Consider the following 72,089-nt stretch of genomic DNA (forward strand, 5'->3'; position numbering starts at 1 on the left):
CACGTCATACAGGGAGGGACTAGGTCATTTACATATAGCAGCCGTTTTGACAATTGCGTTTCGTACGCGGTTTCCCCACATTAACGAAAGGTGGCCCAGTAGCGGGATTCAAAACCGCTTTGAAGCAATTTGTTGCTGTTACCTAACGTGAGTCTGTGAATAATACGCTGAAGCGTTTCTCTTGTGTTCGCTTTGCCATGAGCATGTAACTAAGCATGCGTCTGTCATTTATGTTATAGACGATGTTAGATTTTTCTAACGACTTCTGCTCCATATTGGATTTGACGGCTACTACTCAACCAACTAAGCCTCGTAGCCAACAAGTCGATTATTGAGGTGAGCCATGACCAGGTCCGCAATTATGCATTTCTGAAGTAGTATCCCTCGCGGTTGATTTCATTCTTCCTACACATTGAATTTAATAGTGATTCTGCTACAATTAGCCCCCGATTAGTGACATGTTTTAACCAGGGTAATTGCGCTGTTAAAAACCGAGTCTATATGCATTACCCGCTTTCTTTGCCACGATGAGAGCTGAAGTTAGTCTAAATGTGTGTTTTCCCTTGAGCATATTGCATGTCACGTTTGCGAATTAATTCTATAAGGGGTCATTCAATTTCGTGACTTGTTTTAACCAGGGTAACTGCGTTGTTAAAAACTGAGTTTATATGCATTACCCGCTTTCTTTATTACCATGAGAGCTGAAGTTAGTTTAAATGTGTGATTTCCCTTGAGCAAATTGCATGTCACGTTTGCGAATTAATTTTATAAGGGGTCATTCGTGCCTTGTAGTTCCCTGAACTGTTGGTGGAACTCTTCCGTATTAATAGTGATGGGTGGATGATTAAACTATATCTAATGCCATCACCCGAGGTTCAATTTATTTGAATTTAAATTTCAGAAACCCAATTGGATGAGTGATTCAGCTCTACAATGTTATATTAGGCCATCCAAGACTAACAGCTAGGTGAGTTATGGCCATTTCCATTACCACATCTTTGTAGTATCAGGACCACATGAATTTCAGTATTAAGGACCATCTTTTGACGCGCACTTTACTTGCTCCTGCAGGTTGCCATTGTCAATTCTAAGTCCTGATGAAGACCCGCATGACGATTTAAGATCGCATATATAGGGTTGAAACGTCGACAATACCTAGGACCAGTTCAAGACCCGGTTTCATATAGAACTTGAGTTATCCGTAGAAACCTTGTCATTGTGCCTTTCTCTAATACTGGCCCGTTTTTATTTTGTATATAAAACTTTTGTATTCACTTTATATATATTATGCACTAACTGTGTCACTTATGTCACTATGTCACTGATTCCCGAATTCACTTTAATGTTTACAACTTTGGTAACCGTGCCTCGCTAAAAAGAATGATATGGGTGTCAATATAAATGATGCAATTTATATATAAAGAATACTCTGCCACCCAACAAATCTGATTTCATCGTGATTTGAACATTGTCATTGCTTATCTTTTCATGTGGTCCCCCTAAATACAATTTTCTTCATGATTAATTTTTCCTTTTTGTAGATTGATGCATTTAACTTCTTTTGATCCAATCGTAAAACAAAGCAATTGCTTGAACATACCCGACAGAACCACTGTACTTTATATCACATCGTATTATGGACACAGACACAGAGGCTAACAGGCCCTTAGGTAGTGCACTGACAAACACAAAAAGGTGTCAGTGTGCCTCCTTAATTCAGCGCTCAGGAGGTGGGAACCCCCAGACATTCCCCTCTAGGCAGGTACATGAGGATCTCTATCCCCTCTTTAAAGTTGGCGTGGCTGCGCCTGGACTGTGAAACACGGGGAGGCTTCCAAGCAGCCGCTTTGTATTTCACTGAATGCGCTGCCCCCAGTGCGGATCATCAACTGAAATAGGGCACACTTCCAGGTGTGCCGTGGTGTAAAACAAGACAGTTCGCCCTGCCTATAATATGGGCCCAGGACTCTTTACATAGTGGTGTATGCTGAAATCTGGTGCTAAAACAATTGCATCCAAATGCTTTGTGTCTAGTTTGTCTCTTTTGGGTTTTGTTCTGCCCCGCCTTGATATTGTGCAGCAGTATGGGGCTTCCATAGGACATTATGAATACTTCCCAACTCCGCCCCAGGGACGTAGCTAGACCCCCTGCGTGTGCCACCCCATAGGACCGCATGTAGGAGGGGGGTTTTGCTGGCAATTCCTGCATTTGCCGCCCCGCGATGGCTGCAGGTAAGAGCGGGGGAGGCTGCCACCCCCAAAACTTGTGTCGCCTGGTGCGGAATGCCCCCCCCTTGCTGCACCACTGCTGCCTACAGAACCTCCCCTGTAGTGATGGATGCCTACCTGTGAATACGACTGAAGAGCCTCCATCCTCCTCCTGCCCCAGCCCTCTGTAGTACAGGCCACCCTGCCTAGTTCGACCCCGTATAGCAGGACATGGTTCTCTCATGGGGGGTGCCCTTGGTTGTAGTTGGCAAGAAACCTGCTCATCTGCATAAATGTAATAAATATATTTAAATTGTAAACAGTCTAAATTTTCTACTGTATCACTATTTTCTGAAATATATTTGGTCACCAAATAATATTGATGTTGCTTGATTTTACATCGTTTGTGACTGATGCTATTTTTACTGGTGTGATGACCAACATGTTATTTACGGAATGTTTTCAATCACTTGTCACTTGGAGTACCACAATTCCAGGGACCTATTCATGTTCTCTGGCTCAGCCTATTGGTTTTTGTTTTGCATTCTTTTGTGGCGCAATCCTGGTCCTAGGCCTCACAGCACTTTACAAAAGAACTAGACACTACACATTTTTATCAGGAACAGGGAGATTGAGTAATTTGCCTAGAGTTGTAGCATGTTGAGCCTAGGTCGGGAATTGAACCTGGTTCCGCAGTTACAAAGTCAACAGCTTTAGCCATTACGCCACATCACACCCGAAGTAGCATACCTCTGCTATGATGTACCTTGCCTGGGTATTCATCGCCTCAGAGCTTAAAATGGCCTTCTAGTCTTATAAAGGTGCAGGGCACCATTTAAGTGTTAATTAATATTTTTTTCAGTAGGCTTATCACACAGATATCATGCAAGGCACAGCGGTTTCTGGTCTCTGCAGTGGCTAACCGTTACCTGTGGTGGAGTGGCTGCTGGCAAACGTCTCGATGCAGATGGCTTTGGCACTGGTTGTGGTGGTGGGTGTGGCAGCCTAGTGATACTAGCTGAACCCCTGCCTCTTGCCATTACAGGTACAGCAGTGGTGTTCTAGTAGCCCTGTTTACAGCACATCTCTTGACTATGTCTCCTACACTACGTACACTGTTAAAGGATATGTTCTTCCCCTGGTCGTTGTTAAAAAGTTAGCCTTGGAGGAGTATGACAAAATTTGAGCACTATTTTTTTTTTATTATTACTCTGTTGCACTTGTTCCTTGACGATTTCTATGTTTAATATGCCTTTGCTGTTGTCTGTTGATTACTTTTTGCTGTTGTTTAGTGTTATGGTGTTTTCTTTTCGGTTGTTGATATTTGCGTTCTTGTAAAATATTGCTTGTTTTCTACAGTTCCATCTTCTTCTATTATGTATTGATTGTTTAGTTTTTAGCAATTTTGTAAAACGTGGAGAAGGCCCAAAGGATAACATAGCCTCCTCACAAAGACTTTGATACAAATAGAATTAGAGGGGTGTACAAATGTACATATGTATATGACTGTGACTCCTGTCCACCGAACAGATTATCATGGCCACATATAAGAAATAATCAAACTATACACCTAAACTACGCTAACTTAGTGGATCTTTGATTTACCCAATGTAATTTGTACCTCAACTTTATGAGTGCCTACGACTAATCTCTGCTACATCTGATTTCAGCATCAATCATTACTTGTTTTGCCGCCTGTGGACACAATGTTGCTGGCCAGTTCTTTTGACAATAGACATACTGGTATGTTCAGCCTTGATATAGTCCGCTGCTTCTCCCACATCTCAGCAAAGACCTGGAACAGCATTCCCACGCGCCTCCGGACGTTCACCTCACTTTCAGAATTCCAAATAGCCCTCCAGACCTGTCTGTTTGAATAAACTTCCAGGCCTGCAAGCACCTGGATACCCTATCAGGTGATTAGCCACTCTTTATAAATCCTGATTGATTGATTAGGATGAGACACCTGCTGGAGGCTCTCTTTTCTTGACTTTTCAGCTTTTGTTCTTATCATAGTACATCAACAATTGTACAATTGTGACATCCTCTGAAGAACAATAAACACAGTTAAATGAATTAATTACAAACCTAACGCACTCTTTACTACTTTTGGAACTACTGTGGTAACTTATCTTGGTGTGTGCTCCACCCTTCTTTGTGTCTCTCACTGTAGTAGGTCCTCAACTCTGGGGGAGCCCGTACCTAATGCCTTAGGCAGCAAGGTATTTTCGATTGTTAGAGCACAGAAAGTTTGCTCATACTACTATGTGCTTCTAATACACCTACTGCTGCTACATATTGTTATGTACTGTATGGTGAAACCATTTATAGTTACTTATCCTCATTTCTGCCTCGTGTTTTACCCTGACATTTCAGCACGCAATATGTTGAGGTGAAATGCATCAGCTCCGTGGTGTCCTCCGAGACCTCATAATTCTGATGCAGCTGGTAACTTCTTTTACCAACTCCATCGGAATGATGGAGGCTCTCATAATGAGGCCCAATGTGTCCTAATTGTCTGTATCTGAGTGAAGATTCCCACGCTGTCGGATAAAATTAAGATCCCACAAAGCAGTTCTCATGAGTGGAGTGATGCTGATAACTGAACAAAAGCTGCTGTCTGGTAAAGGGCTCCTGGTCTGGTGGCCCTTGTGGTGGTTATGAAGGTTGAGATGACTGTAACTGGGTTTCCTGAAAGGGGAATGTTTAGAGAGGAGTCCTGTGCCCAACAAGCCCTCTCTGTCAATTATACCCTCATAGCATGCCCTTCCTCTGGGCTAAATTAAGTCATGATGGAGCAAACCCACAGCAACAGCAGCCATTGTTGCTGGTAGGATGCACTTCCATGCTACCTGAAATGTACGCGTCAGCTCCTCAGCACTTGAGATCAGTGCTTAATTAGAACCGGTGGTTGCAGGTGGGACCCATCAGCACTCATTTTTGGGGGCCGGCACTTATTTATTGCTCATCAGACTTTCACCTAGAGCAAAAGAGAGAGAGTAAACACAAACAGGGGAGGGAAAGAGGAAGTGAAAGAATGCAGGGATGAAAAAGAATCTGCAAGAGTGAGATAAAGCGCAGAAAGAGTCTGTTGGTAAATGAATGAGGCATGAGGTGCAAACAACACTATGCAGCCTTGGTATTCGGCACCCAGATATTCATAGCGCCGGCCACAGGCTTCTGAGCCGGACTTTGGGCCCCTGAAACTTTTGTTTTTATAAATTAGGCACTGCCTGAGACAGTTAAAACATTGGACCCTGAGAAGTCGTCCACGTGTGGTGAGGCCTGTGGTTGCTGGTCTCTTTCCCCTTTTGTGAAAGCATGCACATGCAGAGCCAGAGGTACAATCATCTGTCTTTCTCTCAGACGCTGTTTACATTTCTGAAAAGGCTTGCTCAAACTAGCTGCTTCAGTTGACACAGTAATCACCAGGAGCAATGGAAAACTACTGTCAACAGAGATAAAACACGTTTAATCCGAAGCAAATTCAAGGCTAACTGAAAACAAGAGTTTCAAGCAGTGCGTGTCAACTGATACATTTCAGGTTATTGTGGGCCTGATGAAGGACGCTATTTTGTGGTTGGATTTGCAAAGTCACACCTGGGAAAGAGTGTGTTGCAATGCATTAGAGGTGCTTTGTGGGTATTTCTGACTTGGAAAGTACCACTATGAACTATAAAGAGGAGGGGGCGTGAAAGGGCTGTTGTTCCTCTCTTTGAGATTGTCAGTGAATTGTATCAATGTTTGCAACAAATAGTGTAGTTACAAATTGTTGAAAAGATACTGAAACGTTTGATTTTCAAAGTGGAAGCATACTAGCCCGATGTCATTGCCTTCATAGTCACTTTTATTTTTAATATCAGTCGCTGTCCTTCAAAGGACCAGGGCAGCTGTTCTTCTTAAATAACACAAACAAAAAAACCAGCATGCAGGAAATGTAAATGCAGGAGTGGAGGTCTGCTGCCCCTCGCAGACTTTCGTTTCTGCATTTGCAAAGGGATACACGATTCCTTTTGCCTCACACAATTTAGTGAGGCAGGAGTTTCCTTGTCTTCTGCTAATCAGCATTTTGTAATGTGAATGATTAGTACACAATAAGGAAATGGTTCTGTCGGAAATATTTATAAATCTGTTCACAACAGTTGGAAAGAGATGAGATCTAAAGCAATCACACCTGAACTGAATCAAGAACAAAATGGATCCACTGACACCCAAAAGAAAGTCTAAATATTTCATGAGTTTAAGGTATATTTTCTCGAAATGGTTAATTTAATACATAGGCAATATGCATGAACAAGTTGCTTCTTTTGCAGCATGAAAGTGGCTTGTGCAAATGATAAGTGCTTGTGAATTAATATATACAATGTTAGATAAGTCAATCGTATGTGTTCACGTCTTCCCAAGTGGAGTTAACATTAGTTTAAACTGAGTTGCTTTTAGGTGGAAGCCTACCAGACAGCGCAGATGTCTGGTTTGCTAATGACATCATGGGGACATTCGGAAATCATCCCTGGGAATGCATTCCGCCCATTGCTTACCATTATCTTTGTGGTTTGAAACAACAATTTTCTTGATTTCTATTTGCTGTCTTTATTTGTTTTAGGCTGTTGAAAGCGCGCCGGTGCTTACACCACAATCTCTCTGTAGAGTCATCAAAGGGTGTTCCCTAGTGGTCATATGATCCTTTGTTGGTTGACGTGATGCTGAAATATCTCAGTAGGTTGAGCCATAGTAAAATGAAATATAGAGTTGTGATACCCACAACAATAAAGAAGCAGATTAAAGCACTCAGGTGTTGAATACAGAAACTTCTCTTCTCTCTCCTAAACATCAGTCAAATATAGGATCATCTACAAGGGTCTTCTATTTAGGGAGCATAAAATGTGTCAGCATGATCAGGCTTCAGTAGAAGTCTTGCAAAAAGGAAATAAGTGTTTATCATAAAGCTTCTCACTTGCAAGAATAAGGCAATCAGAGAGGCCTGTACCTCTCAAAGTCTAAAGGGATTCTCTCTCTTCCAACTATGAGGAACACCAATTTAAAAGTAACAGGAGATTCACAAACATCCTTATCCCCTTTCACACCGCCTGGAACCAACCAAATCATTACTTGAGTGCATCTGTTACATCTTTTCAGTTTCCCATTGCAGCAGTACTCTACCTTTAACATCGCTCCGTCATGGTACATGGTGAACAGAAGGCCTCTTTAGAGCATTAATTCTCCATGTTCATTGTCAAGTTCGTCGCTCCAGGCCTCTCTATCAGCAGCCTAAGACAAACAATAGGCCTTTCTCTGGCTAATGAGAATCATGATCATACACCTGCAAAGAAAGAGAGAACATGCTGGCAAGGCAATATGTATTTCAATTGAGGCCTGTAGTCAGGATAAGTTAGGTTAGCAGTAAATATGAACTACGAATACATGATTATACATAGGTACGTGTAATGTCAAGAATAAGTGCAAAATGTGAATAAAAGAGTACATAATTACATGTTTCAACAGAACATTAGTGCACATGTGTATAAATCTCTAGTCTCTACTATATATACATTTCATTAATACATTTAAATCCTTTACACATGGTAATGAAATTAAAGCACACAGTGAATATGATGTCAATTATGAGTATATAATTACATAATTGTGAGGTATAAGGGTGGAGCCTAAATTATGCTGCTCTACTGTCTAGCTTGAGTTCACCCCTTTCCTTGGCCAAAAAATATTTATTGGATTCTTCCAGCAGGACTGAATTTCTGTAAACAGGCTTTTAAATCTTGTTCTGTGCATTAAAAGACAGAGGTCAAATGTCAGGCTCTGGCTTTCAGGGAGCTTGGTGTTTACTTTTCTTTTTCTGACTTCAAAGTCAGAGGATTTATGTGAAAATCATACTGGCTATTCGAGAAATGTAAATGTCTGTGAATGAACTGTGCAGATATTTCAGAATGTTGAAAGCACAAATAAAGAACTTTTTTGGTAGTTCTGAAGTGTGGTGGAAACAGATATTTTAATATGAAAAATACAAATCAATACATTAGGTGATGACATTTTCACACATTATCGTTTGTGCGCTGTATACTTTTATGAGTAAAACTGTATGTCTGTGAAAATGTAATGGTCATTTCAATTGAAGATGTGTTGTTGCAGTGCACTAAAACACGATGCATACTCCACTTTACCCCACTCCACTCTACTCTGTGCCACTGCACACCACTGCATTCTACTCTGCACCATCCACACTACACCACTCCATGCCTCTCCACACTGCGTCACTGCACTCTACTCTGCACCATGCTCCTTCACTCGACGCCTCTCTACTCTACACCACTCTACTCTATGCCAATGCAATCTACCACACAATCCTCTACTCTGCACCATTGCACTCTTCACCACTGCACTCTGCACCAATCCACTCTACTCTGTAAAACTGCACTCTACAACACTGCACTCTACAACACTCCACTCTATGCCACTGCACTCTACGCCACTTCACTCTACTCTGAAACAATCTACTCTGTGCCACTGCACTCTACGCTATTCCGCATTACGGTCACTCCACCCTATGCCACTGCAATCTACCCTGCGCCACTCCACCTCACTATACTCAAAACCAATACACTCTATGCCACTGCACTGTATGCCAATCTACTCTGCACCAGCAGCGTCTCCTCTGCTATGGCGGAGGAGCGACGCCCCCCATGCCAGCAGCCAAAAAATGAAAAATAAAATGATAATAAACCTCTGTTTATTATCGTTTTATTTTTCTCTGTAGCGTCGCCTAGGGGGTGGCGTCAAGGAGATGACATGCAGAGGGGGGGTTGTAGGTGCACTGGTTGTCAGTGCGCATGAGGGTTTGGCCAGCCTGAGATGGCTGGCCAAACCCTCATGCACTCGGAAGCTCTCTCCAACCCAGCTGTGTTGCTGGGTTGGAGAGACCCGCAGGCACAGGCTCCCAGTCTCCCCGGGAGCGCAAATCATCAGCGCTTAGGCCAATCCTGATGCTGCTTTCATGCAGCGTCATTTGCCCAGGGGATTCTGGGAGCCTGTGCCTGCAGTACACGGTGATGGAGCCAGAGAGGAGCATTGGAGCGACAAACATGTACGTTATTTTATTATTATTTTTGTTGTTGTTCGTCCTGGCCCCCCTCTCCCTCCGCTCACCACTTTGCCAAGAAACCAGACGCTTCTGCTCTGCACCACTGCACAGTACGCCTCTATACTATGCACAACTCTATGCCACTGCACTCTACACTAATGCACTCTATGCCACTCTAGTCTATACCACTGCAATCTGTAACACTCTACTCTGTGCCACTGCACTCTACGCTAATGCACTCTACTCCACTACACTCAGTGCCAATCCACTCTACGCCACTCTAATCTACTGTTCACCACTACACTCTATGCCTCTTTACTCTACTCTGCACCACTCTACTCTAAGCCAGTGCACTCTACCCCACTCTTCTTTGCACCACTACACTCTTTCAAACTGCACGGATGTACTCTGCACCACTCTACTCTACGCCAATGCACTCTATGACAATGCACTGTATGCCACTGCAGTCTACAACACTGCACTCTAGGACACTCTACTCTGTAAGACTGATCTCTCTGCCACTAAACCCAACGCCAGTCTACCCTGCATCACTGCACTCTATGCCACTGCATTCTATGCCACTGCACTCTACTCTGCAGCACTAAACTCTGCTCCACTCTACACCAATGTACTCTATGTCACTCTACTCTGCATCACTCCACTTTATGCCACTCTAATCTATTCTGCACCACTGCACTCCACACCACTCTACGCCCCTCTACTCTACACATATGCCCTCTACCTGATACCACTCTACTCTACCCTGCAGCATTCAACTCTGCGCCACCTCACTCTACTCTGAAACAATCAACTATATGTCACTGCACTCTACACCACTGTATGCCACTCTATTCCAATCTGCACCACTCCAACTCTATGTCATTGCACTCTACACCACTGCTATTTTCTCTGCACCACTCTACTCTATGTCACAGCACTGTACGCCAATTGACTCTACACCACTTCACTCAAAACAAATGCACTCTATGCCAGTCAACTCTGCACCACTGTACTCCATGCCACTTCACTCTAGTCCACTCCACTCCAGTCTACAACAATCCACTCCACTATACTCTACTTTGCTCTACTACACTAAACTCTACTCCTCTCAGTGACACACTACTCCACTCTATGCCACTCGCCTTTACCACCCCCCACTCCTCTTTATGTCACTCTACGACACTACTTCCTTCTATGGAACTCCCTCTATGCCACTCCATGCCGCTTTACTCCACTCTATTCTATGGCACACTACTACAATCCCCTGCTCCACTCTATGCCACTGCACTCCACTCTGACACTCTATGCCACTTCACTGTAATCTACTTTACTTGACTCTCCAACACTCTATTCCACTCTATGTTATTCCACTCTCCTACATTTCTTCACTTTATGCCACTTCACTCTACGACAATCTACTCTGCTCTACACCACTCAATAGCACTCTATGTCACAACACTCTACAACACTCCACTCCATTTTGACACCCTACTCCACTCTACGCCACTCAAATCTACTCCTCTCTACACCTTTCCACTCTGACACTCTACTCCCCCACAACGCTCCACTGCACTCTACACCACGTCACTCTTTGCCACTCCATGCTACTCCACTCCATGCCACTCCACTCTACTCTACACCACTCCACGCCTCTCTACACCACTTCACGCCTCTCTATGCCACTCCATAACATTCCACTCTACTCCACTTTACGCAACTCCTCTCCACTCTCCTTCACCCCTCTAAACTTTATCCATACTGAACAGCAGCCACGCTGTGTACAACATGGCTAAAACATATTAGCAAAGCCACTAGCTCTTGCATAGGCGAGAACTATTGGCTTTGCCAATGCTTGTTTTCCCTGGTGTGTTTGAGAACTTTCTTGAATCCTGTCAGGTGGGCATAGCTTTGGCCTTTTTTAATACTGAGTAGGGGAGTTTGGTGTTGAAAGCTGCAGCAGCACCTCTGTCATTTTCAGCTTACAAGATTATCGCTAAAGAGCTCCCTCCGCTTCTGCTAAGCAACAGAAAGTGAATCTCACTATTATTTCTCATCACTTTAAAGAGCTAAAGCTGGAAACGATCATTCATCACTTTTTTTGTTGGGGTGTATAGGGTGGCTTGTTTAAGTCGAGTGAGCACCTGTGGCATCTGCTTCTACAAAACAGGCATGCACGTATGAACACACAGATGTACAGGGACACACATACCACACATGCAGATTCTTGCAGAGTATGCATATGCATGCATGTGCACATACAGAGCACACCCTCATCTGGAAGCAGAAAGCCAGGGGGAACGGGAGCAATGCAGATGGCTTAGAGCACGAAGAAACAAGCAATATCTCAGGAAATAGCAATTTAAACAAGATATTCTCCAAGAGACAATAATCCACAGAGAACATCCTCCGTAGATGCCAGGCTGGACTTTGCCATGCCATGGCAAAGTCCTATTTTCTGGTGTATATTGTGCCCTGAGAAACTACAAGCCCCTGATAGAATAGTATGTTGGAGTAATTCAAGGAGAGAAATACCATCCTCTTTACCATTGTGCCTCTGCCAAGGGGACCCTGGATAGGTTGGAAGGGGTACCCTAATCTTACCAATCATAGGTGGACTTCCTTCTATTTACGTTGTTAGGATGCTTCCTACCTTTAGGTTGCTTTTACTAACCTAAAGCTATTTTGAAAATCTCTTCTCTGACTTATACCCTCGGCCACTCTATATCGAAGTACTCTGTTGTCAGGCCTAGTCACTAGCATGACCTCGATTTGCGGTGGCCACTGCATCTGGGTTTTTCTTTAGATCTAGGTTCCTGGACCTGGAATCCGTTGTGGACTTTGTTCTTCCCATTTGTTGAACAACTGAGGCAAAACGCACAGATTCTCACAGTTCTGTGATGCAGACTGATGAGGCACCAGCCCTCCTGCAAAATTTGGACCCGGATGTATCAAACGTTTTTAAGGTTGCAAAAAGTCAAAATTTCTGTTTGAGACTGAAAAAAACGTTTTTACAATGTACTAAAGCCATTCTATGGGTCTGTACACTTTTAACAACTCCTAAAACGGCTTAGCAGCTCAATACCAAATCATGATTTGCAAGGAGCATTTTGTGGGCATTCCTTCAAACAGAGATTTGGATTGAGATGTATCAATATTTTGAAACCAAAGTTCAGTCTCAAAACATTGAGAAATTACTGACTTTCCATTTGGGGTGGTAATGCATTTGCAAAAGGAAAGGAGTTACTTTGGGACTGCTTCCCCTTTTTAAATGTGAAAAAAGTGTGTTGGGGAGAAGGCAGCATTCCAGGGACCGTTGCCAAATCTCAAACTCAATTTTTAAAAGTATCACTTTTTAATGTAGCACGTTTCCATTAAGGAAAATGGGACGCATTAAAAAAAATACTCTCAGAATGGTTTTTCATTTCTTCCTTTGTGTGCCTTTCTAAATTCTTTTCATTGGTGAAATGTAGCTATTTGTCCTGCTTGTGGGTGAGTATTTTCAGTTTCATGACTCCTGCCCCTGTTACATGTTCCTCTACTCTTTTATTCATTTATGGCTTGTTCTGTTTTTTTTTTTAAGGCACGGGGAGAGTTGATTCCGAGACTCAAACCTGGTTTCCCCGTTCCAAAGTTGGCAGCTCTGGATGTTATTCCACATCTTCTCCCCAAGACACTCAGCATTTTTGGGGGTCTTATCTTTGTTTCCCTCACTGAGTCAGCCTCCCACCATTCACCCTCCCTTAACCCCATCCTCCCTTTTTTTCCCTGAGTGCCCCGGTTAGCAGTTATGGGGCATGATTGTGCTAATACCATTGCAAATATTAGCAGTACTGCAGATTTACAGTAATACCAGCTACTATGGTAATATCGCATTACAAGACTGTACAAACATGGCAGAAATACCACCAGCAAAAAAGAAACCATGGTAATTCCTCACGTATAAATATGTTTAAACCTGCTGTATTGTGATTACTGCAGATTGTTAGTTTGAAAAGCCTAAATCTAGAGGTAATTTGGCACCGCATGACTGCAACATGCTTTTATCTCTTTCGTATAATACCCAGGGTAACACCCAACTCTAAATGAATACGGGAGAGTTTCTGTAGAAACTGTACTAAATTTGCAGCTCCTTATACCACAGCCCAGTCTAACAGCACCACAGGTGTCACAGAATATGCTTTTAGCTGCCGATGAGCTCTCTAAAGCCACTGCTCCAAATGCTGAGATTGCTTGCTGTGAAGCTATTTTGCTAATCTCCCTCTTCCCAACAGAGCTGTCCTATGCTCATAGAGAGCCCTGGAAGAAACAACATTTGGCACCCCACTCGTAATCTTAATTTGTGAATGAGTTGGGAAAAGGGGCAGGGTAGGCGGGTGATGAGCAGGGACAAGAAAAAGGAGTAAAACAGACTTCATAACAATGATTACTGCACTCTTTTTTAGAGCCAGGTCAGATGGGAGACGCCGTGTTTAGCATTAACACATGCTGCCCTTATATGCCACTTTTGCTAGGACAGCGTGTTTCTCTATTGCTGCAGCGGGTGCGGTAGACTGCAAAAATACATGGGAGTCAGAGTGTAATCTGCTGCAGAATAGGGTGGACAACCTCAGGTGTCTATCTAGTGCCACTTCACCAAAGTGAGGGCGCCGCAGATGACCAAACAAATGTCTAAATGGACTGGCCACTTGCTGCACCTCCGCACCGACAAAATGCAAGCATGCTTAAAATGATTCCTGTTTCCTCAGGTAAGCCTGTTCTAATTTACCCCCGTATTCTACAGAGTTTTGTTGAAATGCCTCCCACAGTGATCTCTCATTGCCGTCAGGTAGGTAGAGAGTTTACTTTGTTCCAGTGAATCATTTATGAAAGAATAAGTGTCGGTCCCAAAGTTTTAATCAGAAGTGATGTGTTGCCTCTCTAGCTGTTCTTGTATTTTCCCTGCAGTAGTACAGCAAATTATTCCCGTCCCCACACCAGTAGCAGCTGGCATCTACGGGGAGTGATGGGGCGGGCACATGGGTGAGGGGTAATTGTGCACTATTGCATGCGCCGCAAATTCATTTATAAAAAATGAAATCCACTTTCCTTACATGGATGACACAGCCTCATTCTCTCTTCATGTCCTCCTCCTACCCAGACAACTCCCTTAACCATTCCTGGTGCTGCTCTCATGCTGTTAACCAGCATGAGAGCAGCGCCAGGATTGGAGGGAGCGGCCTCTCTCGGCGCTCCCGGAGGTACTGGAGGTTTGTGCTTGGTCTAACCCAGCTGTCTTTAAGGCAGCTGGGTTAGAGTTTCAAAGTGTGCAAGTCAGGCTGCCTGTTGCAAGACAGCTGGCCAAAGGGACATGCGCACTTTGAAAGGCCCACCAACCTCCCTGCTGCTACCACGCAACAAGGCCCGTCCTGACACTCGGTCTCTGACTGGGAGGATGAAAAATAAAATGGTAATAATTTAACTTTACGGCCATTTTATTTTTCATCTCTGGGACTTTTGGGGGCATTTTACTTGGTGGAGCAATGCTCCTCCGCTCTAACAGAGGAGCCACCCCTAGGCATCCACAGTCAGAAGGAAAGGGCAACCTTGGTCATAGGACATCACATTACAAGGGTTACATTCAGCCTTCTGGAACAGATGTGGAAGACTGCAGGCTCCTTGCTGTCAGTTTTTCCTGCTCTCTGGTACTCAGCCACTGAAGAAGGTTTCTCTGAAGTGAGAAATTTCAGCCATCGTCACTCCTTTATAACACTTTATCCCAAATTCCTCAAGTGCTATGCACTGTTTTCCACCCAGACAAGTCGTGTACACTGGGTAAGCTCGCAGTACAGGCGTGTTTTTTAATTCGGCTCTCCAGGTAATCTAGAGATGCACCAGTTGCACTAAGCCTGCCAGTTGGTCCCAACCATAATGCTTCGAAGGTGCAAGATATTGCACAAAAGCACATATTTGTCAGATTTGCCACTGATATACAATAGAAAACCATTAAATTAGTGAATTTCATACCATGCGCTATTGCAGGTTTCCATTGGAGATAAGGACGTGTATGTGAAATCAAAAGCAGCAACTTAAGGAGCAAGTTTGGAATTTCGAAAGATATTGCACTCAGTAACAAACTCAGATTCCTGAACTTCTGTCTTTTCTCTTGATATGACATGTGTGAGTTCACACACATAGCGAACTAGTTTTAATAAAAGGAGTTCAGGAAAGTATAAGATAAGACACACCTTGTTGGCATTTCTTTGCATGTTCTTTCATTTTTTTCTTTCCTTAAACTAATCCCTACGTATGTGTTGGAGTGTATTACATGTGAAATGTGTGGCACGCTTATATAGTGGTACGTTATGGAATTATTCCAGGTCGGGACAATAGCTGGTGAGGGTGAAAGTTCCCTACACAATTCGCCGCCACCAGTCTGAGCAATTGTTTGTCAGTGGTGAACGACGACGTGTCGGTGGTGAATGACATGCTGTTGAGGAGTTACATTTTCAGCTTCTTTCTGAAGTGAAGGAGTTCAGCAGAAGGCCTAATTTCTGGTGTGATGATATCTAAATTCCTAGCCACGTGGCCTCAGAAGGCTTGTCTTGTGGTTTCTTCTTCTTTGAAAAGTGTACGAAAACCCATAGGATGATGCGGATTCACAGGTTTTAGGATGTAACCTCGCAGCGTTATTGAACTTTCAGGTGTTTTGCTTCAGATCGTTATGGTTTTTATCTGCTTAGACAGGATAATACATCTTATCCTTCATCTTGGCTTTTGGCGTCTTTATTACTCCCACATCAGTAGATATAAGAATTCGCTTGCAGCTATATAATTTCCTCCAGACATTTAGGATCTGCAGTATAAGAAGCTTTACATCACATAGCCTTCACTCCTTGCGCAGGCCAGGGTTGGAGGACCACATATTTGAAATGCATTAATAATGAACAATTGAGGTTTACAATTTCAATACTTGGTTATCTTAGTATTTCAGACCAGCTCTACATGCAGGTTGCTATCACAAAGGCATACACGGATAACTGACCCATTTCTAAAGGCGCGTCTCATAGGCCATTTCCAGAACCATTAACCTTTTTCCAGAACCTTGAAAACTTTTAATGAGTTCGCACCCAAAGGATACACCAAGCCAACATTGCTCACCTGTTGGATGATCATTTTTTTAATACACTCCAGATTGGTCGTGCTTATGTTCCGATAGCTGTTCAAAGCCACCAGCATACTGAAAACCATAAACCCCTGGCTTACTTCACTCTGAATCATGGTATTCTGCTCATTTACAAGGACGTCTACTTAAAATAGTTCCCTTCAATATGGCAATATGTTCTTTTTGAGAGCAAAAAAAAGTTTACTTTTTTCTTTTTTTTAAATGTAGATATTGTCGAGGGCCAGCAGCTCCCAAAATAATTTTTTTTATTATAAAAAAATTACAAAACAGAACAGTCATTGACAAAGCCAAAAGGATTGCACCCCTTTCAGACTGATGTGACCAGTACTTTTCTTTTTTTGTGGTGTCCGATACCTAAGTCCGCCATTGTCACCTACATTTGTAGGTCGAGCATACCAGACGACTGCATCTGGCTGTGGAAAACATATTGTGGGTTTACTAGGAACATACAGGGGTTTTGGGTGTCTCCATTACTTACCATTGTTTCGCTTATTCTTCACTCTCATTGCTTCTTAGTCAGGTCCCATCTTGACAGTCTTGTTTTTATTACTCCCAAAGAGCATTGCCTTTTTACCCTTTCTCTTTTTAAACTGTCTTCTATGCTACCAGAAAATGCTTTTCAAGCACTACTTTTTTCTTTTCAGTCAAGCCCTCCACAAGAGTGCATGTGTTTTCTAGCTGTCTCGTTCGTGAATTTCTCTACTCCTCCACCCTGCTTCTCCCCACAACACGTCCAGGATTTGATTGCTCTCGTTCGCTCCTGCACGCTACAAAACATGCTTTCAAAATTTTTTTTTCTTTATTTACAGATCAGCAAAGAAAGTGGAAAAAAAGCAACCTGGTCATTTTCTAGTTGCTTGCATGTATGGTGCATTCACCTTCAAAATGGTGTGGACGGCTTTGTCATAGTCCTTTTCTTATTTAGCCATGCTGCACAGCATTGGGGATGCTGTGCAGCATGGCTAAAAACCATTGACAAAAGCAATAGGTCTCTAAGGCGGAGCTGTCTTGTGGGGTTCAAATGGGAACTAGAGTGTGCATGTTGATGTGTTTAATTTCATTGCATGTAGGTGCAAGTATGTGGTAATCGAATGTTTGAAGGGGGGTTGCAGTACGGGGGCTGATGGTTATGCGTTAGTTGAGGAAATATGTTTACTGTAAGACACCATGCTACTTGTAATGGTCTAGCAAAAATACCAACTGGGACTTCAGCTCACAAAATTAATCAACACTATTTAAATGTATACTTTGGTTGTTCGCCACTTGCAACTTAATAAGGCTGACAGCAATGTGATCCTGTCTCTTGTCTATATTTTATCACATGTAACACGTGACAGTCATGCACACTAGCTGATGGCCACAAATGTTGCACTGGGTGCACCTAGGTATGTCAGAACTTGAAACTCGCACACAACCCTCTGATGGAAGTTTGTTTTTATACCTCACAGTGCCACCTATTTGCGTAGCACACCGAGCTGTTGCTTCCCTCTGGCTGATTTCAGTGTTTGACATTCCTTTGCCAAATATATGCATACCTAGCGCATTCGTTTGCATCTTTTCAGGACAAAAGGTTGGCATGTTAAACCCTGATGGCCTTCAAAGACTTTCCTGATGAAGTGAACTTAAAGTTTGGGTATTAAAATTCCAGGTTTGCTCAAAATCATGCCACTGTTATTTGTGTTAGGATCTAAATGCATACGTTTTATTAGTCATGTTTAATGCACTGTATGTAGCTTTAAGGTTTTTACTTCGTTTTTTAAAAATCTTGGAGTATTGCCTAAAGGAAACCCTTTTGGTTTCCAACAGCATGGCATGCTCATTATCATTGTTTTCCTCAACCATGACACTATTTTACTAGTTTTGGAAAATAGAGTTTCAGGCAAAGCTTAACCTTATTGCTTTGTTTACATGCCCAGAAGTAGACATGTGCATTGTGGATTGATGACAATAGTGCCAAGGAGGAAACTGGGAATGAGATGGATTGTACTTCATAGAGGTGACATGAAAGAACTCAGGTGGCTGGATTTATATATTTTTTTTATAACATCATTGTATTTGTCTCAGGATAATGTGCTACATAGCTGAACACTTATAAGATCCAAAAGGTGAGCCCCATTGGCTACTCCAATGCTTGTTCTCTATTGCTCTGTTTCCAAGTCTGATAAAGAAAAATAAGTGCTGGTAAAAAAAATGTATGCCTACCCGCTTCCAACCATCAACTCAGATTAAGCACTGATTATATCCAAACCCTGAGCAATTTTTATGTGTCAGGTCCCGTGGGTTTTTCATCTTTTGTCTCTCCTAGCAACACTTGGACAAAAGTATTCTGATGGGAAGTTGTAACTCAAAGAAAGTCCCTGTGTCTAAGTTTCATTTCTTGAAAGTTCTACATTCTGAAGAAGTGAAAATGAAAGATGAATGCCCAGCCAAGCTTGAACTCCTCCATCAAAATTGAAAGTCCCAACTTTGAAAGATTTCTAAAACCTCTCCTAGCTCTCGTCCGTTCCCTCGCACAGGAATACCACAGAGAGAAAAATATGTTATTTTGCCCTCTAAAGACTTGTGCTGTTGTCAGTTTTTACGTCGAAGCCTACCAGACTGCATAGCTGTCTGGTTTGCTAACAACTTCTTGGGGGCATTCTGAAAGTTTCCCTGGGAATGCTTTCTGCCCTTTGTTTACCATTAGCTTTCTGTTATCTAACTAATGTTTGCTTGCTTTCTGTTTCCTGACTTTATTTGTTTTAGGCTGTTCACTTTGAGTTTGCCCCTCCCATGGAGCATAGCCTACATAGTGTATTCTTCAATGAGTGCTCGCTTCGGTAAACAGGCATTTTAATTCTTGTTCTTATCTTATCACATTTGCTGTGCATTCAAAGACAGATGTATAAGGTCAGGCTCTGTTTTTCGATGGAGCTTGGTGTTTACTCTTCTTTCTCTGACTTCAAAGTGAGAGGATATTCATGACAACCTTGTTGTGAAAAGAAATGCTTTATTTCCAGCACGCAACAAAAAACTGAAATGTCTGTAAGTGAAATGTGCAGATATGTCAAAATATATTGGAATTAGGAAAGCACAAATGAATCCCATTTTTATTTAATTCTGAAGTGTGGTGGAAACAAGTATTTAAATACGATCAAAACAAAACAATATACTGGTTGATGACATGTCCACACATTATCATTTGTGCGCTGTATACTTTTATCAGTAAAACTGTATGTCTGTGCAAATGTAATGGTAATTTCAATTGAAAATGTGCTGTCTATAATGGAAGTGCACTACCACACCATGCATACTTCACACTACATCAGTCCACTCCACTCTACATCACTCCACTGTACTCCATTCTGTGCCCCTCCATGCCACTCTACAACACGCTACTCCATTCTACGCCAGTGCACTCCAGTCTACGGCAGACCACTCTGCAACACGCCACGCCACTCCACTCTACGTCACGCCACTTCATTCTACTCTACAACACACCACTCCAGTCCACTCAATGCCACTCCACTATATGGCAACCCACTCTATCCCACTCCAATCTAAGACACTCCACTCTATGATACACCAATCTACTCTCTCACACACCACTCCACTTTATACCCCTCCACTCTACACTGCTCCACTCTACGTCCCTCCACTCATCACACCACTGTACGACACTCCACTCTACACATTTCACACTATGACACTCCACTCTATGACATTCTACTCCACTCTACTTCACTCCACTCTATGCTGTGCCAATCCACTCTACTCCGCTCTGACACTTTATGCCACTCTACACCACTCCACTCTACCACACTTTACTCCACTCTGTACCCCTCCACTCTACCACACTCTACTCCACTCTATGCCACTTCACTCTACAACACTGTACTCCACTCTATGCCACTCTACAACATTACACGTTCACTCTACAACACTTTGTGCAACTCCCTATAGGTCATTCCATGCCACTTTACTCCACTCTAGTTTTTGACACACTACTCCCCTCTACCTCACTACGCCACTCTATGCATCTCCACTCTACACCACTCTACGCCACTACACTCTATGCCATTCCACTCTACAATGCTCTACTCCACTCTATGCCATTCACTCTACTCTACGACACTCCACTATGTTCTAGGTCACTCCACTCTACGACTCTCCACTCTATGACACTCCACTCTATTACACTCTACTCCACTCTGAGCTACTCCACTCTAAAACAATCAACTCAAGTATACGCCTCTCTACAACACTCTACTCCACTCTACTGGCCTCCTCTATGCCACTCCACACCACTTTACTGCACTTTACGCCACTCCACGCCACTCTATGAAATGCTGCTTCACCTTGTGCTCCTTCACTCTACACCCCTCCACTCTTGTACTCTCTACGACACTCTATTCCCTCCATAACACTCCATGCCAATCTAAGCCACTCCATTTTATCACTCTACTCCATTCTCTGCCACCCCACTCTACCACAATGTACGCTGCTACCACTCAAAGCCCTAACACTCTACTGCACTGTATACAATTCCCTCTTCACCACTCCACACCACTTTACTCTATTCAATGACACACCACTGCACTCAATGCCGCTTCACTCTACAACACTCTATATCACTCCACTCGACAACACTCTACTATATTCTGTGCCACTCCACTGTACGATACTCGACCCTACACCATTCCACTCAACTCCACTCCACTCTAATTCCCCCATGATACTCCAGAACACTCCATGACACTCCACTCAACCCCACTCAATACACTTTAACCACTCCACTCTACGGCACTCCACAACATTCTATGACACTCTATGCCACTCCATTCTATGACACTTTATGATAATCTACTTAACTCTACACCACAACACTGCTACACTGTATGCAACAACCTTTAAGCCACTCCACTTACTCTCTCTACTCTACAACACTCTACATCCTTCTGCACCACTCTACTCTACAACACTCTATGCCACCCCACTCTACACCTCTCTATTCCACTCTACGACACTCTACGCCACACTATACCACTCCACTCTATGACACTGTCATCCACTTCATGTGCCTCTACTATGTTCCCCTCCACTCTATGCACTTCTATGATACTCCACTTCACTGTACTCCCTCATGACACTCCATGGCACTCTATACCAGTCCACTCCACGCCACTCTAAGACACTCCACGGAACTTTACTCCATTCTACACCACTCCACAACACTACAGTCTACTCCACTCCACTCTATGCCACCACACGACGCTCTATGCCATTCGATGACACTCAACGACACTTCGGTCTACGACACTCCACTGCATGCCACTCTCCTCTATGCCACTGACTTGCTGGCTATGCTGAACAGCAGCCACGCTGGTGTACAACATGGATAGAAAACATGGATAGAAAACATTGCCAAAGCTAATAGCTCTTGCATACGTGAGACCTATTGGCTTTGCCAAAGCTTGTTTTTTAAGTGAGTGGCTGCAACGAACGTCGACCCCCAGAGTCTGATTACACACATTGTTATCTCAGTTGGCAGTCGTTTCTTGTCTCTCGTGGGTGATTGCTGTTTCTGCAATACCTGCTCCTGAAAGAGCCTTTGCAGAGGTAGCTACACTATTTGTTAATAAAGCATGCCTGTAATATTATTGTGTTCAATAGTTTTTCACAAGCAATGGCGAAAAATATACATATCGAATATAACCATTAAATTAGTTTCATAAGGTTCAGGATCTTCAAGCTGCTGAAGTGGACGTGAAAGAGAACATCAGAGCTAATCTTGAACATGTTTGAAACTCCTCGTCATCAAAAGAGAAAATCACACTATTGACTTGAGGGGATTTCCTAGAACTCTCTAAAAACTCCCCAGCCCTCCCCTCCCACGTTCATAGTTGTCAGTTTTCTGGGGGAGTGGCTGCAACAAACTACCCAAGGCATTGACTCCGGCGGGCTCTGATTACACACAATGTTATCTATGCGCGCAGTCGTCTTCTTTATTTTATCTGCTTTGGGTGGTTGCTGTGTCATCAATGCAGAGCTTTTGCAGCAGTAACTAAACTATCTGCTAGAGAACACACACATTCTACAAGTTTTCTTTTAACAGTTGTCAAACACATAACAGTTAACCATACTTCCCTTTCATTCACTAAGCACAAAATAATACCACGGGTTGGAAAAAGACGTTACGAATGAAAAGTAGAAGCGCAGTGGGGCTGAAGCAGGATCAAAATGGCCAATGGGGCATCAGGCAGTGCCCGTAGGGCTGGTTTGACAGGCCAGTGTTTTTTTGTCTGTTTGTGGGCCTGATTTAGGTCTGGTGTGCTGATTTCCCTGATATTACCACAAACATTGCGTGCAGCAAACACACATGCATGGAGTCTAACATCCCTATTCAACGTGTCCAGCATCGGATTGGTAATGTGGGCACTCGGGCAATGCCCGAGGGGCCGGTATCCCAGTTCCAGCTGTGGGCTGCTTTTTTCTAGCAGCTTGGGTCCGATTCGGGCTGTTTCTGCATTGTTCAATGCCGTCAGCGGCCCAGTGGGTGCCTGAGCGGCCTTTCTGGAGGTAGATGGGCGTCCATTGCTTCCCTTTTATCAACAGCAGAGGTGGCACTCCCTTTCTCTCGCTGGGCGGCCCATTAATATTTATATATATACATATTGAGCAGAGGGAAGGGGGCCTGAGCAAAAGTGGCCTCACTTGCTTTCAGGTGTGTTTCACCAGTGTAAACGAATCCGTGCATTTTTTTTTACACCCCCCCTTTTTAGTAAATTTCGCCGATGTTGTGTTTTGCGGAAAGGCAATATGCAAATGTGGGCCACTTTTTTTAGCGTGCTAGGGTCGATTTTTAATCCCAATCCAACCCTGAACGTGTCTATGCACGTTGAAAACGGCTCAAATTTACAAACATGGGCCACTTTTTTAGCTATTTCGCTAATCGGAGCCACTTTTATTTTGGCACCATGGCCTATTTTCTGTCCCAGTCAGACCCCAGGCTGAAGAAGCTGGATGACAAATTATGTCATGAATGATGCATTACACAGTAAAAAGAAATAACTCAAATATAAAATGACTCAAAACTACCAATCCAGATAGCTTCAACATGTTTAAACTTTTCCTAAGGCGGGTAGAACAACTATTTTTCCATTGCACCCAATTTCCACAACTCTTCTAGTAACAGATATAACACCACTGGGTCTAACGGTTCAGACTGCATGTTGTCCCATTCACGAAGGTACAGTGGTCTCAAGATGTGCTCAAATCCACATGACTAATGACTCAGTTACTTACCAGTAATCTTCAATACTTCGAGTCATAGTATTCCTCGACAGAGTCTGAACGTTATGCGCATGTCGGGGATCATGCGCAGCATTCACCCATAAACATAAAAAATACTATCAATTCATTGTCCACACCAATATGCCGTCCACAGGAAGTTCAGTAAACCTAGGTCCATAGTGGTGGAGCCAAAGCAGAACACTTCCTGCTTTACCCATGCTTAAATCAAACTGCAAGTTTTTCCCCACCCTCAGGGAGGGAGGTGTAATGCAAGACTCCAAAAACTAGGACTCAGAGTAATGAAGATTACTGATAAGTAACAGAGGGATTGATTTCGATCTTGGCAGAGAGGAATACTCCATCACAAACATGACATATATCCCATCTGCCGTATTACGATCCCATTATATCGTATGGAGATCATAATACAGCAGATGGGATCTCCATCATGTTTGTGGTGGAGTATTCCATCCGCCGAGATCTAAATAAGGCCCAGAGTCATTACATACCTCGTCCATCTTCCTTGAAACAGTCCTTAAGTAATGAACATATACCAAAGCCATAACGAAAAAAAAAGACAGAAACAGTGCAATACTCAGTGTTTATTCCAAACAGCAAATTCAGAAAGAAACACACACTACTTCATTCTACTGCAGAAAGCACAGCTGAACCAAAGAAAGAAGAGTAAACTTCACCCTTTCTCACTTTGTAATGGGAAATTAAAGTATGATGGTCACACCAGGTAGTTGCTTCTCAAATATACTTTAGCGAAACCCCCTTAAAGGCTGCCAAGGAGAAAGAGGCCACCCTTGTGGAATGTCCCTGAGCCTGAGTGGGAAGAGAAAGACTCACTTTTTGGTCAGCCTAAGCAATCACTGTTTTAATTCACCTGCTGTGAGTGGAAACTGCAGGTTTATGACCCTTAGAACCCATCCCAAAGGGGAGAAATAAAGAATCCACCTTCCAAAATGAGACAGTTCTTTGCAAATAGATTGCAAGAGCCCTAATCAGATCCAAAGAGTGCCAAGCAATCTCCTTCTCCGACGATGTAGAAGAAAAGAAAGAGGGGATCATTTAATCCTGAAACGTATGAAAAGAGGCTGAAACCTTAGGGAGAAAGGTAGGGTCAGGTCTCAGCACACCCTTATCCAGAAAGAAACGTAAATATGGGTCAAGATAAAGTAGAGCCTCAATTTTCCCCAGTCTACACCCTGAAGTAATGGCAACAAGCAAGAAAACTTTCAAAGACAACAATTTCAAAGATGCTGAGGGAAGGGGACTAAAAGGAGATTTCTGTAAGGAAGGCAGAGAGCACCAATGGAAAATCCCATGTAGGAACTGGGAAATTAACCACTGGCCTTCTGAAATGAAAGCTTTTCAAAAGGGGACTAGCTAAGAGTCAAAGAGGGCCAAGGAAGGGCCCTGAATATCTTTTAGCACTTCCCACTTACTCCTCAGACTGAACACAACTAAACAAAACATTGTCTCTTAGAAATTCGAGCACATTACCCCCTCACAGGAGGTAGCATCACACCCCTTTGTAAAATTAGACCAATGTTTCCCATTGCCCTTGAGTGTTCTCTCCTTCCTAGAGTTCTGATTTGAGGACACAATATCTGAAGAATAGCAAAAGATTCAAGTTGCTGCCTTCCAGTCTCTACACCCCCGGAGAAAGATGGCGAAGGAGGACTCTGGCAACTACAAAAACCTCAGAAGTGACAGAACAATTGGAAAACCCTAAGGGGGATGAACAACTGGTTGAAACAGCCACAGGAACCAAGGTTGTCTGCCTCAGTATGGTACCACCAGAAGGAACCCTGTACCCTCCTACCGGATCTTTGATAGAACTTAGCTGATGAGCAGAAAGGGAAAGAAGTCATAGAGGAAACCTCTGGGCCATCTGAAACTCATTGCGTCCACCCCTAGACCTTCTGACAAGGGAGAAGGGAACAAAACAGGTGCAGAAGAGTATCCTGGGGAGAGGCAAACAGTGCCAGCCATGGGGTTCTGAAGGAAACTGCATCCTCCGGAAACACCTGAGGGGATATTGCAAGGGAGAGAGAGGAAGGAAAAGTCCAAATGAAGCGATCGACATACATATTCTCCCTCCACAGATGAAAAATTGCTATCCGGGACAGCAGGTTTGCCTCCGCCAAAAACCCTACCTGTTCCGCCAGGGCATCGAACGAAAGAACCTAGGTACCCCGAAAGTGATTGATGTAGGTCCTTAGGACCTGGTCATCCATTCTTATCTGGATCGCTTACTTGAGAATCAGTGGGGCAAAGGACGAAAGGGCCCTGGGAACTGCTGCCAGGTCCTACAGTTCATAGAGTTCCTCGACTCCGATACTGTCCAAAGTCCCTGGCGAGTTTGACTCCCCATGATAGCTCCACAGCTCTCATCTATAGTGATAGTCACAGGAAAAGGGGGAGCTAGAGGCTCTCCGACTGCAAGATTGTAAGGGTTTAGCCATCACTGCAACTTCTGAACAATCTCAGGGGTCCTTCGAGAGCCCTGCTGCAAGATGGCCAAAGTGTATCGAGGCTCCACCGGCCGTGAACCATAATCCAAGAAGTATACTATCTTATTAGGGGAATCTGATCTATCCTTGCCAGTGCCGCTTTACCCAATGACCCACAGACACAACTGAACCCTCCATTCTAGAGCTGTGAAGGTGGAGGGCTGGGATTGAGGCGCCATCTCTAGTGGTGTCTGCCTGGATGAGTTGCAGTGCCAGAAATTGGCACTACCGGGAGCCACTCCCTGACTGATCCTTTGTGGCAGGCAGTCCACGGCCAACCAGGGCTGACGCTGGGGGCCAGTAGCTTGCTGCTCAGCCTCCGGAACAGAGGAATAGCGGGTGCATATCAAGGAGCCGCATGGGCTTACCATGTGAGTAGTAGCAACAATTGAGACTGCTCGCTGAGCTGTGTGCCCACTGTCACCAGGCCTGAGTGGAACTGAGGCTTGGACCATCCTCCCCTCCGAGATCGAGCCCTCTAACCCTTTCACCTGCCCCCGCTCTGTACCACTTGCACAATGGGCGCTGCTGCCGATTTGGTGCTCCAGAGGGAGTGAAGTGGGCTTGCACATGCCCCCCAACTGGAGACATCTGGGGTGTGGTGGGGCCCAGGAGGTGACAGTGCGCTACGTCTGCGACTCCTCGCTCGTAGTTGCAGCCCCCCAGTCCTGAATGCATTAGGTTACTCGCCTACCTCCAGGCTGATCAATGTAAATGAACTGAACCTGCGGATAGCTGAATGGCACAAAACGAAGGAATTGGGCCTGCTCATGGCACCTGTCAATTGCTTTCTGGGGTGAGACCTCGACTACTACATTCTGGAGTTCTTTGAAACTGATAATCCTGGCACATGTTCTATGATACTGGCCTTGCCCCACAAACTCTGGCCCACACAATGGGGAAAAGTGATAACAAACAGGCCAAACTGTCTTTTGAGACTGTGCCTCAGGCACATGGCGGATTTGGAGTTCTGGACCCACGGACAGGCCTCCCTCGACAGTGATAAAGTCACAGATACGCAGGACATCAAATCCATGTTTCTAGACCTCAAACATAGCATGAATGCCATTGATTCAAAGACTGACCCCCTCTCAGATAGGTTTGACTGTCAAAAGGAAAAGGTTGACAGGCACGAGGAGCGTATAGAACAGCTGGAATGTAGCACATCAGATGTCGAAGATACACATTCGAAGGCTGGAGAACAACTTCTTCGTATGGAAAACGTTTTAGACATTATCAAAAGCACGAATAAAGATCTTGAAGCATGTTCTCGATGGAACAACCTGCACATACTTGGTGTGCCTAAATCCACAGCGATGGATAGCATGGAAACATATGTTGAATCCATGCTAAGAGCACTCTTTGGAGACATTCTTTCTACTGTGTTAATTGTAGAGTGGGCACACCAGTCTCTGGGGGCCCCGGCATGACTGATAGTCTCAAGACTCTTAAATTACATAGACAGGGACACTGGACTTTATCTTGCTAGGAAACGCCAGCCTCTTCAATATAAAGGGAACAAAATTTACACTGGTGGTGCAGTGTGCACATCAGGAATTTCTAACGGTCAAACGGACAGTGCAGAAAGCTGGTGCTTCTTGTTCATTGATCTACCCTGTCAACCTCCACATCACTCATATTTTGAAATCCTATCATTTCTCAGACCCAAGGCTGCCACTAGGTTTGCCCGCACTCTGGATGCCCCTGATGCCAAATTTGCGCTCTCCCCTGGAGATTCGAGATGTGGCCACCTAAGTGACAATGAATAGCTGCTATCTGCTATTTGCGCTAACCACTGTGCATGACAGCAGTATGATGCTTTGGTTGCTGGCCCTAGACTAGTTCACTGTAAAGGGTCTCATCGACGGAGATGTGAGATCCTGTAGGAACATGAAGGGTCACACCCATCCTCAGTGACAAGGGGACAACATCCGAACACTCCCCTGATGTCCCTTTATCCTTCTTTCCTGGGCTGGGCAGTACACCAGGTCCCCCTGATACCCCCTGGGGATGATTCCCTATACAGTTTTGGTTCTCGGTCTGTCTTGTTGAATGTGGGAGGGGTGACGAAATTCCATTCATTTTGGGAGCTGAAGTGGGAAGGGGTGGAGCGTTGGTGGGTTGTTTGTTGCGTTTGCCTGTATTGTCCCTTTCTGTTCTAGTCATGCAGTCTTCCATTGCTATTGACACATTTGTTTTTACTGCTGCCTATGTTGCCTACGATAATTTACCTCCCTAATCTTTGATGACTACTGTTAAGTGTTTAACTTGGAATGTCAATGGGCTAAATGATCAGCTTAAGTCTTGGCTTGTGCTGGCATACGTGAAAAGACACCAAATTGTCATTTGCCTTCTGCAGGAACTGTACCTGACTGAATGGAGGCGGTCACGCATCTGTGCGGTATGGATTGATGAGTCCCATATCGCCTATTATTATTCCTATTATGCTGGCAGTATGGCTATACTTATCTGAAAAAGGTTTACCATGGCGCACACGCTGAGTACTATGCAATGTGCAGGGCAGGTTTGCCATTCTGGGGGTCAAGATGCGGGGCACACTGTGACTCTGACCTCAATCTATGGCCCAAATGTGGATGACCCCCTTTTTTCACTGAGGTTTGGCGACTGGTGGGGACCATGGGACCAGACACAGTGATGTTGGGGTTAGGGGCATCAATGTGATCCTAGATGCAAATGCTGGCTAGTCCAGTGACACTCAAAGCCTGCACCTGGGGGCTGCTGCCCAGTTTCATACACTAATTTCTGATAAAAAGCTCACAGCCATTTGGCACTTTTGGCATGGAGCTAGCACAGAGAACACATGTATTGCATCTACTCGCAACACCTGGTCCAGAATAGACTACTGGTTGGTCACAAAACGTTTTGTGGTTACTTGGACTACTAATGTCACACACCTCCCCAGGATGCTGATGGACCATGCCCCTGTCCTGCTGGAGTTTTCCCCCTCAGATCTTGTCACAAGGGCCTTCTCCTGGAAACTTCCCCCCAATGTGCTTAGAGACCAGGTTTTCATGGCTGAGATTAGAACAGCCATACTCGCTTACTTCAAGCATAATGTGCACTCCATTGACTCTCCTTCTATATGTTCGGAAGCGTTCAAGGTGGTGATTCGGGTGGTGTGCATAGCTAAGCAGGTTGGAGTGCTCTGGAAGCTGCGCAGAGAACTTTCACAAATAGAGGTGGCTATATGTGCGCTGGAATTACAATCTTTGCTACCAACAACACAACCATGCTTGCGTCCCTCAGGGGTAAGCTCTTGGAGTATGATGACGCAGCACTTAGAGAGATGCATTATCTAAGGAGGAAAAGCCCTCAAATCAGCAATATGGTGAAGGGTATAGGATGGGTAAGATGCTGCGCAAACCCTGGGCTGGTGATCATATCTTAGAGCAGGTGGATGACTAACAGACTGCACATACGAGCCCTGATGTTATACCTATACACTTCGTCCCTGTCTGGAGAACCTCCTGACCTGACCTACTACCTGGACACCTTGCAATTGCTTTGGCTGGATGACGACCATCACCAGTTCCTAAATCTTTTCTTTATGACTAAAGATATCATGCAAGTAATTAATAGCTGGCCTGGGGACAAGGCTCCGGGCCAGGGTGGCTTAACTGCAGCCTTTTATAAAGAATATGCCTAGGCTTTCCTGTTTTCAGTTTCTATTTTTGGTAAATTCTGGTGGGGTTTTTTCAGTGTTTTCAAGTGATTTCAATACTTTTAAAAAACAGTAGTTATCAGTGGTTACACATTTTCGTGCCATTAAAAACTGCAGAAGCAGTGTTTTTCCGGTGTTTATGGAATATTTTACTTTTATTGCTTGCTTTCTGTAATGATAGCGTAGGTATATAGACAGTGTAAGTATAGTGTATATGATGTCCAAATAGATTTTTGCAAATTAAACTTATTGTAGTACACCTATACAATACTTCTTCAGTGAGTCTTTGGTCAAGTGTGCTCTCTCTTTCCTTCCCATGTAAACGTCTGTGAAAAGGCCCTCTCAACATTGGCACTTGAGATGTGCAACCCTCAACCAGCCGGTACACAATATGTTAACTCTGTCTACTGACATAGTTTTCCATGCCAAGACTCGTTCATTTGAAGATTGCGATTCTCAGGGCAGGTTCTGCAACGTTTGCGCTGATCTGGGCGCTTGTGCACTCAGAGATATTGAAGCTGTCAAAAATGAAGCAGCACTTTTGAAACTATGGAAGAAATTCCCCTTTACGGAAGGGATCTAGAACAGAGTACCACAGTGAGGTTTTATTGACTTCACTTGCCATTGGTGGTGAGGGACATTTCTATGCTTCACTGTAAGCCATTTCTCATACATTGTAAAATAAAAGTTCCTGAATTGCTCTTCACCATTGCTTTGCTTACCAAGTGGCAAGCACTCTAACATGGAACATGTTGCAGTGCCAAAGTCACTAAAGGTGTCGCCTAGCCTACTCTCAAGAAGATGTTTCACATCTACACCAATTATGCTGAACACTTGGCAGACACGGGTGTTTTCAGACTCTAATCTTTGTTGAACTTGGAAATAACCTTTTATGCAGTGCATTCCAAGTGACATTGCGTTCCGTGTTTTCCAAAAGGCTGGTGTCATCTTTTACCACTATCCCAGATGCTTGGTGATAGCACTCTTTTCACATATTCTTGTCACTATACCTTGCATTGAATGTTTAAAGCCTGAGGTGTTGGCAATTCACTTACTATCAATACTGACTCACTAAAAATTTGGGGCTGATGTATTAAGGGTTTTTACCTATTCTCTGCGGGTAAATGTGATGACACATATTTGGAAAGATTCTTATGAAACCAGTCATTTTACCTGTCAGTGAAAGAATCAAACACAGCCAAAATATCCAATATGATTTTGATGTTTCCTGATCCTCTACAGTTTATAAAATAATTAATCAAGACCTAAAACATGCTTCTAAACCCTGCATCTTTAGACCAAAGACCACAAAACTGAAAAAACAAAATGAAGAAGAAACAATATTTTAGTGGCATCCCTAAACAACAAAACTCAAGCTGAATAATGTTAGCCCATACTTTCTTACTGCTAGCTTGTATAACAAAGTTACATTGTATTGGCCCCTTCGAGAAGAAAAAAATGACTCTTTCACTCTGTCTTTCCTTTCTTTGAATGGCATTTAGTTTGTGGTTGTGCAGGTGTTTTTTCAGTGTTTATATGTTTTCACTGGTGAGGGCTGTTTCTCCATCAGTGGGGTTTTATCAGTTATTATAGGTTTAAACCTAAAACCGGACAGCCTAATGCCCGATCCTTGCCCCTACCTCTTGGCCATATAGGAAAAATCTCTGACTTGTGGCAAGCTTCCTCCTTACCTACGGGAGACACCAATTCTCACTATATTGAAATTTGACTAGCCACCCATCGCTGTGACTCCTACAGACCACTCTCCATGTTTAATGTAGACATCAAAATCCTGGCTAAATTGATCCGCTCCCGCCTCCTTCCCCTGTTACTGAATATTGTCTGTCTGGGTCAATCTGGCTTTGTCCCAGGTTGCTCGACAGCACATATCTTGCAAACATTTTTTGCCATCCTCCACTCAGTTAATCCCACACATAGGTCTGTGGCGGTGTTGCTTGCCACCACCAAGGCATTTGACCCTCTAGAGTGCCCATATCTTTGTTACCTCTTGGCATGTATTGGTCTTCGCAGCTCTTTCCTGCGTCTGATCAAATTACTCTACTCTCATCCAATGGTTCAACTGTGAGTTAATGGTGCGGTCACTCTCCAGTTAGAGATCTCTCAGGGGACACACCAAGGCTGCCCCCTGTCGCCCATTCCTTTTGTTGTGGCAATGGAGCCCTTGGTGGCATGGCTGAGGCAACACCATTCACATTGTGGGTTTGCCTTTAGCCCCAGGAGAATTCTGGTTTCCGTGTATGCTGAGAATATCACTCTGTATGTCCGAGACCTCCATACCAACAACGTTCCTGTCATACGTGAAATCATTTGCTTTGGTGGGCATGCTGATATCACCATCAATTGGTCCAAGTCACTGTTGCCACACAGCCCGTCGAGATGCAGTTTCCCTTGAGATGGGCAGAGTGACCGGTTCGATATTTGGGAGTCTAGCTCAGCTGTGACTTAGGCGAACGCTGGCATGCAAATTACGGGAGGCTCATGACATGGCTGGAGGTTCGAGTGCCGGTGTGAATGAAACTGCCATTATCTCTCGTGGGGAAGAAAGTCGTGGCCAAATTGGTAGCGCTCCCAAAATTCCTGTACCTATTCACTAATCATCTACTCCCTCTGGCTGCCCACTTCCGCAGGCGTCTCAGGTCTCAACTGCTCACATTGCCGGCTGCCCGGGGTCCACGAAGGAGACCCGCTAAGAGGGTGGCCGCCTTAGTGCTACAAGAGGCACAGGAAGCAGCCTCCCAGTGTTTAGGACCCTCAGGGGTTTGGCGTGCTGTGTCACTTCCAAGTAGAGGGGGTGGGGGGGGTGAGGTACATATACCTCTCCCCGCCCATTGGGCGCCCTCTTTGCCCACTACCCGGATGCCGTTTAGACGAGCTTAGGAGCTGCGGATCGGCAGCCACGCGGTGAGTCAACACCACCCCCCCCCCCCGTTCGGCCTCCCCATCAGGGTTAGTGTCCAGGGTAGGGCGGCAGGGCCACGGCTGCGGTCCGTCTGGGAGGGGGATGTTGAGCAATAATGGCGTACATGGGCCAGCAACGCCGATGCTGCCAGCTCCAGGCCACGGTGGGTGCTGGGGGTGGAGGGGGGGCCAGCTTAGAGCGTGCACCCCATGCCTCCGTTCACCCGTTCAGGGTGGTGGCATTAGATGCGCTTCCCCCCCCTCCTTGCTTGGGGGGTGGGGGAAGGTAGCGCAGCTGGTTCAGCTGTGGGGGGCCTCGGCCCACGTGGGTATTCGGGGCCTAGGCCTGAGTGGGCTGTTTGATGGGGACTGGGAGGGGCAGCAAGTCAGTGTTCCCCCCTCCGGTGTGTTCTGACCCACCTTGTGACCTGCCCTCTTCCCAGTGGTGCAGTCGGTATTGGGCCCACGCAGGCTCGATGCTGCGGGGGGAGAGGGGGGTGGACAGCGAGGGCAGCAACGCTCCACCTCCGCCTGGGTCCGTTTGGAGAAGCCGGCAGACCGGGCTCTGGTGTTTGAGTGTGGGGGTAGTAGGTGTCACGAGGTGCCCCCCCCCTGCTTTCTCCTCATGCAATTTCCAGCTCCCGGTCGGGGGGGGGCAACGAACTCCAGGAGGGTCCAACTAACGCTGGCCTGCGGGAGTAGTTATCGGGGGGGATGGCAGTAGCGTACGAAGCGTTGCCCGCTCCCTGCAGCTCTTGCGGCCCCATGTAAACGACGACTGTGGAGTCATTGATACCACAATTACCTCCCAGAGGAAGGGCGCTCGAAGAGGAAGAGTGCGCGGGTGACCAGGCAATTAAAAGTAATCAATTACAGTAGGGATGTCGGGCGCCGAGAGGTCAGCATTGCTATGGCCTGCGGGGCAGCGCTTACCTTGGCTTTGCATGGTTGCTAGGTCTCCCGGTGTGGAGCTGCAAGGGACGGCAGTGGGGGGTGTGGAGCGCCTGGGGTGCGCAGTGCGCCGAGGGCCTGCTCCATTAGGAAGCATATGGTCTAGTCCGTTTTCGAGCCAACGAACAGTGTTGTCCTCAGCGCGCCCACTCAGCCGACAGGAAGGGCTCCATACCACACGTCCGTGTGTGATAAACAATCCCTTCGTGGCCTCGCTGGCATCTGGGGGATACTTACCGGACATTCAGAGGCCAATTCCCGCGTGCACGCCGTGTCCTCCTGTATCGTGACAGACGCATTAGGGCTCTCTGTCACATTTTCCGACTCCGGAATGGCACAGTTATGTATTATCTACGGGGTTCGAGATTTCTGGATTTCATGAGGTGCGGTCATTGATGCCCCACGACCGTGAGCTGGCAGATTGGAGGAGGTCTAAGGAGTCTCAGGCATTTGCCCGGTTTAAAGTTCAGACAGCACTTCACAATACCGGACACATGAAAGCTTTACTACACTTACTGCAGTTTTCTGCCGCTAAAGCAGCGATAATTTTATCGCCTGGCTTGATAATATACCCCACAGTTTTATAACAAAGTGATATCGCACCTTGTTGCCGATAACACCTGTCGCCGAAGCGCGTGTGGTCTGAAATACAAGTTTGTATGCTAGTAAAATAACAGTGGAAAAATAAGTCTTCCGTGGGGGGAGGGGGTACATTCACTGGGGAAATTGCTCACATGTCAAATCTCTATTTGTACGGAATTTCGCAGTTTTGAGACTCCGTGTAGTAGCTCTGTGTATTAAGGCACCGACGGTTGAGGCTTGAGTGCACTTGAAAATGCCGGAGTGATTGGTAGTATGAAAAGCCTGGCGGTATAATGCGCGTCTGGTAACGATGGTTATGTACCCTCTAGGGCACAGGGATGAATCCCAATACAATACTTAGCGTTTTAAGACGCGAAATAGAGAGAGAGAGGGAGAAGTGTTTACCTGCGGGACTTCGGTATTAATCCCAGCAGAATAGTGCGGCTGCAGTATAGATTTGTAAATATCATATAGGTTATAAAGTCAAATCAGAACTGTTGACTGGTACTGGGAAACCTGCCTTGGGTCCCAGCGTCGGCTTGACACACTTTTGATTATAGGCAATGCGCTTAATCTCCCTGTGTCTAAAGAATGAATTAATGTGACCTTGTGTAATGAAATTTTTGCACATGTAAGGCGCTCCAATGCACTTGGGCCGATATCAAGCAACATGAAACTACAAAAAACAAGCTAACATACACAAGCACTTCAGGTATTAGCATAGCACGGAAGTTATGGGCCCTGGTGCAAACAAGGAGTATGGCCCCTGTGACTGCTGGTAGGGTAGTAAACTACAGCATTCTCTAGGGGGCAATGGACACCGCAGGGCTCTGGGCTCCGGTGCCACTGTACCTGCTGCACAAAAGGTAATGGGTAATGAAGCGGACTACTATAGAGATGTATGTATTGTAATTGCATTTATATATAGCGTTTACTACCTCGGGTGAGGCGTCAATGTGCTTTTTCAGTGAGTAGCACGCTACTCCGGAACCCGAAAAGGATTATCGGTAGGAAAATCTCACTTCAAGTATAGAAGACAGATTGAGTAAAGCTCTGTGACGATTCACATCTAAAGTTCTCCAATATGATGGTGACTGCACATAGATTCAGGAAAGCAGATGGTTCTATTGTTTTGCAGTACAAAATACAGTCTGATCTTGTCAGAAAAACAGAGGGATCAGTTTGGAGACTCATACAGCAAGACAAGAACATAATTGGGGTAATAATTGGCGATAGCCTGGTGGGCAAAACAGCAAATCACCCAGCAGCCAAGATGTTGATAGTCACTGGCAACTAACATAAGTTATGAAATGTAGACCCCCCTTATAAAATATGACTGTATTGAAGACAACAAGGACAATAACATGCAAGTCTCTTTTAAAGCTACTGACACCTAGGCAGCTCAGAGGTGCTTAAATACTGAGTCATGAAGAAGTCCGCAGACCTCTGAATGTTCTACAAACTCCTTTTCAACCGGAAGGCATGGCCCCACAGACAGAAAGAGCACTAAACTACAGCTAGCATTCCCTGTTTGATACATAGCCATGTAAATCTCCGAGCAAGGATGAGAGAAGATTTGGCCCTATAGTATGATGAAGGAAATTAGTAATGAATTCCTGAGGCCTGACGTTTTGATCTGGTTAGTACATTTTAACCCATGCTACCTCAAACGTGTTCTAATTGTGTGTAAAAATATGAAAGTTGATAAAATATTGGCCCATATCCACAGAAAGAGGCATTGTTCTTCCAGAGTCAAGCGTAGATATCTAATATCCATGAGCTGTTGCTTGAGACCAGCCAAAGCAGCTGCGGCAACGTAAACAAAACTCTTTTTAGTTTCACATCCTCATATGCAGATCTCTAGCACGAGAGGCTGAAGGACTTGCTCATGGCCCGTGGAGGCGCGTATAACAGCAGGGGGGCTCATTCGATGCTCTTACTGAGGCTTCGGGTCTAGGCTATGATGATTCACTCCAGTAGGGAGTGCTGGGCAGCAATCTGAAACCTGTGGAGATAAGTGGACCCATACTGTATCTCTGACTCAAAGAGAGTGATCAGAAGATTCAACACCTGGACAACAAGGGTAGAACCAAGGCCCAGATTTCATCTTACGCAAAACCTGCGACCATCTCTCCCTGCAATGGAGTAACCCTTGGCTGTGAGTGCATGCAAGATGAGTGTCCTGCCTGATTGTAAAAGACGTGGAGCAATGCATGACTGTCTGAAATCAATCATACCACAGCATCGGAGAATCCTTTGCTACTGGTATTGGGCGGTTCCCATTGGAATCTACATACAGGGATTGAAAACATGAAACTGTAATTTTCGAGTCTGCAGCTCATACCATTAAGAACTGGTACATGAGCTTGGACTTCCAAAGGGAAACTTCATGCGTCTCAGCTTCCTTGGAGATTCTAATCTATGCCAAGAGGCATGCAATCAAGAAGAATGCATGAAAAACACAGAGGTGCATAACTGAGTGGCCGTGTAGAAAGACATCCACACCCTGTTCTGAGCACAACCACGGGAATAAGAACTGTCAATTCACCATGGATGCAATAAGGTTCTATTCTGAAGGCATCCCATTTAGTGTTCATTCATCCAATTACAGCCCTGTGAAGCACCCTGTCCCTCCGGCGCTTCAGGGGACAGCAACCCAGTTCACCACCATATTTTTGAGATCCAGGAGTATTCATTTCCCAGAGTAATCAGGCAGCGCAGACACAAAATTTTGGAACTTCGGCCTGGATTGTGAGAAAACAGATTTTAAATATCACACTGTTTGTATTTACAATTGTGATTTCATTTTTATACCTGCTTGAAGTCCACTAAAGACTTAGAGTCATTGCACTTTTACATGGATTTTAAGGGGAGGGAGTGTGGTGAAATGGCCAGAGCTGCCACAAGAACTACCACAAGAACTGCAAATTACATACATCCTCCAGTACCTCCAAGATACAGGCACGCCCAGTTCACACACTTCCCGTGGAGCGCTAGCAAGCCCAGGGGACACAAAGCGAACCAGGGCGTGGTGGGTTCAGCACCAAGGGTCAATGTTGGTCAGCAGGTAGGGTTACTTGGGATAGGACTACAGCAAGTAAGCAGGAGGGACTGTGTAAGGGTCACCCCACAGGATGTGCAGTGACTGCAATGGTGGGCTCATTACGAACCTCCCCTCAATCCAGATTGTCTCCATTCATGAGTTCGCCATGTTACAGGATGCTTCAGTTAAACAACATTCCCTGTCCGGACAACCATAGATACGTGGGGAGAGAAAGCTGACTTCTAGCACAGGGGCTCCTGTCCCACAATGGGGGGAAACAAGGTGTTTATAGCACTAATGGCTACAATGTTGAGGCAATGGTGGCAGGGCCATTATTCAAGCTAAGCTAGGTAGCTGGAATGATAGTGCCCCCCGGTCCCCACCTACGGGTCCGCAACAGGGTTCTCACTGGCCGAAGTTTTTATGTGCATGACTTGCACGAGGAAGAGATATCAGCCTGGGATCACAGCAGTTATATTCGCAGGCAGAAGTTGAGAGCGTAGCACGCATTATGGCCATGTTATGTAGCAAGTCTAGAGGTATATATTTATCTATAGGTCTCAGATTTGATTACTAGTACATTTCTGAGGGTGTACTTGCATTTGGCAGAGAGATCGCAATGTAATCCCCAGGTCAAAGATCCTCTCCAAAAAAAAAAAAAAAAAAAAAAAAGATAGCCCACTAGGGTATGTGCCTGCTGATAACCCCATTGATAATGAGGAGTGCATCAGTAACTAGCACAATATTTCACTCTTTGAGTGTGATAAAATTAGTAACAGTAAGTTGCATTGCAATTTTCTGCTTTTATTAAATATCAAATAATAATTACGATTGTACTGAGTGTGCTATGCACAATTATTATTAGTGGAAGGATTCCACTACACCGGCACAACATCACATATATTGGGCAAGCGGGACACATGCTAGATGTTCCACCTATACCCTTATGAGAGGTAAACACACATTGTCAGCTATGTTAACAACAGGACACCGGCAGCAGTGAGTGCCGCCAAGCGGCAAGGAGTTGAAAGGTAAATAGGACTGGCAGGTCCTGCTGGCCCCTGCAGGCAGGGTGCTTTCTATGGGCATAGGAGGGGTCATGCCAAAGAACCTGGAACGCTTTACCTGCGGGGTGTGGTGGTGGTTTCAACAGAAGGGTCACATGGTCTGCCCCCGGGGACCTATCATCCTAACGCATGAGGTCACTGTTAGATTCTAACAGGTTTAATAAGTAGGGGACTAATGGATTTGTTGGGCACAAATGACAATGCCCCAAGGGTACGGGACTAAAACACAACATGGGCAAACCGGTTTTCAGTAGTTATGGGGAGGTGAATAATTAGTGGCCAGCTAACGAGAATGTCCCTCAGCACAACCGGTGGGTACCACAGGACTGTCATCAGTAGGAGGGATAAGTGGGCGCCACGCAGCTGGCAGAAGGTGTGAGGCTAGCGTGCGATAGCCATGTTAGGAAGTGGCCATTTAACGGGGATGCCCCTCAAAAGAAGCAGTAGGTACCACAGGACGCTTCACTTATGGTTGAGACTGCCTGCCCCATAGCTGGCCTAGCCAGATGGGTAGGAGCGGGCCCTTAGAGGGGGCAAGGTCCTCAGGGTGTGGGGTACACTTGTGGGAGAACCCTAGATGATAAAGTGTATTAGTGCTCCTACTTTTCCTCTCCAGCATCGAAAAGAAAGGGCAGGCAAGCCACTTGACTCTCTTGGGAAAGAGGGATCTGTTGCAAGAGATGAAGTCCTCCATGTGTAAGTTAGGCTACAATTGGGGGCATGTGAGTTTGGCTTGCCAGTCCACAGGGTGTTTTGAAGAAGATGGGGTTACACCTGCGGATCGGGGAGAGGCCCGGGTATCAGCTGGATGTAGGTAAAGATGCCTACCCTTGTACAGAGGCGGCATGGACATGTTTGCTGGACCTGGAGAGGGGCTAGAGCAAGCAGGATGTAGGTAAATAGGCTTAGGTGCAAACTGGAGTGTATAGAAAGGTGTGCAGTGCTCAATTAAGGGTGTTAAGCAACCAAGCATTTCTTTATTTTGCCAGGAACACTGGTTGGGTATATGGCCTTTTCGTGCGTCTTCTGGGTGGCATGAGGAACATGTGAGTTATAGGGGTCAAGGACAACCCCTTGCTTAGCGAAGCAAGGAGCCCGGTCAAGGGAGGCCAGGAAGCCTCGCACAAAAGAGTTCACCGCACCATGCGTAAATTCTCTGTACAAAATAGACATTATTTGGCTAGGATACCCAGGCATGCGCTGGACCGGCTTGCTGAAGAAGCTACAGCAGAGTCTTAGGGGGGGGTATTCCTCCTCCTAATGTGCTGGCCATACTCCTGGGAGGGAATAATCTGGCATCTCTGGGGAGAAGGGCACTGTTTCAGGCATCACGGTCACCATGCGTAATTTGAGCAACAAGCTGGGGACCTGTAAGATATGGGGGTCGTAGAATGCCCCGGGGTGTGGCAGGGCGCACATTCAAAGGAAGCCATGGAGGTGCCATGGAGGTCTCTCGCAGGAAGGTAACAGCGCCATGAGGAAACTCACTGAGCAAAGGGGGTTTGCCTTCATCCATCATGGGTTACTGCACATTAAGGCCACAGGGTGTTTTGATGAAGATGGGGTACACCTGTCCAGAGTGGGTATGGACCTGTTCTTACTTGATCTGGAGGAGGCCTTAGAGACAGCAGCGTGTAAGTAATGAAGCCTATCTTGGTGGGGGGCTCTGGGGTGACGGTGGCCACACCCAGAGCTGTGGCGGAGTTACAGGGCGATCCAGAGGCTGTAAGGTACAGAAGGGTACACTGTGCACGAGCACAGTAAGGGTGCTAAAGCCAAATATCCACAGGGAGGTCCTCGCGCTAGAGCCTGGAGGAGCGACGGCGCCCCGTTAGTCCTACGGGCGGTTGTGTACCTGAGCAACCGGGGGTCGCCTGGAAGGCTCCGCCCCCCTCTGGGGCATGAGCAAGGGAGTGGACTAGCGGTCCATCGGTGGGAGGGGTCTCCCCTCCCCCAAATTTGACTGACACCGATTGGATTGGCCACGGTGTAATTTGGCTCATCAGGTGGCAGGCGGCGAGGGGCTGCCTGCCGTGGGATCGCCCATAAGCTAACCCACCAATCATGGCATTGTTCTAATACTAATAAACCTGCACCAATTTTCTTCACAAAGAAGGTGTCTTGTCTGGTTATTTCACTGAGAGATTGCCGATATTGACACTATGACTGGGACAGGCATGCATCCCCGACCCCGGGTGCCTTAGGAAGTCTTGACTCCCTGTTGAACAGTGTGGACTATGCGCTCACGACTTGGACCATCTCCTTTTACTGTGCACCATGGAAATATTTTCAGAGCTTCGCAGCAAAAAAAGGTCAAATATGTTTGGGAACCCTAATAGATCTGAGTTAAAAATGGTGAAGGATCACATTAATGTTTCCTAGCTCGGCACCAAACGATAATAAAATGTACATTAATTGCACGTTTGAATTTATTTTTAACACAGCTGAACATTTAGAAAGCAAGATAATTCAAAGACTTTGGGCCCGATTACAAGTTGGGCGGGTAATTCCGTCCTCTGCTTAAACAGGAGTTTACGCACGGGACAGAATTACAGGTTTGGTTTTATTTAATGCATCTAATAATTATCGTATGCGTTAAATAACCCAACATTTGTTAAATGTCGGCAGGTCAGATCTGCCGAAATGTAATAGAGTAAAACATACAGGGGCTTTTTATCAGGCCCCTTGCACCGCCAGTGTGTCATGTTTAATATGGGAAAACGTTGTGGAAATGTGATGGACTGAAGGGCCGCCATTTTTGTATTAGGCAGGCTCCATTTTTGTATTGCATTGCTTCGACAACTCTGCTGATATGTTCGTAACCTTTGCTCTAGTGCCCTGTTGGCCCTCCCCGCTCCTTGTGGTTAAGCTGATACTGAGAAACTGTATACTAACCCGCCCTGTTATGTTGAAACTGACGGTGGCGGCTGAGCCGCCCCCTTGCAAGGCCATCTGCCTATCTTCTGCCTCTGCCTGATGTTGCAAGAATGGAAAAACCCCAGCACGCGGCGATCACGCCGTCTGCCCCGTAACAAAGAACTTGCTTATGATTGGTTGACGCTTGGGGTGTGGTTTCGAGTACAAAAGATTGTACGCTGCGGAGAAAAGCAGCAGTCTCCCGAGAACTTACTTGTAATGTACTTCTGGGACCACTGTTCATAGCTGCAGCTAAATAAATTGTTCTTTCTCACAGACAGATTGGTCCGTGTCTCTGTTCTGTGGTAGGGAGAACCCAGAAGAATTTAGGTGTCCCCTGCACCGCCGGACAATAGGAAGGTCCGGTTTCTTCAGCTGGCACCCAACGTGGGGCGTCATCAGTGGTTGCGGTCAAGCCGGAAGGTCGTGAGGGGTCCCGGAGGTGACCTCCGAGGGATGCGCACCACTTCATAGACCATCGATTTGTCTTCGTGGACCCGAGGTATCTCACTACGCAACTTCCCCTTCCTGAAGGCTAAGTGACTGCCACCCTGACTGACGCCCTTGTCCTGGTCGACTTAACTGGTTTTGGTCGAGACACTCTGCAGACATCTGTCAGTGACAAAGACATTGGGTCAGGTAAGAGTGGGATATTCCCACTTTACGTATAATATTGATATTGGTTGATTGTTCGACTTTTGCAAAAGCCGAAACCAAGGGGTAAGTACTGAACGTAATGATTTTTGATTTTATCCCTTGATGTTTGGACCTAGGATTATTCAATAATGCCTGGTTTTAGTAAGTTTCGGAGATGGTGTTGTATGTGTGATAGGAACTCCGCCCTGGAGGAATCCTCCCCGGTTCCTCCACTGGGGACTCCAAGCCATGATATGTATGTCAAACATGGCATAGGACCGATTGTATTTTCGTCCTTATGGCAAAAATATACCAAAAATGATGGTGAATTGCAGTGGCCCCAATACGGAAGTTTTGAACCACGGATTCTCGAAAACTTAGAACAGAAACTCTTTTCCCGTAAGACCCGACCAGCAATGTTTGACTCTTTCCGGACTTGGAGCAAGGAATCCAAGCAAAGGGAGCTCAAACAAAAGAAAGAAGAAAGTAAACAAATGCGATTGTCAATTGTTCAGAAAGCTCAGGCTCATGAACAGGAAAAGGTAGAACAAAGTATTGAAATGGTTAATAGGGCCCATCATCTAAATGTAGACAAATGTTATCCTACACTCCCCCTTTTACCAAAAGATAAAGACCCAGACCCTGATGGACTAATTTCCCTCATCTTAACTTCGCCACCTCCATACGCTCCCGGATCGGCCGTGCCTCCATATAATCAACATCCCCCACAACAAGTTGTAGCCCCGGTCCACATTCCTCCAGCGCCACCTCCCCCGAATATTACTGTTGCACCAGCACCCCCGCAGGCCCTTCCGACTGCCCCCACCCCTGCCCCAACCTCTGTTCCCCTACCATTCGTGGGGCCTTCCACACCAACTGTTGCTATTAGTCCTCCTTCTCCCTCCCCATCTTCTAGAGGTGCCCGCCTTTTTGCAGCCGGTCTGTCACCCTTATGGAGTGCACTGCGTGCCCGTACTCCCCGCAAACATACCCTTAGAGGAACCAATGTCCACGAACACAGTGTATTAGACCAGCAGGCCCGCACATGGATGGAGAATGGGAGCATGTATGGGACGGAGGATATAGTCCAGACCTTTTGGCAATGGAATAGTGCTAACCAACGATATGTCTTTGACGTGATGTGTGACGTTGTGATTCAATTGTGGCAGGACCTCATCTCTGGTGGACCCCCGACAGACCTAATCCAGCTCCAGAGAGATGTGGCCTTGGGATCAGTCCAGGGTGGAGATTTGTATAATGCATTAGTAACCTTGGTCTCCTATCGGGACATGTTGAGTTGTAGGAATAGTGGAAGGGATGGTATAGTCACCCTAGAGAAAGAGAAAGGTGCTTACCCCATGCGAGAGGTTCCTCCGGTCTGGAGAGACGCAGTAGTGGGTCCTCCCGCTATACCTGCGCATTTCCAACGGATATGGGTCCATGTACCCTGGAAGAGGGCTGAGGTTTTGGCATTAAAACAGACATTGCCTGACCCCCGTAAGAATCCTGCGGGATATTATAAGGAACTGACCCAGACTATAGAAGCCTGTGTGATGAACTTAGCAGACATAGACATGTTGATGGGTAATGTGGTGCCAAATGATATTTGGACAAGAATACGTAAAGTAGACCATGCACAAGCATTAGGAGGCACATGGGTTGCAATAAAAGCGGCCGACGCTGCACAGGTGGGTGGTGCAAAACCCGATCAATTACTACAAGACTTGCCGGCTAGAATAATTGATTTGATGAAAACTATGATACCCCCTCTCCGAGTGAACTGGGACAAACTAACTGCCTGTAAGCAAAAGAAGGATGAAAGTGTGTCAGATTTCTTTACCCTGTTTGAGGAGACTTTCACTGATCACAGTGGTCAGGATATGGCTACAGAAAGAGGCCAAAGATTGTTTGTCGACAAGTTTGTGGCTAACTTGTTACCAGAGGTGGCCACTAGGTTAAAAACGTCTGAAAGTGCTTGGGCGGTATCTTCTCCTGCTGCCATCCCGACAACATCCCAATACTATGAGAATAGAGATAAAGAAGAGAAGGAAAAAGCAGAGAAGAAAACGAAAGATTTAAAAACCAAGGTCTTGTTGCAGCAGGCTTACCCACCCCAACAACAACGACAGCAGGCTACTGGCCCCGGTCAAAGGCTGTTCCAGCCAGTTAGATATACTGGAGTGCGACCCTCTCTTGGTCCCAACCAGTGTGCATATTGTAGGCAGGAAGGCCATTGGCGGGACCAATGTCCTGCCCTGATGGCCCAGCAAAGACAAGGAGGCCCGCTAAGAGGGGCCAGAGGTCGGTCAGGTCCCTCTTCTCGCGGTAGAGGATGGGGAGGTGGATCCCAAGATTCCAGACCTCTTATACAACAGGACCAGAACTGTTTTGACCCCCCGGAGGCAATTATTAAAATGATGATTACTATGATGAGGAAGGGACAGGTTTCCTTTCTCATTAGGAATGCCAAGGACAGAGTGAGGGAGCTATTGATATTCCTGTGGATCAACGTGGCCCATACGTCACTATGACCACTTTAGGAGAACAGGAAAAAATGTTGGTTGACACTGGCGCATCTCGAAGTTCTATCATCCATTCCAAGCTCCCTGGGGCCCCTTTGTCTGGCGCACAAAATGTTTCGGTGGGGTTCTCTGGAACGCCCATACGAAATACTGTTTCCAGCCCCCTTCCTATCTCTATTGGGCCATGTAACTTGGACTCACCCTTTATTCTCACTACTGGCTGTGGGGAGAATTTGCTAGGCTTAGATTTGTTGAAACGATTGCACGCAACTATTTATTGTTCTCCTGACGGGGTCCATCTGACATTGGGCCCCAAAATAGTTTCCCCTGTGTATCTTTCTCGTTCTGCCTTACCAGATGAACTTCAGTCTCTCCCACCTTCCTTGTGGGCAACTGGAGATAATGACGTGGGCTTGTTGGATATTCCCCCCTTCACTGTGACTGTCAGAGAAAACGTGCGCCTTCCACGTATACCTCAGTATAAGATTCCACCGGAAGGTGAGCGGGCTCTCCTTAACATTATCTCCGACCTAATTGAGAAAGGAGTGATGGAAGAGACTCGTGGTAATCCCTGCAACAGTCCTGTTCTCCCTGTCATTAAACGAACAGATCCTGATAAACCTCCCCAGTACAGATTGGTAGTGGATCTGCGGGCCCTGAATAAATTAGTGGTTCCCCAGTTTCCTGCAGTGCCGGACATTACTGCCCTTCTCACCATGATACCACCCACCGCTTGTTTCTTCTCTGTCATTGATTTGAAAAATGCATTTTTTAGTATACCTATTGCCCCTGAATCCAGGGGCCTTTTTGGAATATCTCTGGGTGGTCGTAGTTTCCGATTTTGTCGCGCCCCCCAGGGCTATACTGAAAGCCCGTCCATTTACAGTCAGGTTTTAAAAGCACAATTGGATTCCCTTTCCCTGCCCGTTGATACTGCCCTGATCCAGTACGTGGATGATTTGTTGGTGGCAGCCGACTCGGAGGATCTATGCCGAGAGGCCACTCTCAAGCTGCTCCAACACTTAGCCACTCACCACGACAAGGTCTCCCTGAACAAATTGCAGTATTGTCAACACAAGTGACCTATTTAGGTCATTTGTTGTCGATGGAGGGAAGACGCCTTACCCCTGTACGAATACAGGCAATTCTGACAATGACACCTCCACGTACACAGAAGGAGGTCCGTGCCCTCATCGGCATCACCTCTTACTGTCGTCAGTGGATACCAAATTTTTCTTTAATGGTGAAATCATTGTTAGCTCTTACACTGAAAGATACACCCCAACCTCTCCCCTGGTCAGATGAGTGTCAGAAAAGTTTTCAGGACCTGCGTTCAGCCCTATGTTCAGCCCCAGTATTGGGAACACCAGACTACACAAAACCATTCACGTTATATGTCCATGAGCGAGAGGGTTGCGCATTATCAGTGTTAACGCAGCGGTTTGGAGACAAACAGCGCCCATGTGCATATTTTTCTGCAGTGTTAGATCCTGTGGCCCGAGCACTTCCTAGCTGTCTGAGAGCAACAGCGGCTGCTGCGGTGTCCATCCGCCAGTCAGCAGGTCTAGTGCTGGACACTCCCCTGGTTGTAATGGTACCTCATGCAGTAGACACAATACTGAATAGAACAAAGACACAGCACCTTACGAATGCCCGTTTGTCTGGTTATGCACTAACACTATTGGCCAGCCATATTACTATTATGAGATGTATCACATTGAATCCAGCCACACTTTTGCCACTTCCTGCAGACACAGATGGAATGGAAGTAGAACATGATTGTATTATCACGACAGAACAGGAAACTAAGGGTCGAGTGGACCTACAGGATGTCCCTTTTTCAAAACCCGACGGAACACTTTATGTTGATGGTTCATGTTTCAAGCTGCCAAGTGGTAACACAACGACAGCCTATGCTGTCACCACTCTCTCTACACTTGTAGAGGCGCAGCGAATACCACATAATTCTGCTCAAGCTGCGGAATTAATGGCCCTAACCCGAGCATGTGAATTGAGTAAAGGAAAGGTGGTAAACATTTATACTGATAGTCAGTATGCCTTTGGGGTAGCACATAACTTTGGCCGTCTCTGGGCGGAAAGAGGGTTTCTCACCTCCCATGGTACCAAGATACAACATGGGCAGCTCATAAGCAGGTTACTGGAGGCCCTTACAATGCCCGCTAAGGTAGCAGTAGTAAAGTGCAGTGCCCATAAGAAAATAAATGACAACACTGGGCGGGGAAATGCATTTGCTGAACAAAATGCGAAAAAGACAGCGAGAGATATGTCAAATAGAATGTATGTGGCAGGACCTGCACGATGGGTTGTAGAAGGAGGGATGTGTGAGGACACTCTGGAAAATGTGAAAGACATCCAAGCAGATGCCACGATGGAGGAGAAAGGCAAATGGGAAGAAATGACTGGTAGATTGGATGATACTGGTTGCTGGATAGACTTGTCAGATCAACAACGTTGGCTCCTGCCAGACGCCTATGTCCTTCCAGTGGTTACCATGGCTCATGGTCCGGCCCACATTAGCGCAAATGGAATATACAAGACGTTAGCACCAGTTTGGCAGAACTCGAACATACCAAAATGTGCGGAAAACGTAGTAAAAAATTGCCTAGTTTGTGTAATGCATAATCCTGGAAGGGGCACACCAACACCAGCTGGACACTTCGCACCGCCCAATTATCCATTTGAGGTCCTACAAATTGACTACATACACATGGAAAGGTGCAATAATGTGAAGTACGTCTTGGTGGGGGTCTGTGCCTTTTCTAAATGGATAGAGGTTTACCCTCTTAAGGATAATACATCTGTTTCTACCGCCAAGGTACTCCTGAAGGAGTTCTTTCCTAGATTTGGCCTACCCAGAGTGGTATGGAGTAATAATGGCAGTGAGTTTGTAGGACAAATCATGCAGAGGGTATGTACAGGTTTGGGCATTAGGCAGAAATTCCATGCAGCCAATCACCCACAGTCAGCTGGCCTCGTAGAACGCTACAATGGAACTTTGAAATTGAAACTGGCAAAGATACAAGCTAGTACAGGTTATCATGGCCTGACGCCTTACCGTTGGCCCTCCTATCCACGAGAACGACAGCACACTCCCGTACAGGGGTCTCCCCCTATGAAGTGGTTTTTGGGAGGCCAGCTAACGTGTGGGGTGTCCCTAGACCAAAGAAATTCTCTGAGATTGAATACCCGTTGTTGATTGATTATTTGTGTGATTTGACCAATAAAATGTGTGTTCTTCATCAGCAGGTGCATGACGCCTTGCTCCCAGCCTCCACTGATGCGGGCCACTCCATACGACCAGGAGACTTGGTCTGCGTGAGAAACTTCCAGAGGTCCAAAAATCTCGAGCCTCGGTGGAAAGCTCCTCAACAAGTTCTCCTGACAACACGCACAGCCGTGAAAGTTGCTGGAAAGAAAAACTGGATTCACGGAGTGCATTGCAAGAAAGTCCCACTACCTCTGCCATACGACCAATGGGTAAAGGAAGGAGTAGGGGACATTGAATGCGAGAAAGTACCGAGGTTCGTCCCTTTTAGCGATGCTCATGTTGACTTTGCTACCTCTGAGAAAGAAGACGATGCCATTCTGCAGGAGGCTGTGTCGCCGCACTTGAGGTTAAATACAACTGAACCCCACCTCCTCTTCCAAGACCCTACGGTGCCTGGCTCGGCACGATATAACTTACGCCGGAGCCCAAGAAAAGACTCTTGACAAGTCCTTCCCTGAGCTTGCTGATACTCTTGTTTGTCCACTCAGGCTGCAGGGCCGTGATATCTGTCTCAGTACGTGACCCGAGTCGTGCCTATAGGGCTGCGGGACCTGAGTGGTCAATAGGACTGCAGGGCATCACTGCTGGGTGAAACAACCACCAGTCACGGGCAGCACCTAGGGACACGGGAGTTCGGCTGATCCACCAGGATGACTGAGAATTCGGTTGAAACAAGGTTGCCAAACACAGCACTGAAGATAACAAAATATGCAAAGGTAATGCATGGACGCTATGCCATCTGTCTCTTGATATCACTGCTATCTGTCTGGTGTTGGCTGGCATTGGCTGGGGCCTCCATGCCCTGTTACCACAACAATAGCGACCAAATGTAACGGGAGAACATAGCTATGTAACTTTGCAACCACATGAGGAACACCGACGCAGAGAATATGCTAACAATACGTTCATCCAACTGTTGCACCAACACCAACTGGTAGTGAACGAAACTGACTGTTGGGTGTGTGGCCTTCTGTCACATTCCACTGGCAGGGGAACGCCATACTTGACATTGCCTTTCACCCTGGAGGGGTCTGCCTGGGTCTTCACATCCCTGTTCACTAATGCCTATCTGAACAAACCCGGGCAACACCGTGATCCCCGCACTGACCCTCTGGTAACTGGGATACTAGCAATGTTGCACTATTACAACGAAACTAGCGAATTCCCAAGCGAAGAGTACAAAGCACATATCGACTGGAATGTGACCTACTATGTTACTAGCCTCAAGGAAAATGTGAAGCGTAAGAATAGACAACCAACAGTGTGGACGGTGCCTCATAAAGGCCACTTGTGCCTCAAAGGTACGGGTCGGAATGCCAAGGCTCAGCTGGGAAAGAGCATCTGTGCGCGGACATATACATACCCTTCCCCGACCTCTCCTTCATTGGTAGCGGCCCGAGGAACTTATTTCATTTGCCATGACATGGCCTTTTCATGGCTGCCAGTTAACTTCTCGGGGACATGCTATGTCGCCTTCCTTCTTCCACCAACATACACCGCTCCAGCAGGGCATCACAGGACAGCACATGAGACTAGGTACAAGAGGGGTGTCATTGATGCCGAAGATACCACTGGTCAAGAGGCTGGGGACTTCTTTAAAGGGTTCATCCCTTTTTGGGGCCCCACGATGAATAGCCGGGACATAAGGCACCTCACGAGGGTGGTTGAAGCAACGATAAATGAAACGGCTGGGGCATTGGGCAACATCACAGCTGAGCTCCAGGCCGACCGCCTTATGACGCTTCGAAACCGCATGGTCCTAGACATCATCCTCGCAGACCGTGGTGGCATATGTAAATTGATCGGATCTAGTTGCTGTATATATATTCCAGATAACCCCCCAACAGTGTACCAGGCCATTTCTCGCTTGCACAAGATGGCAAGTTCAATTCATCAGGACGAAGGAAGCTGGTCCCTGACGGGATGGCTCTGGGGAATACTGCCAACATGGGGTTGGAAAATACTGACTTTTATAGGACTCGCATTAGCTCTGGTCTTTTCCTGCTGTCTTTGTCTTCACTGCGGTGCAGTCATCTACGGTCTCTGCGCCTCTGCCCGCCAGTCACATCCAATGCGAAGAGCAGATGAAAATGCTAAAATTATGCTACAACAGCAAGGATATGAACTAATGGCTATAGAAGTGGAGTAGCATTAGAGCAGAGTTGCCTCCGCATGGCAAAATGAGGGACTGTGGAAATGTGATGGACTGAAGGGCCGCCATTTTTGTATTAGGCAGGCTCCATTTTTGTATTGCATTGCTTCGACAACTCTGCTGATATGTTCGTAACCTTTGCTCTAGTGCCCTGTTGGCCCTCCCCGCTCCTTGCGGTTAAGCTGATACTGAGAAACTGTATACTAACCCGCCCTGTTATGTTGAAACTGCCGGTGGCGGCTGAGCTGCCCCCTTGCTAGGCCATCTGCCTATCTTCCGCCTCTGCCTGATGGTTGAAGAATGAAAAACCCCCAGCAGGCAGCGATCACGCCGTCTGCCCCGTAACAAAGAACATCCTTATGATTGGTTGACGCTTGGGGTGTGGTTTCGAGTACAAAAGATTGTATGCTGCGGAGTAAAGCAGCAGTCTCCCGAGAACTTACTTGTAATGTACTTCTGGGACCACTGTTCATAGCTGCAGCTAAATAAATTGTTCTTTCTCACAGACAGATTAGTCTGTGTCTCTGTTCTTTAGTAGGGAGAACCCAGAAGAATTTAGGTGTCCCCTGCACCGCCGGACAATAGGAAGGTCCGGTTTCTTCAACGTGACGTACCAGCACGCAAGGGGTCATTTACATAAGCCTTTTGAGCTTATTTACAAGCCCCTTGCACCGCCCTTACGTCACTTTTTCCCATATTAAAAGTGGTGCACCGGCGGTGCAAGGGACTTATAAATGAGCCCCACAGTATTTACTGTATCATGGGGATTTTGGTGTGTTAAATAACTAAATCTGCATGTTATTCCCCATAAACTCATAATAGCTGTTATTTATTTAAACTGATAAACAACGTACCCCATGGTGTTGTTATTTGTCAGGGGTAATAAATAACCCCTCAACTTGTAATCAGGCCCACAGACTCTCCCTCGCGAACATCTCTCTTCTGCTATCTGTTGAGAGTCCTGATGTCATGGTTTTTGCGTCCATCATACATCTTCTCCCACGCCTCTCTCATCAGCCTTGCTGAGTCCTGATGCCAGGGTACCAGCACACTTACACGCCATTCGCAGCGCCCCCTGCGTTGGTACATGTGCTTGCAGGATCCAGTGTTGGGCGGCTTCCCTGCTAGGCCTCACTATTCAAGTGCCGATTGCTGAGCCCAGTGCAGCTCGCCTCAGCTGCTATCACAGTGAAGGAGGAGCTGGGTGGGAGCTTACGGTACAGCTAGTCTGTGTTAATAGATGTCACTGCTTCCTCTGCCTCTTCGCCCCAGTCATTTCTCCGTTCTTCTACGCACATTCTGCCTACCAATGCAAGCCAGACAGAGAAAGAAAATCTGGAAAAAAAAGTTCCTAAATTTAAAAATCGTTAGATTTAAAAAAAAAAAAATAATCTGTAAACTACAGAATCAGTGTTTCTTCAGCAAGAGCCTGGCCACTGAGTCTCAGGAAGGAAAGATAACTGGCAGCTAAGTTTGAATGCAAACAAATACAAGGACTGTGGGATAGTGTGCTATATGTTCTAAAACACAGGCTCATGCATCTCTAGGAAGAAAAGGGGCCTTATTATGTGTTTTTATGCAAAGCAGGTGATATGTTCATGGTTCATCATGTTGTATAACCTGTACAACCCGATTATTGCACAATCATATGCCAGTAATTAATGAGCATGACGTACAGGAAGATACCACAACAAGAGGGGTAGAAAACGTCACTAGTGTTCACCACACTGGGAGTCAAGCGACAAGATGAGCAGGCTGTAAGACTCCAGACTCCAAGCACCGCAAGGCAGTCATGTGGGCATGGTTAGACCGGCACATCAACATCCTTTTAAGCCTGGGGCTGCACGGTGGATAAGCACCGCACATTCCAGACTACCTGAGTAGGCACTGTGCCCACATGCCTGCCACTGCTCATGTAACATGTGGATGCACGTGTTGATGAAGCACAATGTTGGACTCAAGCCACATCAGAGAGAAAGTGAGTCAGAGTAAAAGAAAAAGAGAAGGATAACCTATTATTTTTCACTTCCCAGATGCCACCAGCTCTGTCACCTATTTGTATACAACTTTCTGTGTCAAGAAAACAAAAGATGTTGCGTTAATATCTCAACGTAACCTTAAAGACTCTCTCCTTCACTTACTGTGAAAAAAATACACTAGTCCGTTGCGAGATCTGTGGGTAGTTCTAAGCTGGAATCTGCCTCCGTCTTATCGCCTTTTCTATGGGTCTATGAAGCTGTGTAGACTGCAGGGTGTGAACAATGCTGGGCTGAGGCTGTTTGTATCTCCCTAGAGAGAGAAGGTGTTCTTTCCAGTCAGATTGGAATGGGCATATCAAAACCGGCACTGAGGCCAGGTGAACTAAACACAACCTAGTGCTATTGGCAGGGCTTCTTAAGGACTTTACCGTACTTCAATATTAGTGAGAGACCCTTAGCCCAGGTAACCTAGGAACCGTTTCATTCCACTTTGATCTAAGCAACGACATGAAACAGCATAAAAAATCCATAAGCTGGAAGAGACATATACATAACATAATGAGGCAGAGCTGCCTATGACTGAATGCCTCAAAGACTGAAAACGTGGTTTTCAGTGGCTCCATTGAGCACACACTGACTTCCCTATAGTTGAAAGAATTACAGCGAGGCTCACTCTGAATGGGGTGAGCCAAAGTTCAGAGGATGCCAAGGGATGACGTGGGGTGCTGCCTGTCATGGTAGTCTCACGGGCGCCAGCCCCCTATGATTGTGGGGGTTGAAGCCAAAGTGTTGCCTTACAGTTGAATTCATGAGTGGCAGAGGCCTCGATAGCAGGTGGAAGCTGTGGGTGGGCACAACCACCTTTGAAAGGTGGGGCCCATGGGTCACTCCACCTCTTCTGCTACTGACTCACACCCCCTCCTGTGCTCGACCGCCGTCAGGTGCTGTTGACGATTTCCCACTCATTCTGCATTTTGAGTTGGAGTTACTGGTGTGGTGGAGCTTTTGCTGTATTATTTTGTCATTCAATAATCATTGGTTCTTATGATATATTTTAAGGTGTGGTGCGGTTGGTAGTGAGATTTCCGGCACTTTAGGATCTTGGATCAAAAATAATTTTACACGATTGGCTATTCTTATCTAGGCCTCAAAGATGGGTGTATAAAGTCTTAAATATTTACAGGGGTTGGGGATGTTCACTGCTGTGGCTGTTTCTGGCCTCCGTTTGGCTGTGTGCTCCACTGGTCTGGTTCTTTGGGGTGGCGAGGGATGTGGTCGACACCAGAGGATCAATTGTTGGCCCCATTGCACAGTCCATCTCCTTTTCCGATGCCAGGGTGTCCTCCAAGGATTGCCTCTGGCATAGTATTTTCGATTCACATCTGAGTTGCTATATCTCCTTGTTTTTAGGGGAAGCTGTGGAATCAAATATTTGGTGTACCTTCACACTACACATGGTGGGCTTCGATTGGTTTCTGAGGATGCAGAGAGGACCCTGAGAGGACTCAGACCACCAGCTTACAAAAGATTGAGCACTGCAGTGGGCGGTATAGTTAGGTTTCGTTCTGTCTAGCTTGCCATGCATGGGGAACAACAATGTCAAGAATGTGTGTGGTCACACTGATAATTTATTGGTCGGGAGATATTTTTGCTCCGATTACCTAATATGTTGCAAATAGGTACAGCTTGAAAGGTTTATCTCCAACCAAAAATAATTTTATCTCAGGTCAGTTTTTCTGCATGAGTTTGTCCCTTGATTGGGGCCCCTCACAGTGCTCCTTTGGGGCTACCCTCTGTTCAGTCAGTAAAGCATCTTGTTTTGTAGTTTGACTCAGCGATCATCATCAACTTGAAGACTCCAGATTCGGTCTCTGAGCAGTCAGTAATGAAGACAATCATTTTTATCATCTTCTATTTGACTTTTAATTTCATCTCTGGGGCGCTGTCCCTCATTGTTTCGAGGAGAAGATGCCATTTTTATGTACCACTTAGATCTCTGTGGTCGACTGGTCATGGTCATGGTCGATTATTATGCTTAAACCCCGAATCACGATCGAACAGAGAAGCGAACAATGGATCAGACGTCTTCCCTCTGGAACAAACTTCTCTCCATCAAAATGGTTCCAAATTTCTTGTAATTCTATAGGGCCTTAAAGTCTTCTACTGTGAATGATCCGACTCTCTCCTTGCTCATGAAATATCCTATGGATGGTACTGTTAAGTTACAAGACAATACACAATAGTTATTCGGAAGGTAAATACAATATTTTCATGACCCCTTCTTCATACCATCGCTCCTCAGAAAGAGTTTATACTGAATATTCGATGAGATACCCAATACTGTTGGTAAAAAAAATAGATAATTCCATCATAGGTAGGGTGAGCATACGGCTGTGTATGCTAACTGGTACATTGGGACACATGACAACAGACAACATTCATTCACACATATACATAGAGAAGTGGGCTTTGGATAAGCCCCCTTCAGTCAGAGGTTTCTTTGGGCGAGCCCCATTCAGACAATGGGTTGTCCATCACCTTTCGGACCCGCCCATGGCATTTCGTGGATGTTTATGGACATGTGTATTTAGTTTGGTGAATAGGATAGAAAATGTCACTCCTGTAAGTGACGATCAGACAATAGGAATCAAACTATACTGCTCGCAGGGAAGGCAGGATTCCAACATATTCCTAACGATTTGAAAGGGTCTGGAGGGCGCCTGGCCCAGACGGCTTGTATCTCCCTGCTCCTTCCCTCAGGCTGCTGCTGCCTGGCCCCCTGCTTCAGACTCCCACCAGGCCGTTCATCAGCAGTTGACATCACCTGGCTGTCCCCCTCACACTCCTGCCATGCGCCCCCAGCTTCTTCTGCCCAGCTGGTCTTGAGCTATTCACTGTCCCCAACAGGCTGCCTCACACTGCCACCATACGGCCCCCTAATTGGCCAATCCTTACAAATCTAGAGCTGCTGTGTGTCCAGGGCAGCTTTAGCGCTGGTGGCGCCCTGTGAAACAGTGTTTGTTGGTGCCCCCCATGGCCACTTCCGCCACGAAGTCTCTCACCACCACCCTTTAACAGTGCCACTTAAGTCGCCATAACCATTCTCTCTCAGAGGCATTAATTAGTTATAAAACCCCACTCATACCAGTGTAGGGTGGCAAAGCACTTTACATCACACACACTACACAGAGACAATTGATCATAGGTGTGTACATCAGTGTAAAGGAAATGTTACATAAGACAGAGAGCTACGAGGTGTGGGAGTCACTCACCATTCATACTAATAGGCAGTATAGATTAGGAAGGCTTAGTCGGGGAAGCACAAACTCAGAATTTTAAACGTAACACAATGGTTGGGAGTGCTCTTTAATAATGAGAATCGATTTCTTCCAAAATGAACCCTTTTTGCAACAATAATCCATGCTAAAATCATAATTTGTAGCGTGCAATCAGTTCTTTTCTAGCAGTTAATAATTCACTGTTCTATATCAGTATTTTAACTTATAAATTACTAGTAACAAAAGGATCTCTCTTACAAAAGCTGTAACCCACTGACCTATTTACATTATGTGCACTTTGTGATCTGCATGGTACACTTTCTTTGCAGCAGGTATATTAACCCTCTGTGCTATTTTATGAACAGTCAAATTCTCAACTTGACAAAACTCAGATCTCTCTCCAGGAAGAACATTAATCACCGGAGTTATCTTGCCATTTTTATCATTGCATGGAAATTGCTGGAGGGAAGGACCAGGGCAGCGGGTGCTTTTAAAAACAAAATAAATTTGCAAACAAGGCGCCCCCCTGAAGTCACTAGCGGGTGCGGTGGCACCGGTCGCACAGCCATAGAGCCGGCCCTGCGTGTGTCTCTTCAAAATGATTGTGTCCAGGGGGGAAATGAAAACTATGCAAAAGATACCTATTTGTAATTGGAAACAAAGCACGCGATTTGTACCCATGACCTGCAGGCACCTCAGAAACTTGAATTCTTCTCACTGCCCATACAATTGTGGCAAGATCCTCCTCAAGGGCAGAAGCCCTTCTTTACCTGGCCAAAATATGAGCATCAATGCAAGTGGTTACCATTGCCAATCTAGAGCTGAGCACCAAGATGGCTGATATTGGCTTCAGGGCGAAAGATTTGGAAGGGCCTATTTTCAGTGAGCACCGCCCATTGCTACCATGGGAGAAGCCCTGTCGCTATGAAGTCAACAATAAACATGGCTGTTGCTGAGACGTGATGGCTATGCAGTTGCTTCAGCTAGAATTCTGCCTATACCCTTACAACTGCCTCTATGCCAGAAAGGACCATATGGACAAGCAGCACCCCGTGCAGTTGTGCACAGTCAAACAATTTGCTGTTACTCTGGAAGCCTCTTCCATGAACCTTACACTTCTCAAGAGATGTAGTGAGGTACAGAGGCGTCCATGGGCATGTTTAGGCAACAGCCATCCACTAGCACCAGCACCACCACACCAGACCTGGTACATCACTCGATACACAGACCATAGAGAGAGGAGTGACAGTCACCTTCCACGTTGCTTTAGTCTGTGCCTCCAACAATTGCTGCATGTCTGTGGTCAGGCTGTCTCCATAATATCTCTGAGGGGAGTCTCGCGAGAGTTCTTCCATAAGTAACAGCCATACCAGTGTAGCCCACTGCTCAGTGAAGCCTTAATGCCTGGTACGTGCCAAAGACCCAAAATCCCCCAGCTGCTGCAGTGGGGTTGAGGGACATATTTATGCAGTTTAGAAATAAGCTTTCAGCATAAACTCAAGCAAGACAGTAGGAAGCCAGAATTCAAGCTATGCTAGGGAAGGGGGCCCAAAGTATAGATGCACCTAATGTAACGTAACATACCCTGCTATTTTTCCAGTACCGCTCATCACTATGCCTGAGCCTCACCAGCTTGAGTACAGACAGCTTGGTCACATCCATTCATCCACTCAACTATTCATCCATGCACTCAATCACTCAGTCATCCATCCATTAATGCACTCACTCATCTATCCATTCTTCCAACCATTGAAACATTCTCACATTCATCCACTCAACCAGCTTCACATTCAGTAAACGAAGAAGCACTTTCACTTCATAAGTCAGCCATTGCTTTTGTATATTCACATCTGTGATGATAATTTGAATGATAACATGTGTTATGTACTTATGAGAATTCCACAATCAGCTTGGCATGGAATGGAGCTAAAGGCATCACCGGAATTGTTTTAGAGCCTGCCCCATATTGCAGCTTGAGCAAACCTCTTTAGGGCATGAAAGGCATGCTTCTCCCTCAAGCATTTTTTTTAGGGCAAAACAATCCATCTTACTGCACACTTTTCCAAATGAATACTAAGCTAGCAAGCATTGGCAATGTCAAAAGGTGTAGCTTTAAAGTTCTATTGCAGGTAAACTAAGCATTCATGAATTTGCACGTATGCATGCTTGTATGTCACGCTTTACAATTAGAACTATTGGCATTGCCAATGCTTGTTGTAGTGAGGTCCTGTCTTTTCTCTAAAGCAGCCACTTCATCTTGCCTTGGCTGGTTCTAAGGCAAGGAACAATGAGGTGGCTACCTGCTCTACCACCAGCCACATGACATGGGCTGGAGAGGTGGTAGGACACCAGTTTGCCTCTAGGACTGTAGTTCCCAAACTTTTTAGAACCACAGCCCACTTTTTAGAACCGCAAAACTTTGTGACTCGCCTACCTTTAATGGATATGAGGCGGGCGATGTTTGAATGCAATTAAAGCATTGTGTGGTAGCGCATTGTCATTTACAGACATCACATTTTCCATTGAAATGGCCACTAAATTTGTATAGACATACAGTTTTACTGACAAGACTATAAAGTTCACAAATGATAATGTTTGGCAATCGGTTGTGGTGAATATTTATGATTTGCGCATCACCAAGTAAATGTCTTGGTTTGTTTTGATCCTATTAAAATGTCTGTTTCCAGCACACTTCCGAATTACAAAAAAAGCGTTTAATTTCTGCTTCCTTAACTGCTGGGTGCATACAGTTCATTTAGAGGTATTTATATTTTGTTGTGTATTCCAAATAAAATCCTACATTGTCACATAATTCACTTTAAAAATCCTTTCACTTGACATTTGACCTTGAATTTAAATCGCTGGCAAATGTGACAAGTTAAAAACAGAATTTAAAAGGGTCTTTATTTATTGCCCTGACTTTCAAGACTCACCAAAAATCAGAGTTGGGACCCACACTTCAGGAAACACAGCACTAGGAGAGTCAAATGTTGCCTCTGCCACAGAATGAGGTTCAAAAAATTACTTGTGTCTTAAAGTAGATAAACCCTTGCATCAGCCCCAAGCAGTGACATGTTAAGGATCTCTGGGACACTGGGCAAGATGTATTTTGGGGCACCTTTCTTGGAGCAACTTAGAATTCATTAACCCTTTTGGCCAATTCAATCCCTTGTGATGCCAATCAATACAGAATTAAGTTAAACTTTCAGAAATGGAGGCACACACAAACATCCTGTTTATCATCCGTCCAATTGCACAAAAAGAAAGCTTGAACAAGCACTGATAAACCAGTTTCTTTTTGAGTTTGAATCTAGATTTTTTACTTGCAACAATAGTTTATGTGGAAGTCGGTGTTTATTAACCAGTTTGTTATTCCCACTGTAGGAAAAACACGAGAAGGGTGACGTGTTAGAAGTTTGCTGGACTGGTGCACAATATTAATGTAAGACATATACACATAGCACTCGAAATGTAGTTTCAGTTGCTCAATATTTGTCACAAATATATCCCCTTTTACAACTGGTGCTCTTCTTGCAACAGCAAAAATCAAAGCACTGTTTTGATGATTTTCCCCATAAAAATCAAATAACTTTTTCCTAATTTCTCTTCCTCTGCCTTATAGAGGTAGAAACAATGGGAAAGGAGTATGATGTTTAGAGAGGTGAAGGAAAGGGAACAGAGATAGAATGAGATAAAGAGGAGGTACTGAAAGTGAGTTAAATTGAGAGTTTAAGGAGTCAGAGAGAGAGGTGAGACATCTAGGGAGAAGTCAGGTAGAGAGGTAAGGGAGAGTGGTGTGGTAGAGAAAGGGCTGAGAAAGCTAAAGAGAGGTGAGGTACCAGAGACATGGGGAGATACATAGATAGGTGATTCAAAGATAGATATGTGATTGGCTGAGAAATTAAGTAATGGAAAAGAGATACGTGGTGATTTGATGGAAAAATTGCAGAGAGGTCTAGAAAAAGGGATAAGACAAAGCTAAGGTAGAGAGACGGAATCACGAGTGACACGTTCAGATATAGGCACAGAGAGTGATAGAAAGAGGGGCAAGGTCATGAAAGAGAGGGAGAGAGGTGAAGTTGTGTGAGGTATATTGTGTATTTTGAGATCGAGAAGTATAAAAAGATGAGGTACACAGAGCTGAGAAAGAGAGGGAGAATCAAGGTACATACGAAACAGAGAAAGGCTAATAGAGATAGTTAAGGTAGAAAAGGTGAAGTAAGGGGATAAATGACACATAGATATTCTTTCAAGTTATATGCCACCAACAGCCTGAGTGTCAGGGGTAAGGCTGGGCAGTCCAGGCATTCACACTATGGGGCAGATTTAGGTCGATGCATTGAGTTATTTATGGGAGAGAAAGCCGCGCAGAGCCATATTTGCTGAAAATGACCTGATGCTGCTCCGCTGCGTTAGCACACAGCCTTTGCATCGAGGTGCAGAGTGCTATGTGTGTGCTATCTAGCATAGGATTTGTGCTGGAAGCACAGACTTCCAATACAAAATCCTAGGCCTAGACAAATTCTTAAGCATTTCACACTTTATACATATATAATGTGTTGTAGAGGACAGGACACAAGCAGTGTGTTGAATGTTTGCAGAATGAAAACATTGCTCCATGTTCAAGGTGGCATTATGTTTTTGATGCAAAGCCCGGTCTATTTTAGAAGATTAGGCATTGTGTCAAACTAAGGGTCCTTGCTCTAATTCTGCCCAAGTTACAGCCAAATAATGCTCTATTGATGCAAAGAGGTGCAAAGTAGCATAAAGCAATACTTTGCATTATTCGGCATGACTTTGCCCCTGCGCAAACACCTGATAAATGTGGTCCTAATATGCTGTTAAACATGCTTGGCTGTCAAATTAGAAAAAGAGTGATTATTTGGGACAAAGTTGTTATGGCAAGAATTTTGACTGTCCCACTCACTTACTAGACTATAATTCATTGAAGACACAAGTTTCCAGGCTGGGCTTTAATTTCAGGGCTTACTTCATTTTGGGGGTTTAAAGTGTATAGCGCAACTCACTGGAAGAAGTGCACTTAGGGCTGGTAATGGTGGCGGCGATGGTAAAACTGTAAAGCTCTTCATCTCCAGCAGAGAGAGGCATTGTTGATGGGTGGATTCTGGGACTGAGAAGTAGGTAAACCCTTAGTGAAGGCAGCCCTGCCACTTTTTGATTCTGCAGCCACCATTCACTTCACAGTGTTGCATCGCTACCTCCCGGGTCACCTGGTTAGCAGCATTCTTCTTTTTTCCACCCACCCATCTATCAGTTCACGGGTAATAGTAGGATCCTGGTGTTTTTCTCGGTTATTCCTCTTTTGTCCATTTGGGAAGCCCTTTTGGAAGAACTTAATGAGATATTTTGGTGGTACTTTGGGTTTGGTGTGATGTAGATGTCTTATAGTTGGCAGAGTTCAGGCATATTCAGCATTGTCTACCAGGTCAGGGCTGTTGCACCTTGATTAGGTTTTAGTTGACGTGTGAGTTGGGCAGGGTTTTTAGGTGCCAGGGTGTCGGTCACTTACATAGATAGTTATGTCCTCACAGAGAGCACCACCTAAGCCTGTCAGATGGGGAGTTAGGTAATCAGCAGGAGGCCTGGGTACCCAATGACCTCTCACCCTTAACATGATTCATGTCATGGTAATTTTGTGCCCCTCTCCCTGATGGAAAGTATCAACATTTGTGGGGTGGGTCCAAACTGACTGGATATGGGGCTGCAATTTACCCAATGACATAATTGTATTCAGTGTAAATAAATAAAACGAATTTCATTGCGCGCGCTGCATCACCATTTGGCGTTTTAGCACACGCAATTAAATTCGTTTTATTCATTTATTTATTTCCATTACTCCGGTCGGCCGTGAGCCAGAGTTTACTACCCCCCCACCCTGCCCCTTCCTGGGCTCACCGCCCAGCAGTACTCCCTCCAGGAGCCGCTACTGCTATGGAGAAGCCCTTACTCATTTGTTGATGAAGTATATACTTTTATTGGCTTTGACAGCATGTCCCAGTGTGACTAAATTACTGACCTGTTTTATGGGTGGAGGAGCGTGAAGTACCATTGATTATATACCATTCTCCCATGAGATTTCTCAGTGGATGTCGAACTTTAATATCATTTCAAATTGTTGCAGTGACCATAATCCGCTTATCATCAGAGTAAAGTTAAGCTTGGATTCACCTGCAATTGAGCCTGATTGAGTTGCCCTATCCGATACAAGGTATAATGGTGCATTGGTTAGATGGAGTCAACTAGACCCAAATCAGCTATTACAAGGGTTAATGAAGATAAATGCACGGTCGTTTAAGATCTACTTAGATCAAAGGGCAGAACCGTCAGGGAATATAGACTCCAACTCTGTACTCTGAATCCGGTTAGAAGCATAAGAAGGACAAAGCCCCACAGATAGGTTGATAGTGCTTCCTTGGTGGCCCACACAAACGTATTAACAGCCTTAAAAAAGAAAAAGTTCATTTGATAGAAAGTGCAGGAACGTAGGAGGAAATATAAGGATGTGATAGGCCACGGGAAAAGTATAATCAGAAAAAAAGTGTTGGATGGGCTTATTGCTGCAGGGGAATAAAGGATGGTTGTACTTTTTGATCCATCAGTCGCCCACCAGCAGCAAGTGCAGGTGGTACCCCACCCCCAGGAACGGCATCAAGGTCTCCTTTCCCCTAGAAGCCTCGTCTGTCTTTCGCCCCCTTGCCGTTTACTGCTCTTCCACACTCCTCTCCTGCCTGCCGCTCTTCAATTTTCTCGCTCTCCCACGCCCCTCCGAGGACCTGCTTAATGGAGGCCGCAGCAAGGCTCTATTGAGCAGGTCCAATCCTACTCTCACTACACTGCTGCCAGCGACCGCAGGCCTCGCTGACCTGTCAGTCGCACAGCAGCAGGTAGTACAGGTGTTCACCTGCCCCCCAGGACCAGCACCATGGTCTTCTGTCCCCTAGAAGCCTTGCCTGCCTTTCGCCCCCTTGCCATTTCCTGCTCTCCCGCACACTGCTGTCCCATTTTCCTGCTTCAATTCCTTCTCCCTGATGCCCCTCCAACCTCCCAGGACCTACTTAATGAAGGCTGCAGTACAGCTGCGCCAATGGTGCTCAGACGGTATGCCAAAGGCAAGCCCATCTGTGCCTGTCCGCGCCTGGTCCATGCCCAGCACCAGGAACCCTGGCCCTCTGGAATCCCACAGGTTCTCTAGACCCAGTCACAACAACTGCTGCCTCACATCCTCCCACTTCACAACAGGACCATTCACCTGTATCCACTGCCGCTTCACCTTCACTCCAGGACTGATCTCCACCGCAGGATCCCGCACAACACCATCTGCACCGACCAAAACCCACTGGACCAACTCAGATGCCTCCCGACCAATGCCAGACCGCTCTGCAAAAACGTCATGGAAATCTGGGACATCATGTCCACCATCACCCTCAACGTAAACTTCAGACGTGGCTCATCCCAGCAACGACCCCAGACATCAGCACTCCATTACCCATCGGCTACAAGATCAAACACTGTGATTGCACTAACAGACACAGGCATAGCCATCATACACAGGTAGTCAATCACCAGCACCATCACTGTCGACCAAACCACGCCAATCATGAAACACATAAACTTCCAGCCCTGCACCGATGACAACACTACCATCAAAGGCACCCTGGCATACAGACTGCCAGGACCATGGACTGGAATGGGGAACGCCATCGCTGAATTATCCCGCACTCGCCATTGAATCCGGACACTACCTCTTCCTGGGAGACATCAATTTTCACCTAGACAACTCGCCGACACCAACTGACCTTCTGGAGAGACTGGAGAACATCGGCCTCAAGTAACTTGTCACGGACCCCATGCACAAAGCAGGACACACGGTGGACTCCATCTTCACGTCTAGCAACAGAGTTTGATACTACCACACCTCGGAACTCACCTGGTCGGACCACTCCATCATACACTTCACCATCGCCGGACATGCCCATAATGTCCCGACCAACACAGCATTCCCTTCAGCAGCTGGTCCAAGGTCACTTAGCAACAATGGAGGTACACCTTCAGCACCACATAGCCCATAGACACCACCAATGTGGACCATGCAGTAAAGAACTTTAACAACAGGATTACCAGCTCTGCCGACCAAGTAGCTCCCTCCGAATGAGCCAAAACACACAGACCTGCCAAACAAACCAACTGGTACACCCCAGAACTCATTATATCAAAACGCAAGTGCAAACAGCTCAAAGGAAGATGGTGCAGCAGCAAGAACCACAACGACAGAGCCCCCTTCAAATCATCCCTCAAAGACTACCATTGACAGACCAAAGTGGCAAAAAAAGCGGCCCTGACCCACCGGATCAACACCAGCACCAACCAAACCAAGGAACTCTTCACCATCGTCAGAGAGCTCACCTGCCCCTCGGCCACTGAAAACTCGATCCCTACCTCACAAGAACTCTGCGACGTCCTCGCCGACTATTTCACCAACAAAATAGCAATCATCTATAAGAACTTCGATCCCCAACCGTCCAACCTCCACAGCCTCTGAACCTCAACCTCTGGCCGACCATCCGCTCAACACATAGAAACGGCTCAGCGCACCAAACACAACCACCCTAATGAACTCCATCCACTTGTGAGTACCAACTGACCCCTGCCCACACTGACTTTTTTACCTCGGAAGGGACAAGATCAGCCGCCATCTCACCACCCTCATCAATGCCCTGCTAACCATGGCCACCTTTCATGATGCCTGGAAACACACCGAGATCAGATCCCTCTTCAAGAAACCCTCAGCAGACCCCATTGAACTCCAGAACTACCATCCCATCTCACTACTCCCATTCCCTGCCAAAGTACTGGAGAAGGCCATCAACCTACACCGCACCGAACACCTGGAAAGAGACAACTTGCCAGACCCTCTCAATCAGGATTCAGAACCAATCACAGCACGAGAGAGCTCTGATCACAACAGATGACATCTGCACCATACTCAACAGAGGAGAATCAACTGCCCTGATCCTGCTTGACATCTCCGCTGTCTTCGACACAGACTCCCACCACACACTCATTGATGACTTACACTGTGTTGGCATAACATATGACTCATCCTTTCTCACAGGACGCATCCAGAAAATCTGCCTGCCTTCCTCCCTTCACATCGCAAGCCAAGCACACCATCAGTGGCATTCCCAAAGGTTCATCACTCAGCCCAACACTCTTTAAGGTCTACATGACTTCAGTCATAGACATCGCCAGATTGCATGACATCAACATCATCTCCTATGCCGATGACACACAGCACACACTTTCGCTCTTTGCCAACCCCTCCACAACGAAGTCCAACTTCCACAATTGCATGAAGGACTTCTCAGCATGGATGAGGGACAATTGCCTAAAATTAACATGGACAAGATGGAAATTCTCATCTTTCTGCAAAAATACAGCCCTCTGGAATGACTCCTGGTGGCTGTTGGAACTCGGACTGACCCCCATGCCGAAAGGCGGGGCCTGCAGCTTTGGTATTATCCTAGACAGATAACTCTCCATGAAACATCAGGTCAACACCATTTCCTCAGCCTGCTTCCACAACCTCTGCATGCTACGCAAGATTTTCAAGTGGCACCCCATCAGCACCAGGAAGACAGTAACACATGCCCTCGCCACCAGACCACTGGACTACGGCAACGCACTCTATGCAGGCACCACCACCGAACTCATGCAAAAATTCCAGATGAACCAGAACGCAGCCGCCAGACTGATCCTGAACCTGCCAAAAAAACACGTCATCCAGCATCTGAAAGACCTCCACTGGCTTCTGGTCCAGAAGAAATGCCATTTCAAACTCCTGGCCCACACCTACACAGCCCTCCATGACCAAGGACCCGTCTACTCGAACCACCAGCTACACTTCCACAGTCCCCCCAGACACCTGCGCTCTGCACACCTTGCCCTTGCACATATCCCTCACATACGCCACTGCTGCACCAGAGGATACTCCTCCCATCTCAATGCCTAAGCCTGGAACCCCCTCCACCTCCACATCTCTACCTAGCTGATCGACTTCAGGAAGGGGCTCAGGACCTGGCTCATCTAATGAGACCTGCGGCAAGTGTTTGGATATTCTCACAGGTGACAAGCCCCACTCTCTAAATACTACTTGATTGATTGATCAAAAGATTACACCTCTGTGGCCCCAAGCAAATGGTGTTGTGAAACGATTCATGGGTACCACCAAAAGGATAATTCAACGAGCATAAATGGAGGGGATTGAGTTAAACCAAGCCCTGTGTCTATCCCTCTATGCTTATCGGTCAACTCTACCCACAACTGGTGAAAGTCCTAGCCACCTTTCTATTTGGGAGAGCCATCCAAACCAAATTGCCACAATGGACATTAGACCTATCCTTGAATGCTGATAAGGTTTGTGTCACAGTCAATCCTTGAAAGTGCAAAATGAAGACACGCTGATCGATTTCCACGAGCCCAGGAGACAGTCTTCGATAAAAGTGACTTAGTCCGGGTCAAGCAGAAATGAAAGCGGAAAACAGACACTCTGTTTTCTGTAGATCCTCAGAGGGTTGTGATGTGTAAAGGACACATGGTGTTGCCCCATCATCCTGAACATTCCATTATACGGGACTCGTCACACCTTAAGCACTTACCTCTACGATCCTCAGCTCCTGCAATTATGAATGAGGCGACCCCGCCTGATCGTCCAGGTCAAGCATCAGAACCAGTACCATTGGTGCACGAAAAGAGTGTATCTCAACCACTTCATGCCACTCGATCATGCCCACTAGTGCGAGCTCCTCGACTACTTATTGAAGACATGTAGTGTAACTGTTGCTTGTTCTTTGAATTTAACAAGGGCAAGATGTCGTGTGTGAGACTATGTACACTAGGACCCTTGCAGTTCTGGGAGTACTCAATAGTGGAATTACTTAACATGCTTGGAGGTGTTAAGGTGTGGTTATTAACGGTTATGACATAATCAGTGTTTAGTGTGTGATATTATATAATGATCATTAAAGATGTACAATCAAGAGATTTGTATGGTGTATTCATTTGCATGCTCCTGGACTAGTTAGGACCAGTGCTTAATTTGTGCCGGTGGTTTCCGGTAGTCGGTGCCTGCACTTAATTGTCAGCACCGGCTCTAGTGACAGTCCACCACATGGTGACACTGTTTTGAGATGAGCACAACAACCATGTTTATTAAGTCAATATAAATTTAAAATGAATAATACCAGTCTCTCATGCCGTCATTATAGCTTTGCGGCCTGAAATGGTCTGAATTGTTACACTTCTAAGAGGTTGATGGTTAGGGTGTTATGTTGGTACTGCCATTGTCAGCGATGGCAGGGTATCGGTGGTGCAGGCCACACTGGCCTTCCGAGAAGGGCCCTGGCACTTAATTATTTACAAATTAAGCACTGGTTACGACGCTACACAGAGGATGCACGAACGATTGGGGATGATGCAGAGAGATAAAAAGACGGCCATTACTAGGTGATGAGGATTTAAGAAAAGAAAATACACATTGAGGCATGCTTATGACCAGGGTTGGTATTATAATGTTTGTTAACTTCTCATGGTTCTTAACCAGTGTCCTGTAGCTTGCTGAATGTGTTTTCTAATACGAAATTTCCACTGCCTTTGCCCAGAAGTTCATATTTGCAAAGTTAATCTTGTAATCTACATTGGCAATTCACTTTGCATCTATAGTCCAACCAGAACATAGGCGTTTGGGTCAGGATGACTTTGACATACAACCTGCCCTTCATCTGTGACCTCCCGTACAAGTTTGCACAGGTCCCAGATATCAAGTTTCAAACAAGGTCGTGACATTTAAACGCTGCCCAGTGCAAAATTCCCAACACCATTGCCAAGTGTCCCATATCCAGTGGGCTGCCCGCAGCATGGCCTGGTGGTTTAGGCAACACCACTTTACATTCTGGGACTTACAGTTTAATGTATTTCTTATTATTGTAACCTGACTGAAAGTCCCAGCATGCACAGAGCTGCTGACTAAGAAGCCGGAAGTGGCTCAAAGTATCACATGCGATGTGGGTTCACTTGATGGCTGCTCTCCCTATGAAATGCATTGGGCTGAATTGCTGAACATTTTTGTGGATGGCAGTAGGAAAATTATATTTGTGTCACTAAAAATGAGGGTAAAACCTGGGATTAACCGTACAAGGCATTTTAGCTTCTGATGTATGCATAGCTGCTTAGGGGCCTAATGCTACACGTGACACCATCAGCCAGTCCTGAATTTTCATATTCTTTAGCACATTGCATTCTGGGACTTGCCGTTTCATTTTTAACTGCGCAAGGACGGGCTCAAAAATCCCAGCATGCAAGTGCAACATAAACAAGACAGCCTGAAGGTTTATATCACACTTGACATAGGACCACTTGCCGGCTGTCAATCTATGGGCCTGCTGTGTGGTAACAGCTGCAGCTGGCGGCCCTGGCTCCAAATGTTAGGAGGTATAGCCGTTAATCAGGAGAACTTTTTTAAAAAAATATTGCGGTTTTATGTAGTCGAACTCGACCCAAAGGTATTGGAGCGCTTTCCATGAGCAACAGTTACGTTACACAAGAACACATCCATACGTGTTTTTTTTAATGTTTTTTTGGTAGGCACGGGGAGATAAAGTCATTTGCTGACGCCGCGGCTCGAATCTGGCTCCCCAGTTCTGACCGTGAGGCCACATCGTCTCTCCTTGACCCATAGCTAAACAATGTATCTAAAACAAGCTCACTTAATTAGTTAGGTTTCCAGCTGGGATTTACATGCCTTAAAGGCAGACCATTAAACACGGATCAGCGCTGTGCTCCCCGGGTGTTTGTCTCCCTATATCACCAACAGAAACAATGGCTGCCCTTTAACTGGGTGCGCCCACATTCTTTTTGTTCGCCGAGCGTGTGTGTGTAAGTAATCCTTTTGTTCTTCGGCGTCCCCCTGCAAGGTGTAAACTGATTACACAATGAACGCTGGTGCACGCAGCTAAACGAGAAACACTGTCTTTGTAGGAGAGAGCGTCTGCCCATTCACCAATCACCCACAATCCCATCTGCGCACAGTAGAAAGTTATAACAAGCATTTGCAATGCAATAGGTCTCGCATTACTGAAAGTTGAAGCTATTGGCGTTGCAAATAATAATGCGATGCCAATAGCTCAAACTTTCAGTAATGCGAGACGTATTGCATTGCAAATGCTTGTTTGATGTGTGCTGAGGTTGTCAATTCTGGATCTCAACCCTGTCTTAAGGAGAATGGATGACTACAGTTCTTAAATTGGTACTGGACTGGATTCTGTCCTTGTTTGTAAGCCTAGATTAAGGGAAGGTTGAAAGAATGATTTTACTTGTTTCACGTTTTAGGTTTGGCTGTATGTTTCTCTCCGACTTTATGCCAGATATTTCAAAGATGTAAGAAGAAATGACTTGAGTGGGCTAAGCGGCACTGCCGGCTCTGTGACTGGCAGAGCACATGTCACACATGTCTGGGTTCTAGGTATTGCACCATGTTGACCTGGCACATGATTTGTTAATTGGTGGCAATGGTAAAACAAGGCATATCTTTACCAAAGACATTTTGGATTTTTTTCTAGGCCTGAGCTTTTATGTTTTTAACAGTGCGCTCGGGGAGTTGTAATCTTTATTTTATTAGCCTAGGTGGACTAAAACACCTACCATGATTGGTAAAAGGAAATCTCAGTACCAGATGCATAATGTTTGTTCTACAGGAGCAACCTGTTAATCCTAAATAAAACCTATGTTAGTTCCCGAGAGTCGCAGTCATTGAATTTCAATACCACATGTAGCAAAGAGGCCAAAAAAGGAATTATGCACCCAGTCCATACTGTATTCTAAGAGGCACAGGATGGAAGACATGTATGTCTTTCCTTTGTTCACAAGCACTAACTGCAAAAAAGAACTTCCGCCTGAATGCATAGAAATGCCTCACACCAGAAACGCTACCCTTTTCTGAAAGGGGTACAGGGTGGTGCTGTATTAATTTGGAATGAACAAAGTGAGATGTTACTTTTTGTAAGAGGCAGTTCCGCGTTACAAAAAACCCACAAATTTATGTACTCATTTTGTGTAATTCCCAGTTGCTGCCAGTCTTTGTGAATCTTATCTTGTGGACGAATTGAGGCATTGTGTCAGCTCCATCTTAAGAAAATCGATCATTTTTAGATGCAACTGCCTGTGTTTATTTTGTCTGCACAACTCTTGCTAAATGCAAGCGTATTGTTTTACCAAGAGCCCTGTTTATTTACATTAATAATGTATGCTGCTCAGTCATACAGTGCAGTAAGATTATGAGGTCCCAGGACTGTACATGCACAAAAAAACTAGCGATGGCGAGGCTCTTGGTTCTATGCAATTGATTGGGAAAACTTGAAAGACAATGATCTGTGGAACGCCCTGCACACAATGCAAACCTCATGGCCATCTTGGCACCATTTACTTATCAAAACAATGGGAGTGATGATCTAAGCTGTAATTAAAAAGCAAAATGCAATTGTTTTTAAGTTTCGTTGTTTTATTGAGCACGTTGGCGGTCTTTCAGGCTTAAAAATGTGGCTTACAAAAGATTTCATGAAGCGGAACCCCTGCCTCATTTCCTTAAACGGCAGGCGCGGTTTGGAAACGCTGCCTGTAGAGTTAATTCCTCGTTTCTTTATAGTTTTGCCACAATTTATGAATTGAGCTGCAGGGGTTTGGCTGGCTCATAGCAAGAACTTTTCGCCATGCAGTTAGAATGTTTCTTAACATTTTTCCTGGTGCGGTTGGCAGCAGAGTGTTTCAAAGTGAAAGATGAGGCAAGTTCACAATTCCCATGTGTAAACAAATCCTGCCATGAATAGCAAGTCACTGTCCTGTGTTTCGGTCCGATCTCTTTCCTCACTAAAACAAGAAGCAGCCACCATTGCTGAAGCCGGTGTGTGACGCTGCAAAATGTGCCTGCTCGGTGCTCACACGCGGGAGAAATGGTTTACCGCATGAGGTGCTTCCTTAATATTCCGGTACTGGTGCCTAATTAAAAAGTCTGTGTCTTCTTATATCACTACGGCTCCCGCTGAGCTTCATGAAGCATGGGCCGTGAAACGGGCACCGTGCTGATAAATAGCTCTTGGCCACACACTCAGGCACAGATGTGCCCCATGTAAATAATAAAATAAAACTAAATGAGTTAAAAAAAATAGCACTGATGAGCGGCGGCAGTGGCGGAAAGGAAACATTTAAACAAGACGGAAGAGCTGGTGTGTCAAGGCAGACACTGAACTATTCGGCAGAAACGGGTATTTTAATTTCCGTGCAAATGATCAATGGACAGAAACTCATCTCTTCTTTCTATTTACACAGACATCAGGCAGCGCCAAGTCTCGCTTTTGTAATCTGATTCCACATGGGCTACGCTGGCAAAATGTAATTTAAAGGTGCGAGAGTCCGAGCTGCCAGAGCGCAGCCAACAAGAGGTTTACATTCTAGAAATGCTGACGTTTGAGCCCAAAGAACCCTGAGTCACGGTAGAGGGAAATCAAAATATAACATGTTTACTACGGGAACACATGGGAATGCAAAGCCATTAATCAAGCAGGATGGCTCTGTCTCCCTTCAGGCCCAGGGAGGAGGGAGATGTGAGCAGAGCATCAAAGGGCTGGGTGAGAAGGGAGGGGGAAATGCAAGGGTCAAAGCGGCGAAAGTGAAAGTAATCGAGCAGAGCATCAAAGGGCTGGGTGAGAAGGGAGGGGGAATGCAATGAGCAGAGGAGCAGCTGTGCACGTGCATGTGATCGTGCACTCAAGGTTTAGGCCAGCCAAAAGACTGTGGGTAGCACTTTGAAAATCCCACATATAAAATGTCTCTTCGAGCCTTTGGCTTGCGAGACCTAAAAAACAGAAGCGCTCTTTTGCTTCAGGAGGAGGAGCAGGTCCCACCTCTTCACGGTGCTGACGCGCAGTGAACAGAATACACCCAGGGCTGTTTGGTTAAGGAGGCAGGATGCGTGCATGAGCTACCAGACCGACATTTTGGTAGAGCTTTTGTAAAACCCAGAAATTGAGAGAGCGAATGTATTACTGAACAAACGGTAAGCCATCCTTTGTAGTCTTTGAAAGGTGTTGTCCATTCGCAGAGGGATCAACAGAGGAAGAAGTAATAATGTGTTTCTCCATATCACTTAAAACGACAGTGTTGGCGTTTATAAGCACTGGACATTAAAAAAAGGTATTCCTGATACTCAATTAAATGATACTCAATTGACATTTCTAGGATGAATGGTCAAGTTGACACGTTCAGGATTGAAACAAAGGACCTAAGTAACACCTAATGCTAGTAGCAAGTGCTTAACTCATCGAGCTACTGTACGGACCACTAGGAAGGGACTGATAAAACCAATTACTACGGAATGTTATGGTAGACGTTTTTTGTGTAGTGTACTGCTTTTATTTGTTTAGATTCTAGACACTCGTGTCTGAAGAGTGTAGGTTGTGGGGTTTCCGTGCAGCAGCAGCCATGTTGTCCGACTCAGCCGGGAACCTTGGTCATCAAACTCTTTGCATGTGGGCAAGCAGGAAAGTGTTGGGGCATTGTGGTGCAGCAATGGTCTCCTGAGGGCACTGACATGGTATCACTTATCTCTCTGCTGTGAATGTGCATTCAGCGCCGGTGATTTGGACTGTTCTGTCCACCCATCTTTATGCATTTCTTTACTGGTAGCCAAGGCTAAGGGGCCTAGTTGTTTGAAGGTAATCACAATCCAAGATGGCCGCCTTCTGTTGGT

The sequence above is a fragment of the Triturus cristatus genome, chromosome 3_2 (assembly GCF_964204655.1).
Source record: "Triturus cristatus chromosome 3_2, aTriCri1.1, whole genome shotgun sequence".
NCBI lineage: Eukaryota > Metazoa > Chordata > Amphibia > Caudata > Salamandridae > Triturus > Triturus cristatus.